This window comes from Agelaius phoeniceus, chromosome 11 (assembly GCF_051311805.1).
Source record: "Agelaius phoeniceus isolate bAgePho1 chromosome 11, bAgePho1.hap1, whole genome shotgun sequence".
In the NCBI taxonomy this organism is placed as follows: domain Eukaryota; kingdom Metazoa; phylum Chordata; class Aves; order Passeriformes; family Icteridae; genus Agelaius; species Agelaius phoeniceus.
In genome coordinates this window covers 1,256,434-1,324,979 of record NC_135275.1, presented here as the reverse complement: position 1 = coordinate 1,324,979, position 68,546 = coordinate 1,256,434, and the positions used below count along the sequence as shown (strand labels likewise).

The 68,546-nt window shown below is 49.1% G+C and overlaps 3 protein-coding genes and 2 long non-coding RNA genes across 11 annotated transcripts in view; 4 read left to right on the top strand and 1 right to left on the bottom strand.

The window, feature by feature from the left end:
- Window positions 1-9,112, top strand: part of LOC129124753 (uncharacterized) — an 11,243-nt gene extending 2,131 nt beyond the window's left edge. The window contains exons 5-23 of the mRNA XM_077184333.1: window positions 348-419; window positions 507-578; window positions 666-764; window positions 1,811-1,918; window positions 2,569-2,640; window positions 2,731-2,802; window positions 2,884-2,982; window positions 3,409-3,525; window positions 3,849-3,920; window positions 4,003-4,080; window positions 4,180-4,269; window positions 4,719-4,826; window positions 5,478-5,549; window positions 5,915-5,986; window positions 6,188-6,259; window positions 6,346-6,444; window positions 6,887-7,000; window positions 7,643-7,808; window positions 8,339-9,112. Coding sequence (XP_077040448.1) covers window positions 348-419; window positions 507-578; window positions 666-764; window positions 1,811-1,918; window positions 2,569-2,640; window positions 2,731-2,802; window positions 2,884-2,982; window positions 3,409-3,525; window positions 3,849-3,920; window positions 4,003-4,080; window positions 4,180-4,269; window positions 4,719-4,826; window positions 5,478-5,549; window positions 5,915-5,986; window positions 6,188-6,259; window positions 6,346-6,444; window positions 6,887-7,000; window positions 7,643-7,808; window positions 8,339-8,501 — 1,817 coding nt within the window. The 3' untranslated portion in view covers window positions 8,502-9,112. The remainder of the gene's footprint in view (window positions 1-347; window positions 420-506; window positions 579-665; window positions 765-1,810; window positions 1,919-2,568; window positions 2,641-2,730; window positions 2,803-2,883; window positions 2,983-3,408; window positions 3,526-3,848; window positions 3,921-4,002; window positions 4,081-4,179; window positions 4,270-4,718; window positions 4,827-5,477; window positions 5,550-5,914; window positions 5,987-6,187; window positions 6,260-6,345; window positions 6,445-6,886; window positions 7,001-7,642; window positions 7,809-8,338) is intronic.
- Window positions 9,113-11,454: 2,342 nt separating this feature from the next.
- On the bottom strand, window positions 11,455-32,965 carry PTPDC1 (protein tyrosine phosphatase domain containing 1). 5 transcript variants are annotated; one of them, XM_054639988.2, is made up of 10 exons: window positions 32,876-32,965; window positions 22,364-22,456; window positions 19,556-19,727; window positions 18,769-18,849; window positions 18,428-18,546; window positions 17,563-17,700; window positions 15,699-16,903; window positions 14,819-15,004; window positions 13,993-14,103; window positions 11,455-13,189 (listed from the first exon to the last, which is right to left on the bottom strand). In XM_054639988.2, the coding sequence occupies exons 2-10, from the start codon at window positions 22,446-22,448 to the stop codon at window positions 13,073-13,075; spliced, it is 2,214 nt and encodes a 737-aa protein (XP_054495963.1). In that variant the 5' UTR covers window positions 22,449-22,456; window positions 32,876-32,965; the 3' UTR covers window positions 11,455-13,072. The 5 variants fall into 5 exon arrangements, with proteins under 5 accessions (XP_054495963.1, XP_077040446.1, XP_077040447.1 ...); XM_077184331.1 differs by having other exon boundaries at window positions 32,881-32,920; XM_077184332.1 differs by lacking the exon at window positions 32,876-32,965 and adding an exon at window positions 30,834-30,856.
- LOC143694986 (uncharacterized) lies at window positions 21,080-29,195 on the top strand. 3 transcript variants are annotated; one of them, XR_013183821.1, is made up of 4 exons: window positions 21,080-21,209; window positions 21,572-21,758; window positions 21,913-24,154; window positions 24,258-29,195. It is a non-coding gene; the product is annotated as an uncharacterized LOC143694986 (long non-coding RNA). The 3 variants fall into 3 exon arrangements; XR_013183820.1 differs by having other exon boundaries at window positions 21,572-22,746; window positions 24,031-24,154; XR_013183819.1 differs by having other exon boundaries at window positions 21,572-24,154.
- A 279-nt stretch (window positions 32,966-33,244) lies between the features above and the next one.
- Window positions 33,245-37,704, top strand: LOC143694987 (uncharacterized). Its single transcript, XR_013183822.1, has 2 exons — window positions 33,245-33,808; window positions 37,386-37,704. It is a non-coding gene; the product is annotated as an uncharacterized LOC143694987 (long non-coding RNA).
- Window positions 37,705-49,591: 11,887 nt separating this feature from the next.
- Window positions 49,592-53,323, top strand: BARX1 (BARX homeobox 1). The gene is made up of 4 exons (XM_054640363.2): window positions 49,592-50,181; window positions 52,021-52,306; window positions 52,437-52,521; window positions 52,906-53,323. Exons 1-4 carry the CDS (start codon window positions 49,977-49,979, stop codon window positions 53,068-53,070), a joined length of 741 nt encoding a protein of 246 aa, XP_054496338.1. The 5' UTR covers window positions 49,592-49,976; the 3' UTR covers window positions 53,071-53,323.
- The last annotated feature ends 15,223 nt before the right edge of the window (window positions 53,324-68,546 follow it).

The following is a 68,546-nucleotide window of genomic DNA, read 5'->3' as shown; positions in this document are numbered from 1 at the left end:
AGGAGGGCAGGAGGGACAGAGGGAGGCAGGGATAGCTGTGGCACTGCCTGCTGCAGTTTTCCTCTGGGCTTTAGGAAGGATTTCCTCTCTGTGTGTGAGGGAGAGCCCCCAGGGCCCTGGGCTGCTCCAGCCGCCCCTTCCAGGGATGTTGCACAGGACCTGCAAAGAGGGTGGAGAGTGACCAGGAGCCTGCCCAGAGCTCCCCAGGCCCCTGTGCAGCTTTGGCCATGTCCATTCACATCTGCCTCCCCCTGGCCTTATCCGACCCCCTTGCAGTGCTCATTTCCCAGAGGCAGAAGGGATCCCAGCACGCCCTGAAAAATGTTCTCATCTGTGCTCCGTTCTAGATGAGGTTGCTGGGAAGGCTTCTCCATCAGTTTGGCTGCATAAAGCTTTGAAGCCCTTGGAGCCTCCTGCAGGTATGTTCTCACTGTCCCACCAAGAACTAATCATTGACAAGATGACAGAACCAGGTGACAGAAGCTTCGGTGGCTGTTGAGTTACAGGAGTGTCTGCAGGGAGGACTTTTGCTGCTCCTTTTCTGATTGCTGCACGCAAGCCCAGCTCCCATCGCAGGGGTGAGTAGTGTGTCCCCGCTGACCCCACAGGCTGAGCCCTGTTTTTGTGGCATCCATTCATGGGAAATGGAACAACTTTCTCTTAAGGTGCTCTGAGAGGGAAGAACAAACCTAGAGGCGAGAAGGAATCGCTTGAGTCAAACGACATCTGGAAACAAATAGTGGAGGAACTGCGCAAAGTGAATGGTGAGAGCATTTCCCTCAGCCTTCCCCTGGGGCTCAGCAGCCACGGGCTTTGGCTGCACATCTGGACACGCCGTGCCCGGCACAGCGGGAAGGGATCCATGGCAGCCTGGCTGCCCCGCTGCTGCTTCCACACCCTGCAGGGCTGTTTCCCAGCCTGGCCTGGCTGCAGCTTCTCCCCAGCCTCTGCAGAAGGCATTGGGCATCAGCTGACAGGCAGACCAAACTGCACCACTGTAGCAGGCTCCAAGCATGTTAGGGCCCCATGGAGGGTCGAGGCTTAAAGATAGGAATTGCCAAGTCATGATGAAATAGCAAAAGAAGCCCCTGCCTTCCACCTTCCGCAACCCAGCTTATCTCTCTGTAACCCCATAGGTCACTTTCCCCTAACCCCTACTATTGGACAAGTATGGATCCCCTTATACCCCATATAAAGGGCTGTTTTAGCCCATTCTGGAGAAGAGCTGTTTCTGGAACCCTTCACACACCCCTCAATAAAACCATCACTGTGGAACACCAGGACGTTTCTTATCCTCTCTTGCAGTGTCTGCTTCCCAGGTAGCCTGCAAGGCTCCTTAGCAAACAAAAGAGCTAAAATCATAAGAGAGCTGATAATCACTAAAGAGCTGATATCCATTGGGCTTGCTAAAGTAGCCAGTGGCTGAGAGCGGCCTGGGTACTCAGACACTCTGTCCTGTGAAGGACTGAGCTATCCAGCCCGGCCTGGGTACTCAGACACTCTGTCCTGTGAAGGACTGAGCTATCCAGCCCGTGCTGCCTGCTCCGGGGCAAATTAGCCCAGCAGGGAACCCGGGATACACCATGGCTTATGCATACCCTGAGATTCCCTGCAATTTCCCTGTCTCTGGGCAGATCAGGTGTAAGGGCTGTTTGGAGATGGGACCAGTCGGGGACGGTTCCAAAATCCAGGGTGTTTTCTGATCCTTATCCATGCCTTTCGCAACTATTGCCGCCTGAAGTGGTCACCTTCCCCATTCCCAGTGAGGAATGATCCCATCTGATCCCGCTGTCTCTTTTCCATTCCCCAGAAATGAAAGGAGAGCCTGTGCTGAAAGCTGCGTTTCCTGCAGGAAGCAGTGATTCTGTGCCAGCCTCTGCTGCAGGAAGGGAGGCGATGCCAGGCCCAGTCCAAGGAGGTAATTGCTGTGCCTCTGGGCCTGAGCCCTGCTGAGGCTTGAGCTGCCCTCTCTGCTGCTTGGCACTGCGGGAACAGCCCGGACAAGACGGGCACAGCCCAGAGGAATTATCCCGAGCAGGCTCAGGGCACTCGGCTACTGAGCTGTCCTGCTGGGCTCCCTCCGTGGGAGACACATCCTGAAACCTGGGAGCGGCTGCATGGGGTGCCCACGGTGGGGAAAGGGCAGAGGGAGAGAGCAAGGCTCCAGCGTGGCCTGAGAGGGCTTGGCCATGTGCCCTTGAGAACTGGGAGGTGTCCCAGCAGGAGGGCAGAAGGGACAGAGGGAGGCAGGGATAGCTGTGGCACTGCCTGCTGCAGTTTTCCTCTGGGCTTTAGGAAGGATTTCCTCTCTGTGTGTGAGGGAGAGCCCCCAGGGCCCTGGGCTGCTCCAGCCACCCCTTCCAGGGATGTTGCACTGGGCCTGCATAGATTGTGGAGAGTGACCAGGAGCCTGCCCAGAGCTCCCCAGGCCCCTGTGCAGCTTTGGCCATGTCCATTCACATCTGGCTCCCCCTGGCCTTATCCGACCCCCTTGCAGTGCTCATTTCCCAGAGGCAGAAGGGATCCCAGCACGCCCTGAAAAATGTTCTCATCTGTGCTCCGTTCTAGATGAGGTTGCTCGGAAGGCTTCTCCATTAGATTGGCTGAATAAAGTTTTGAAGCCCTTGGAGCCTCCTGCAGGTATGTTCTCACTGTCCCACCAAGGAGTAATCTTTGATATTGTCTGGCAGAAACAAGGTGACAGAAGCTTCTGTGACTGTTGAGTTATAGATGCTTCTGCAGGGAGGACTTTTCAAGCTCCTCTGCTGGTTCCAGCACACAAGCCCAGCTCCCATCGCAGGGGTGAGTAGTGTGTCCCTTCTGACCCCACAGGCTGAGCCCTGCTTTAATGGCATCCATTCCTGGGAACTACTTTCTCTTAAGGTGCTCGGAGAGGAAAGAACAAACCTAGAGGCGAGAAGGAATCGCTCGAGTCAAACGACATCTGGAAACAAATAGTGGAGGAACTGCACAAAGGGAATGGTGAGAGCATTTCCCTCAGCCTTGTCCTGGGGCTCAGCAGCCGGGGGCTTTGGCTGCACATCTGGACACGCCGTGCCCGGCACGGCGGGAAGGGATCCATGGCAGCCTGGCTGCCCCGCTGCTGCTTCCACGCCCTGCAGGGCTGTTTCCCAGCCTGGCCTGGCTGCAGCTTCTGCCCAGCCTCTGCAGGAAGGCATTAGGCATCCGCTGCCACGCAGCCCAAACTGCAATAGACCCTGAGATCCCCCATAATATCCTGGTCTCCAGATTAGGAAAGGGTGCTGGTTTGGAGCAAGGAGTGCTCTGACCCAGCCCCAATAACCTGGCCATTTTCCTGGTCTTTAAGATATATTCCCTCCTGTAGATGCTACCACCCAAATAGGGAACAGTTCCATCTGATGCAGCTGTGTCTCTTCCTTTCTCAAGAGATGGACATAGAGGTTCTGTGGAAGGCAGCATTTCCTGAAGGAAGCAGTCGCTCTTCGTTGCCAGCCCCTGCTGCAGGAAGGAAGGCCAAGCCAGACACAGGCACAGGCACAGGAGGTAATTGCAGTGCCAGGCTCAGCCCTTGGCAGGGCTCTGTGGCAGCAGCTCTTCCCCCAGGGCCTGCCCTTGCACGGCCCGGCAGCAGCCAAAGCTGGAGGCGCCTCCGGAGGCTTGGAGGCCTCTGGAGCTCGTTCACAGCCCCGGGGAAAGGGGACTCGTGCACCAACGTCCCTCCTGCTGCAGCTGCTCCGGAGCCGGCCCTGAGTTCCCAGAGGCCCAAGGCACAGGAGCAGCCCCGAGCGGGAGCCCTGCCGCGAGCCCAGGGCCAGAGCCAGCCCTGGCACACAAAGGAAACTGTTCTCATCTTGGTTTGTTTCCAGACTGGGATACTGGGAAGGCTTCTCCATTAACCTGGAGGTTTGAAATTTTGAAGCCCACTGAGGGTTCTGCAGGTACGTTCTCACCATCCCACCAAGACGTAATCATTGACAAGTTGGCAAGAACCAGGTGACAGAAGCTTCTGTGGCTGTTCAGTTACAGATGTGACTGCAGGGAAGACTTCCCTAGCACTTGGGCTGCATGCTGCGCACCAACCCAGCTCCCATCACAGGGGTGAGTAATGTGTCCCTGCTGGCCCCACAGGCTAAGCCCTGCTTTTGTGGCATTCATTGCAGGGAAATAAAACTACTTTCTGTCAAGATTCTCCAACAGGAAAGCCCAAACACACGACAGACAAGAAATTCCAGAAGCCATTTGAAGTCATGCGGCAAATGCTGAAGGAAATGCTGCGGGGAGGACAAGGTGGGTGCAATCCCTCAGCCTTGTCCTGGGGCTCAGCAGCCGCGGGCTTTGGCTGCACATCTGGACACGCCATGCCCGGCACAGCGGGAAGGGATCCATGGCAGCCTGGCTGCCCCGCTGCTGCTTCCACGCCCTGTGGGGCTGTTTCCCAGCCTGGCCTGGCTGCAGCTTCTCCCCAGCCTCTGCAGGAAGGCATTGGGCATCGGCTGAAAGGCAGCCCAAACTGGACCACGGGCAAGGCACACCCTGAGATCCCCTGCAATTTCCCTGTCTCTGAGAAGATCAAGAGGCACAGTTGTTTGCACAAGGGAGTGCTCTGGCCCAGTCCCAAGAGCCTGGACCTTTTCCTGATTCTTATCCATGTCCTTGACAAGGATTGCCTCCTGAGATGCGCCCTCCCCAATGGGAAACAGCCCCATCTCATCCAGTGTCACTTTTCCTTTCTCCAGAGGTGGATGGAGAGGCTGTGCTGAAGGCGGCGTTTCCCATAGGAAGCAGTGATTCTGTGCCAGCCTCTGCTGCAGGAAGGGAGGCGATGCCAGGCACAGTCACAGGAGGTAATTGCTGTGCCTCTGGGCCTGAGCCCTGTTGAGGCTTGAGCTGCCCTCTCTGCTGCTTGGCACTGCGGGCACAGCCCGGACAAGATGGGCACAGCCCAGAGGAATTATCCCGAGCAGGCTCAGGGCACTCGGCTACTGAGCTGTCCTGCTGGGCTCCCTCCGTGGGAGACACGTCCCCAAACCTGGGAGCGGCTGCACGGGGTGCCCATGGTGGGGAAAGGGCAGAAGATGAGAGCAAGGCTCCAGTGTGGCCTGAGAGGGCTTGGCCATGTGCCCTTGAGAACTGGGAGGTGTCCCAGCAGAAGGAGGGCAGGAGAGACAGAGGGAGGCAGGGATAGCTGTGGCACTGCCTGCTGCAGTTTTCCCCAGGGCTTTAGTGAGGATTTCCTCTGTGTGTGTGAGGGAGAGCCCCCAGGGCCCTGGGCTACTCCAGCCGCCCCTTCCAGGGATGTGTCACAGAGCCTGCAAAGAGGGTGGAGAGTGACCAGGAGCCTGCCCAGAGCTCCCCAGGCCCCTGTGCAGTTTGGCCTTGTCCATTCACACCTGGCTCCCACAGCCTTACCTGACCCCCTTGCAGTGCTCCTTTCCCAGAGGCAGAAGAGGATCCCAGAAACCATGGAAATGGTTCTGATCTGTGCTCCCTTCTAGATTGGAATCGTGACATGGATTATTTGGAAGCCCTGCTGGAAAATGGCTTGGAATTCCTGGAAGATGCTGGAGGCAAGTTCTCAGTGTGCCTTTCCTGAGAGAATAATCAGTGTCCATGTGGCAAGAGCTCACTCGCCTTCCATTTCCCTCAACATAATCTCATGGTTGAAGGAATCTGGAATTCTTGCCCTGCTCCCTTCTGGAGCCCTGAGTGATCCCACAGGATCGCTGTCAGTGGGAGGAAGGAGCATTTAGCTGTCCATCCTCCTCCCATGTGCAATGGCCGTGTGTCCTTCCGTGTGCTCTGTGCAGCCACGGAGAAGCGCAGAGAGGGCAGGGGCCGGGGCCAGGGCTGTGCCCTGGGGCTGAGCCTTGCCTGCAGCCTGAGGATCTCCTACAGTGCCACGGGAGCTGTTCTGTCCTGCCTTTCTTTGCAGCTGAACCCGTTGCTGAAGGAGATCTGGCTTCCCAAACTACATCCATGACTGAGCCCCTGGGAGATGGTGAGGGTAGGTCAAGGCCTTTCTGCTGGGAGAGCTGCCAGCTCAGAGCCCAAAGCTGGGCCAGGGGGGCATGGCTGCAGGTGCCAGGACAGAGCCATGCACGTGTGTGCCCTCGCCCTGCGCGATCCCCTCACCGCTCCTGCGGCTCAGTGGTGCCCGTGCAGCTGAGCAGAGATGGCAGAAGCTTCTGTGGCTGTTGAGTTACAGGGGTGGCTGCAGGGAGGAGTTCTCCATCAGCTCGGGTGGATTCTTGGCACCAACCCAGCTCCCATCGCAGCGGTGAGTAGTGTGTCCCTGCTGACCGCACAGGCTGAGCCCTGCTTTTGTGGCATCCATTCATGGGAAATGGAACTACTTTCTCTAAGGTCCTCCAAAAGGAAAAACCCATGGTACTGCAGCCAAAACATCTCTTGACTCAAACGAATTCCTGAGACAAACCCAGAAGGAAGCACAGCATGGACAAGGTGGGTGCATTTCCCTCAGCCTTGTCCTGGGGCTCAGCAGCCGGGGGCTTTGGCTGCACATCTGGACACGCCGTGCCCGGCACGGCGGGAAGGGATCCATGGCAGCCTGGCTGCCCCGCTGCTGCTTCCACGCCCTGCAGGGCTGTTTCCCAGCCTGGCCTGGCTGCAGCTTCTCCCCAGCCTCTGCAGGAAGGCATTGGGCATCGGCTGAAAGGCAGCCCAAAGTGCACCACGGGCCTGAGATCCCCTGCAATTTCCCAGTATCTGAGCAGATCAGGAGGCACAGCTATTTGGAGGAGGGAGTTTTCTGGCCCAGACCCAACAGCATGGGAATTTTCCCAATCTTTACGTGTGACTTTTACAAGCATTGCCTCCTGAAGATGCCACCTCCCCAATGGGGAATGTTTCCATGTGATCCAGCTGTGCCTCTTTCTTTTTCAAGTGATGGACCAAAAATCTGTGCAGAAGGAGCCACACCCTGGAGGAAGAAGTGGGTTGGTGTCAGGCTCTACTGCAGGAACAAATGTTATGCCAAGCACAGGTGAAGGCACAGAAGGTAATTGCTGTGGCAGATTCAGCAGGGCTCAGCCCTCAGCAGGGCTGTATGGCAGCAGCTCTTCCCCCAGGGCCTGCCCTTGCATGGCCCGGCAGCAGCCAAAGCTGGAGGCGCCTCTGGAGGCTTGGAGGCCTCTGGAGCTCGTTCACAGCCCCGGGGAAAGGGGACTCCTGCACCAATGTCCCTCCCGCTGCAGCTGCTCCGGAGCCGGCCCTGAGTGCCCAGAGGCCCAAGGCACAGGAGCAGCCCCGAGCGGGAGCCCTGCCACGAGCCCAGGGCCAGAGCCAGCCTTGGCTCCAGACTGGGCAGGGGCTGCACTGGGTCCTGACAGGGTCTGACTCTGTGCCCTGGGGCTGGGGGAGCTGTCAGGGGGCAGGGAGGGCCAGGGCTGGCAGTGGCTGCTCAGAGATGGGTTTGGCCCGTGTCCCTCCAAGCAGTGACTGCCCAAGCAGCCGTGCTGCCCCCGGGCTCCCCTCCTGGCCTGCTGGGCTTTGTTGGGTGGCAGAGCCTGTGCCAAGGGGCGGCAAGGTGCCTGCAGGCACCAGCTCTGGGGGAAAGGGAGAAGGTCCTGCCTGCATGCACCGTGCTGCCAGCTCAGCAGTGCAGCTCAGCACGGGCTCACGCTCCCCATTGCTCGCACAGGTGCAGCCGGCCCCACCACACGTGTTCCTGATTCCCAGAAGGGCCCTGGAAGGGGTTTCTGTAAGGGAACAGGCTGCTGGCTAGGGTTACTGGCAGGCCTGCTTGTTTTGGAGCTTATCTTCATGTTCTCCTGCTTTGGAATCTGGCATTCCTGGAAGAGAAATCGGTGAGTGTTTTGTTGCTCTCCCTCTCAAACAGCTTCTTTTGAAAGCCTCATGTAGACAGGAAACATTACCAGTGAGGCTGCAGTGGAGTTGTGGCCAGTCCATGATTGTCCAAAGAACTCTGCTGAGGGTTCTGCTGCTGCCCAGAGCTTTCATTGGCCTCTTAATTGCTGGGCCTTGTCCTGGGGGGCCCGCTGGGGCTGCAGCCAGTGCTGGCTCCCACTGAGGCTGCCTGGCCAAGAGCAGCCCCGGCAGCACAGGGCAGAGGCAAAGCAAGTTGGGAAGGAGAAAGAGCAGGGACGAGATTGCCCTTGGAAGGCAGAGGCGCTCTGGGGCCCGCTCCTGGCCAGGGAGCCTGCCCAGAGCCGTCCCCTGCCCGCCGGGGCCTTGAGGGACAGCTGTGCAGCTGGGCCAAGCTGTGCCAGCAGCTCCAGCCGTGCTGGGGAGCCTTGCCAGCTCTGGGCCCTGCTGTGCACGAGGCTCCCTGTGTGCCACTGGCAGCTGGGGCCTCAGCCACCTCCTCTTTCCACAGTTCCACCTCTGGGCAAGAGTTGAAAGACCGTGGCTGCGCCTCACACCCAGAAATCTTGATCGGCTCCTCCAGCAATAAGAAGGGCCTGGGCAGCCCTCTCAAGAGTTCTGAGAAGAGGACCCCAGAACAGCCATCTATGAGGAAACCTCCTAGGCCCCTGTAGATCCCACTGCCACCTCCTCTCCCCATGTGTATCCCCGAGCTGCCTTCATCCCTTTTTTGACCTTCCTCTGTCCCGTCCCAGCCCATTGCCAAGTTCTTCTAGAGACCCCAGGAGCAGCCCAGCACCCTCCAGCCCCTCCTGAGTCCAACATGTCCCTTCCTCTGCCCCCGAGCCCCCTGGCCCTGCCCTCTAAACAACACTGTAGGTTACACCTCCCTGTGAAAACGCCAATCACTTGATTTTAAAATTTTAAAAGTTTAATAATAATAAAATGGTTATATAAGTAGTAATACAATTAGAGTTAATAATAATTTGGACAATTTGAATTAGGACAATATGAGACAATAGAAACAAAGAGTTACGGACATCCAGGTACCTTTTTCTGGACAGCAGGAGCCCGAAAAAGGACACCTGTTATCAGAGGATTAACCCTTAAAAACAATAACCTGTTGCATGTTCACGTACCTCATACATGATGCATAAATTCCATTCAAATACAGGATACTGTCTGGTCATCATAAACTACTTCCTCTGAATCCTAACAGTGCTTTCAAGGCGGGAAGAAGTTAATTTCTTCTGATAAGAGGGCAATAAATTCTTTTTCTCTGACAGATTTGTGTGTCCTGTGGCTGCTATCTTGCTGCGAGTCCTTTCTTTAAAAAAAAAGTATCTTACATAGCGTAGTTTCTATTTTAACATGTTTTATAACCTAAAACTATATTTAACACACTACTTAAAAGAATTAATACAGGATTATTTTCTAACACAACACCTCTAATATTCATTTTAATATTTGTGAAAAGCCAATCATAAAATACTCATTTTTCACACCCCCCAATCCCCCCCAACCCCACCATGGTAGGTGATGGCCCCTTCTTCTATTGCAATAAAGAGATGGAGCTGTCACCCCAGTGTTTGGCTGGAAGCAGCAGCAAAGCCCACCCGGCAGCAGCACTGGCTGAGTTCTGTGCCCAGGAGCAGGCGTGGACGCCCACGGTGTGGGCAGGCAGGAGCCAGGCAGGGGCTGCTGTGAGCAGCAGTGGGGCCCCGAGGGCTGGGGGAGTCCATGCTGAGCGTCCCTGGGCTGAGGGCACATTTCCTTCCCTGGCATCATCTGAGCCTGGACCTCCTCCAGTGGCAAGCCCAGGAAAAGAGGGAAGCCATCAAGAGCATCTCCAGAGACACAGTCTGTTCAGCAATTCCAGCAGGCAAAACAAAGCTCCTCCCTAATTAACACACACTTGATAGAACCTAATTGATGGGCCATTACCAATCCAGGGTGCTGCACAAGGTCTGCTCCTCTGGACGAGGGCCAGAAGGGAAGGGAAGAGGGGCTGTGTGGCCTTGCGGCCCGATGGGGCTGATGAACAGCCCCAGAGGCACAACAGCCCAGCTGCAGCCACACTTGATTTCCTGGTCAAAACTCTCGGCATAGCTGCCCTGGGCTTTCCCGTAAGGCACCTGGGGGCTTTGGAGGCCCCCATAAGGTGCACGAGGGGCTGGGGTGCCTTGTGGGACACACAGGGATATTTTAGGCTCCCTCTGAGGCGTGGAGGGCGCTGGGGTCCACTTCAAGTCATGCAAGGGATTTGGAATTCTATGTGAGGCATGCAGGGGGTTTGGGATCTCTCCCAAGGTGTGCAGGGTGCTGGGGTCTCTGCTGAGGCACATGACGGGCTTTTGGGATCTCATTTCAGATGTGGAGAGGGCTGTGGGTTCTCATAAGCGTCCCGGTGCTTTGCGCCCCTCCTGCTGCACGCAGTGGGGCTGGAGTCTCTGCTGAGGCACGCAGGGGTCGGGGCCCTCCTGCGCTCCCTCCGGGGCCCGTCCGGCTCGGGGCTGCCGCGGCCCAGGGGCAGCCGCCGTGCCGGGACGGCGGTGGCGACGAGCCGAGGCGGAGCTGCCCCGCCGGGTCGCGCTGCACGGGCACGCCACGGGCGGCGCCGAGCGCCGGGCAGGCGGCGCCACAGCCCCGGCCCTGCCTCCTTCGGGGCCGGGGACACACAGCCCCGCAGGCAGAGCGGCGGGACCGGGCACCGCTCAGCGCCCGAGGGGACGGAACCGATGCCAGAGGAGCTTGGGGAGCCCCGGGCTGGGCCCTGGCGCTGCACGCCCGGCTCTCCTGTGGCCATCCCGGGCGGCAGGGGCTCGCTCTGGGCCGCGCTCTCCCCGCCCGACGGCGCTCTGGGCGAGCTTCCGGCTCCTGCCACTGCCCTGAGAACGCTGAGGGGCATTCGGGGTCGGGACTGGGCTTGCCAGAGAGAGAACTCATAGGAGACTTGGTTAGGCCTTTTACAAGATTAACTGAGAAACAACTTAAAATCCCTGGCTAAATCGTGTAGTTTAACGCGTGGGGATTCCTTGAAGACGCTTTGTAACTCTCTGTGGTGCCGGGCCAGGCCGGGTCCCAGCGAGCCCCAACGCCCGGCAGCTCTCATGTATGCAGGACGGCTGGGATCAGGGAGACGAGTCAACATCCCTCCAGCTGGCCGCTCTGCCTGCAGGGTGTCACGCAACAGCAATGTTCCAGCAAGAAAGAACAGGCATTTTTACATCCTCAGCACCATGTGCTCTTGTGGTTCTGGTCGTGGATCAGAGAGAAAAGCCAAATGTGACAGACTAAACTTGACTTTAGGAGAGGGATAGCTCAGCAGAGGGCCTGGGGACCTGTGGTGCCAGCCAGTGACCGGGCACTCGGACACAGCAGGAATACCCCAGACTGTCACACTTCAGCAGGGAGGGTATCAAAGCCCAGGGGTTCTTTGCTCAGGATCCCCCAGAGGCACCAGCTCAAGCTGCCACTGTTCCACCACGATAAAATGGTTTTAAGGATCCAGAGGTCTGACACTCTGCTATGGAGGACATTCCACATTTCCAGTCTTTTGGGCATTTAGGAGCTTTTGATTTTGCTTTGCACCCAAGAAAAACAAATCTCCAAATGTGCACAAATAACTCCTTTAGCATTTCCTCCTTTTATTTGCAGCTGATTTTTACATTGTTCTCTGCTACCTTGTCCTTCCAAAACTCCTGTGCCTATTCAAGCCCTACCTTGGTGCACACATTTTGTTTAGTTCTGTAGTGATTTATCTCCAGCAATCCTGCCGACCACGCCCATTTCAATGTTGCAAAAACCTAACTCTGGGCTGCAGTATGTGAATAACACTCTGGTGTGGGAGATGGCAGAGCACCAGAGCAGGCCCTGAAGAAGGGACATTTGGTGGATTAGAAGATGGTATTTGTTTGAGCCTGACTGCTAATGCTGACACAGAACTGCCTGTCATGTTGCCTTGCCTTTTTGCAAAGCTGGATTTGTGTTTGTGATTTGCATGTGATATTTTCAAGTGTTCCTATTTTAAGATGATTCTGCCAAAGTAGCTGTTTTAATTTCAATTTGATATAAAATCATCCAACAGTTGAGGCATATATAAATTACCTGTATTTCAACTGGTCTATTTTTAATTCTAAATATTAGTCATTTACAGAAGCGAATAAAAATATTTTGGAAAAGGATAAATTCTTGTTTAACTACTTAAATTTATCAACCTTGATGAACCTCTCATTCTGCAAACTGGCATTCCAATCCAGATCCTAAGGCTGGAATCCAAAACTGTTTTAGGATGATGGCCCAGCTGTTTCTATTTTATTAGATAAAAATGCCTTGGCAAAGTGTATTATAGCTAGTAAGGTTTTGATTAATGTTTTTTTAGTATGACTATATCACACTTCTTTATGTAAGTATTTGCTGGATGTAAGTATGGACAGAATCATATCCTTATGAAGATTTCATGATGAAGTGTTTTTTTACTTGAAGCAACAAAAGCTTAGCTAATAAAGTAACATTTTACTCTTATTCAAAGGACTTACATGCCTCAATCAATTTTCTGTTAAAAACAGTTCGAAGCTTTCTCAGCCAAAAATGTCTAAATTAGGGCTTGATGACTACTGCTCAACACAGTGCATTTCTCTCCTGCAACACCTTCTAGAAATACTTTGGTTACAATTGTTTAAGAGATCTGAAAGAAAATACTGTCTGCTGTCTATAACAGATCTCAAGATCTGTGAATCTCTCCATTATTACTGTTGGTCTTAGTTCAGAATTTCTGAACGGAAAAGCAGTTTCACAGGTGCAGTCAATATTTATTTTCTGCAAAATGAAATCAAATATCATTAATGTAAACATATGTAATACATAAATATTAATCCATTAAACCTTTGGGGATCATGGCACTGAACTTTATGGCAGTCGTGTCACTTGACAATAATGTTTCTTGCCAATAACAGAGGTTTCCACATCAATAAACACATCTGAGAATAGGAGAACCCTTCACAACATAAAAGAACAGTACCTGAAACAAAATGCTACAGAGAATGGTTACATGGAGCTGTTCTTTAAAACTATGTAGACTGAACAATTGCCACTAAAACTCCCTCTAAAAAAATAAAATTATTTGTTAATAACTTCTGTTACCTAAAGTTAGGTAGATCATGCCAGGTAGCACAAAATACAGTAGCTGGAATATGCAAAATAATTTGGTAGGCCCATCTAATGCTTCAGCAGAGCTGTGTAGAAATCAAGAAGGATTCTCTGTTCCTTCTTTAATCCTTTTCCTTTTTTCTTCCAGTGCTTGTTTAAACACAGTTTTCAAGGTATTGTAAACATAAGGCCCATTCTCAGAATCGAAGCTTGTCTAGTAAAAGAGAGAAGTTTCAGTTCAGTTGTTAAAGAGATGCCATACAGCAAAATGCAAAGTAAATGCACAACATTAAAAAAAAGCTTTGAGATTTATCAAAGAAAAGATTTGTTTTTGATGGAGTGCTTAATGCCAAGTGTTTTCAGTTATATGTTAACTAGACATTAAAATAAAACAGAAGAAAGAGAAATCTGGTGATTGTTTTAACAGGCAGATTTACAAGAGATGAGGAAACAGCACAGTGAACATTCTGTTCAAGCTCAGATTTCATTGACTGAATCTGAGAAGAAATCTGAGCTGAGCAATAGCTTCACCTGTCACTGTTACTCAATGAGCCCAAAGCAGAAATTAGTTACTCACATCCTGTGGTACAGGTCTGGAACAGAACTGACTTGCAGTGTAATTTCAGAAAGTGATTTAATCTGATGGAAAGAATTCACATGGTACAGAATCTACCAAAGTCTTTGGGAAGCTACTCTAGGTGATTAGTCAGTGTCACCCTGTAAAATTCTCTTTTCCCTAATTTGAAGATGTCCATGAACTGGCAGTGGTCCAGAAAGAGAAAAACGAGACTCCAGGATTAAGGCTGTAGTGACAGAATTTTAATTTTTTAGAGAATATTTCCAACCCTTTATGTATGTGATTATTATAAAATGTAAACTCTGAAATAAATAAGCTACACTGAAGCATGAAGGAATTACTGTAGCCTTTCTCATAGAGGCCTCCCTCTGTTGATTGATTCACCCTTCATTTAAACCAAGTAAATACAATATCTTGGATAGTTATTTGGGATTACTTGCCTTGGTGAAAGCTTTAATAGCACGAGCAAGTAAGGCCTCCTCCACATCAGCTGGCAGCACCTGCAGTTTCGCCACACAGTGTAAAATACAAAGGATGGTCTGACACTGCTCCTGGTGGGGAAAAGGAATAGCATCTCATCAGAAGAAATATTTCCATAAAAAGCAGTTTAGCACTCAGATTTTGTTAACTGCTGTTTAAACACCAGGTTGTGCCTTCCTGTGCTGAAACTTCATGTGCAGGAGTTGGTGGGGAATTCCCACCAGCCCAAAGAGCCGCTGCATAATTATTTCAGTCATGATAGGAAAACTCTTCTCCTGAGTGCTACAAACTACTCTGGTAATTCCTCCTTATTTCTGGGAATTTCAAGATTCCCTCCACGAACAGTAGCCTTCCTGTGAATTGGCATAGGAAGGGTGAGATTTGGTCTTTTCAGCCCAAAATGCTGTGCATGTTCAGGGCTTTTTTCCCCATCTTGTACCTCTCTCTGTTCCTCCCAGTCTCCGTCACCACTGGAAACTGGCAGAGACACTGAGCAGTGCTAGCAAGGAGGAAGAAAAGGAAGAACAATCTTTGTGGCTGTTCCTTCCCAACCCTTTCCCAGCTTAATTAAGGGGCTGGAGCATTTGTCACACAAGCAATCTGCTCTAGGTAACTCTGTTTTGAGCAAGACACTTGGACTAGAAGATATCTAGAGATACCTAGACAATTCACACAATTTGATGCAGAATTAATTCTCATTCTGATTTTGAAAGAGAATTAAGTGGCTTTTTTAAAGTGCAACCCTTGCCTAAAGCGAAGGAATGAATTGTCAGATCAAATATGTACCTTTCCCAGCAAGTGGAGCGCATCCTGGGATTCTGTACAATGTTTTGCCAGCATGTCAATATCATCTTTGGATATAATAGGTTCTTTCAGCTGCTCTATCCATGACCACATCAAGCTGCAGAGGATAAAAGGATCTCTCTCGGTGCAGATTTTATCCCAAGCTCCATCTTGAGAATTCAGTTCTTTCTTAAAACAAAGAAAAATACAAACAAACAAAACAAAACTGAAAATACATTATCTATATACCTTTGCCAAATTCTCATTGATTGTAGCAGTATTTGGCTCTTATGTTCAAACAAGAAAAGAGTTATCAAAAAAATTTGAATTTTTTTCGAGAGTATCAACATTAATCAACAATAATACAAGTGATTCTTTAAAATAGAAGGATGGCAGCAGCAGTGCAGCTGAAAACCTCCCAATACTCCACTGGAATACATAAACCAGCTTTGCATTACAACTTCAAAGCAAATGTTGCTAAGAGGATTTGGGTTTGACAATAAGCAGTTAAGTTTCTACTAAATTCTTCTTCTTTTACTCACAAATCCTCTGATTAGTTCTGAGAAAACACTGATGAAAACCAACTCAAACTTTTAAAACCTGTACTATTTCTGTGCCACCAGCAGCCACGTTTCAACCAGAAATAATGGCATCAATTTCCCCCAGTTAGGAAAGTGAACATAACCAGAACCTCCACCCTCCTGCTATAGACCAGAATGTGTAGGTGCATCTTGCCAGCCTGTGAAAGACCTGAACCCAGGCCTCATATAAATTGCTATCCCAATGTGCCATTTCAAAGATCCACGTGGCATTTTTGCCATTCCAGGAATTCACTGAGGTGAAATATGAAGAGCCTGTAGCATGGGTTTGAGTTAAAAATTACCTGCCACATTTCTACCTTCTGCTTCACTTCATCCTCTCCCAGAAATTCATTTATATCTGCAAGTGCTTTGGCTGCCAAAACTCTTCGGGCTTCCAAACTTAATTCTGACTGCAGAACAATGTGTGGAATTGTCTCTGACAACTCTCTGCTACTCTCGCTTTCATATCCCATGGAAAAGTTCACTTTGGAAGAGGAAGAAGAAGAGTCAGAGTCCTCAGAGAGATAGAATCTCCTGCCATATATATTGGGCTTGTGGTCCTTCCTGTGAGCAGTCTCACTGGCAAAGCTGTGCCTTTGCATCCCAGGTTCTTTGGGATTGTGCATGGACGCGAGGCCTGAGGAAAAGGTCCTGCTGCGTTGTACTTCTTTGGTAGAGCTCCTTCTGTGACAGGAGCCATCCCTTCGTCCATCCAAATCAAATTTCCCTTGACTCCAGAACGTGCACGTGTTACGCACTAATGCCTCTTTGTTTAACTCCACCTGTGGCTTTGCCTCACCTGTGGCAGAGCATTCCTCTTCACTGTTCTGCTTGGGTTTGTTGTTCACTAAGATCTGAGCAGGCACTGTCCAGGCAGTGTCATCCTGTTCCAAAAGAAACTCAGTTCTCCTTAGGTCTGACTCACTGTAGCTCAGACGCCTTCTCATATGAGTAAGAGGCTGAAGGCATTCGACATGCCTTCTTCTACAGAAGGCATCGCATTCGTGTCCCAGGGAGACGCGTGAGTCCTGGCTGTCGAGAGCAGAGGAGTGGGTGTAGGACGAGTCCAACGTGTCGCTGTCGTGCCTGGCCAGCTCCCGCTCGAGCTCCGTGGATGTCAGCTGGGACACGGTCGTCTCAATCTCAGCTGAGAGGTCTGGGATGTCCAGCAGCTCTGCCTCTACCACCTGTCTGTTCTCAGCCAGGTCCAGCAGCAGCTTGCACACCAGGTGGATGAGTTTTGGCACGTGCTTGAGGTGCCTGCTCTCGTAGCCATGGAGCAGGTGCCTCTGGCGGGTCAGGTACTGGGACAGGGTGACCGCGTGCGCCTTGGGCTCGCAGCACGCGAAGACGTTGCGGAGAGGGACCAGGAACTGGGAGAACTCCCTGACACACAGCAGCTGCCCCCGGGTCTGGATGGAGTTGGGCCTTTTGGCTCTGACAAACAGAATCGCTTGGTCAGCACTCATTCTGGTGGCAAAAACTAAGTAGCAAGCTATTAGAACACCTGGAAAATACAAAGACAAGATTAGTGAAGGAACTGTCACACTCAAACAAATACTCAGTGGAAATATGGGATAGAAATTAATATAGGTGAAGACAGAGTGTCCTCTATTATGTGATGCTGTTACTTAAACGTAATTTCCTGTGAAGAAGCATGAGACAGTGAAGCCCTGCTCACTGCACTGCAGTGGGAGCTCCCCACAGCCTCTCCAGGAGTTCCACTATTCACAAACATAGGAGTAATGGAGGCTACTAAGGGAAGGGCACAACCAGAAAGGACTTGAAAGGAGCAAATGAAATTTTAGGTGCTCCACCAAATCTACCCAATCCAACAGTGAGTGGCAGGTTTGTGAACATGTTATAAATACTGGACAAAGAAAGTGTACCAGGGGAATTTTTCCCCTCCAGAAGCAGCTCTCACATTTGAATGTAATGGAACAATTATACAGATTAAAAACTATCTTACAGGTCTTTTAATATACTAAAACTGATCTTCTCTAGCCATTGAGGACATTTGGACACAGTAGTTTAGCACTTTTAACCATTTTATAGAGGTCCATCTTGCAGTGACACGGAATCTAGCCCAGTTATTACTGGTTTATAACCAGAGATGGTTGGAGTTTCTAGAGGAACCCTGGTGCTGCTCCTGCATGGGGCACGTACCTGTCCTCCCGAGTCCTGCATGGCAGTGAACAGCCACCCTCCCCTCCTGCAGGGCAAAAGACATCACCTTTACCATGTCAAGGATAGTCGTGAGAGATGCCACGCCATAATCCTTCCATCCAAAATTATAAAAATAAACTGAAATAAAAAGAGAGACAGTGATTTTCTGCCACACCAAATGTGAAAGGTGTACTACTATTTGCAGAGGAGAGATTACTAATAAGAAATTATAGTACTAAAATTGCATAATGGAGCTTAAAATCTGACTACATCTTGTTTGCAAGAGATCATTTTCCCATTTCAGTGTATGCTTGCTATTGAAACTTGATAGATACAGGAAGCTAGCAAAGATTTGTCAAACTCAAGTTCAGCTAGAATGTAAAAGAGGTAACAAAACAGTGATTCATGCAAAATTGCTCAGCTATATATAGAAAGAGGGCAATTTTTTCTTTTCAGAAATAAAAGCACTTCTTCAGTCAGCAGCTGCTTTTTACAGAGAGGCACTTTCACTCTTCTCACCATAACATGAAAATACAAAAATACTGTCAGGAGCAGTGTCCTCTCATGAAATAACCCTTTATAGTCTAAGTAAGAAGACATGAGTGTACCAGAATTTGTGAATACAGAAGAAAAAGCGAACTGTTGTCCTTCCTTTAGAAACACCTGAACACTAAGCCTCCATCTCTCTCTGTATAATACACAATCTTCAATAATGTGTTATTTGCTCTTCATTGTATTTGCCAGGTTTCACGTTTTGTGCAATATTTCCTACATAGCTGTGTTTAATTCACAGGAATTCAAGTAAAAATATCCTTAAATGTCAAAGTCAATAATTAATGAGGAACAACAGCAGGAGGGAACTTACTGCCAGCCTCCATAAAGGCTTCAGGACGGTAGGTGAAGCCACTCTCCTGCTCCAGGGGGTTCCCACAGCTCGCGTGCTCCCCAGGACGCTGAAGGTTAATTATGGTTTTTATGCCACATCTTAAGGAAGGAATAGATGAGTCAAAGTATTACAGGCAGCCAAAATCTCATTGTCCCTTATTTTCTGAAACACACATTTATTCTTAGTGGATAATAAATCTTTACCTGTAGAGCGTTAAAATGAAAGGATCTTTATCAACAATCCAAATCTATGTTGAAAGAGAAAATGGATCAGGAATTACACCAGTAATATTTACAATAAATAATGACTAAATTTGTTACCTTTCAAACTGCTCAATAATGTTGTACTTTTCAATTAATTCTGTTGAGGGTCGAGCCATAGCCAGGATGTTATCTGTTATCCTGAGAAATTAGAAAAGTAAATAATAATGTTATCATTAATAATTTCCTGGGCATGAGTCTTCCAAAATAAGAATATCGTTATATTCAAGAAATAGAGAAATACCTTGGTGACAATTGGAAATTACTTTTAAAAATTCTACTATGCCACAGTGTTAATTATAAATCCTATTAAACTGATATAGATGGAACATTATCAAAAGACAATTACTGGAACTGCTTAAATGCCAGGACGTAAGTAAAAATTCCTTTGAATAGAAATCTGGACCCAGATCCCTGTTTATTCCTTTAAGGTTTGTAAAAGCTGCTTAAGCATTTGCCGTTAGAAAAAAGACAGTAAGAATGTCAAGATACATTTCATGTGACTTTTGCTGCACATGAATGTCCTTCTGAACACATGCCCACATTATTTCACCTGCAGGAAATGCTTTTACTTTTCAATTTTATTATTAACGTATTTAATTCATTTGCATCCTAATCCTTAGTAGCCCAGAACAGCTTTTTAATAATTCATGACACACAGGTATTTTTTCTTTTGGATCTGAACCAAACCCACTGTAAGTGAACAGGAGCCTTTCACTGTCTTTCCTGGGCTGTGTACAACAGCCACTGGGTCAGGTTCTAATTCCAGATCAGATTCTCGTTCCGTTTGGCACTTGGCAGCTGGTTTTTCAAAAGCCTGGCTGTTTTGCCGCCTTGAGCCGCTCACCAGGAGGAGTAGAGCCCCTTGATGGCCTGCTCGTGCTCGGCCCAGCGCGCGGGGTTCTCGTACTTGCAGGCGCGGCCGCCGCAGGCCATGGAGCACTGCATGTGCCCGGGGATGACGTGGCGCAGCCGCTCCCCCATCTTCGTGTACTTGGCCGTGGGGCGCCTCGAGCTCCCTGCGACACAGGCAGAGCCACGTTAGCCAGGAGCTCACTGAAAAATACCACTCAGCCTTATGACAGAGTCACCAACACCAGAAAATATGCAATATGTATTTCAGGCTCGTTGCTCAAGGAAGGATTCTGAGGGGGAAAAATCGCTTGCATTACTGCCAGGTATTTTTTCTGATGAAGTTAGAGGTTAGTGACATCCTTTGCAGCTGAAAAAAGTCACGGTCCTCTTCAACCTGAAATCAATATAGTTAACCATTTCTTCAGAGTATGCATGAATGTGTGCTTCTGTTTTACCTGTTATTTATAACTGAGCTGTTAGAGTAAAAAGCATGTATTAACACCTGAATAAGGAATCAGTGAACAAAACAGAATATACAAAATACAAGAAGAAAATTAAACCCCACTATTTTATCCACACACAAAAAGTACTGTTAACAGAACAAAACTATAGTAATACCGAGAAAATACCCAGAACTGCCAACAGTCTCAATGAAAAGTACTTTACTTTTTTTTTCAGGAAAAGTGGCGTCTAGCTCCTCGGGGCTGAGCGACGACAGAGCCACCATGACCCGGTGCGTGGACGAGGAGAGCAGCTCCACCACGGAGCTGCGGCGCCGCTGGCTGAGGCGGAGAAGGGGATCGGAGGAGGAATGCCTCCGCCCCTGGAAGAAATGGCTAAAGATGCTGACGGCCGAGCGCCGGCGGGGGGAAGGCTGCATGGCTGCGCGGCCCCAGCTCCGCCCGGCGCCGCTGCCCGGGGCGCTCTGAGCGCAGGGGAAGTTGCTCAGCGCTGAAGTTGCGGGAGCGGAGCGGAGCATCCCCGAGCGCGCTCGGCAGCTGGTCCCCGGGCTGAGCTGTCGCCATGGAAACGGAGGATGCAGGCGCTGCTGCCAGCCAGCCCCGGGCTGCTTCTTTCCACAGGGATTGCGTCTGCTCGGGACAAACTGTTCCACCGCTTGATGAAAGTAGTTGCTTGTCAAGTAGGTAATTTTCAAAACGCGCTGGGAACAACCAAAATGTTTGTAATAAACAATGGGAGTATTTAGTTCCTGCTCAATAACAGGCATTCAGAACTCGCTAAAACACAAAATACTCCATTCAACAGAACAATCAAAATGTAGCTGGAGGCTCTGCCTCCTGAGAGATCTGTAAGGAAGCACATTATACTCCCCCACCTCTTGGTTCTTCATTCCACAGCCACCTCTCCTCCTCCACTTCGCTGCTCCAAAATGCATCATTAGCTGTGTAATGACTGGGATTAGTGTGTTCCTGCTGAAATGCTTTAGTACATGATGAATTGTAGACTGTTTGCCTGGACCATTCACATCTTCTAACAAAACACAATTTGTTATCCAAAACAAAAGGCTGGGTTTTTTTCCAAGGCACAGCTTTTTTATGAAGCAAAGCTGTTAACCCTGCATCCTGACAGAAAGCAGATCACGAGGAGGAGAAGGTGTGTCAGCTGAGTGCTTCAGGCTTCTGAAGGTAGGTATGAGGTGGCAAATTGCCTCCCACTTTGCTTCCAGTGTGCTGAGCAGGAGAATGAGGTGGCCAGAAAGATTGCAGCACTTGAAAAAGCTCCTGTGCACAGAATGGACTATAGTGATGTAAAAAGCCTCTGTCATCCCAATGTCTGTGCATCAGACTGCACAGAAAGGGGAAGACTAGGGAAATCAAGAAAATTCACTTGAAATTTGTCAATAAACAAATAAATCCCACTGCATTTTCCTAAAACACATTTGTGTTACTTCTTGTACCACAAAACCAGTAACTTGTACAGAGGAATTTGCATAAGAGGAAGTTCCCTTTTGGGACAAATTCATCAGGCAAAAATCTGCTTCTTCCAGGCACTGACCAGGAACTGAAGGCCTGAACTTTGACTGCTGCTCCCCAGCTCTTACAGAGATGTGGCAATGTTTGCTGTGGGTACCAGGCCTGAAATATCAGCAGTGATGTCGTGTGAGGAAAGGAAAATGTTCAAAACCTTGACTCATCATTCATCAGTGGAACTGATATTAACAGGCGAGGAAACATGTAAATATACTTTTATTTTGGGGGTTGCATGGAAGAGAAAGGAGATGAAAAAGGCTATTTAAAGTGCTACCTGTATCCAAGGAATGTGAAAAATATTTTCTAATTCACTACATTCCTTTCTTGTTTTTAATTATTTTTCTCTTTCTCTTTCCAGAAACTTTTCAGTATATATCAAATGATAGTGGAGACAGAAGTGAAGAAAATAAAATGCTACACATCATTATTTTCCTACTTAATCTAGCAGATTTGCAAACAAACACTCACCCAAAATGGTAAAAAAGAATTGCATCTTGTACAAGTTTAAATAATTAGAAAGGTGAGTTTAGCTGAAGGCAGGTTTGTGTTTTCAGAGAGCTAGGCAGTTTCTCAACACAAAAATGGCATAGTTTCTTCCATTAAGAGATCTGACAAAATGAAAATTACAGAAAAGGTTGACATATTATCACCATGATATGCTGATTAAATAATGCAGTTTGGTTTTGTTAGAGACATTTTACATTTATAAACATGGATAATATTTCTGGGGTTTTTAAATTTTGTGGGTTTTTTTTCCAGAATTGTTCTAAGCATTTATTATGAATGGCACATCAGAGCCAAATTCTTACCTGAACTCATATTTGCCAGATACACACTGCTCTCTATCAGCGAGGAGTATGGTTGCTCATTTTGCAGCAAAACTCCTGCAGCCATTGCAGTACCTGTTGAAACAATGGAATAATCACTGAAAGCCTATGAGAGAAGCTCAAGATGGGCAGAATAAAGGCACATGCTCCTGGTTATGTTATGGAGTCGTTGAAGATTTGGGCAGTCAGGCATGGGCTGGTACTTGACAGATTGTCTACAATGCACGGCCCCTTGCTGCTCTCTTCCCTGTACTCTTGGGCTTTGGAATCACATCTGTCATGATTCTCCTCTAACAAGAAAACTGAACCCACTCCTCTCTCCAGGCAGAAACAGATTTTTTCTCTACTGTTATTTCTAATACAAGGTAAGTCCTGCTCTGAAGACCTTCTATCCGACAGAAAGATAAAGCAAGCTGTAGATATGAACACAGTCATCAGTCTGTGATGCTTAAAAAAACCCTTTGCATAGCTCTTGAATGGAAATTCTTACTGAGTATAAGATCACCCTTCTGTTTCTCTTATCTCTATAGGAAAATAGCTGCAAGCATGACAAAAAAGAGCAATTTTTATACCAAACTAAGCACATCTCTGCTGCATCATTAGCTACAGAAGTTTGCTAAATAGACAAACCTTGGGTTCCCAAGTCTGCAAAACCAGTATTAGGATTCAGCATAAACAGGGTTTTAATAGACAGATTTGCTAAAAAAATATATATAAAAATAGAAGAGTCCTGCGGGGATTAGGTGATACAACAGGTCTGTGTGGTGCTAACTGCTTGCTGTTCATTGTCCAGCTTTTATCTCTAATTCTGCATAATAATTTTTGCAGCAAATATTTAAATAAAATTTATTCATTCAGATATTACATTATCTACCACATACTTGAATAAATTATTTTTCCTACAATGCTAATGGACTTTATTCCACAAAGTCAGCCAGTGCAGCTCTTCATTTCAAGATGCTTAATGGTGGGAACAGATTACAGATTCACATTAAGAACCCTTTCACAGAGCTGCACCAGTCCTCTCAAAGGGATGAGAATTACATTTGTCAGTGAAAGACAAAAAGCCTTCTGAAACTTCAGAGATGCTCAGAAAGTCATCTCTAATGTAGGTATTTTAAGAAGAATATGAATCAAGAATATTAATCAAGAACACTCTTTAATAAAGATTAAAAGAGTATCTGGAGCATTTTCTACTCAGCTACTTGACCATCTGACTCTGTATTCTGAAAAGTCAGTCCTTTAATAAACTACCTTCATATAATTGCATTCTATTTGGAGAAGTTCCAGAACCTCTATTTTTTTTCCAATGGATTTTGAAATCAGTTAGTGATGGCTTCCATTATCAGACGAAACTTTGAACCTAAAGAAAGTACTTCATTTTATCCCCAGAATTTATTTTTTAGAGTTAATAATTCTGAATTAACAAAAATTATTGGTTTCTATTTCTCAGAAAGTTCTCTTCAAAATTCCTAACAGCTTGTCCAGATAAGATTTGAAAAAGATATCTCATCATACTGGCAGCAGAATCACCACCATGATGACTATTTAGTTCTCCTATTTCCCTATACTCAAATGATTAAAAAATAAAGAGATTAAATATCAGGGATATTTCTATCTAAAAATATTTCCTTTTTTTTTTTACCCAGGAATCAGGCTGATAAGAACTCTTAACTCTTAACTCTTAACCTCTTAATGAGATGGAGGTTAATGCATAAGAGAACATACCTAGAGTATGAAAAAATACTAGCAAGCTTCTTCTAAGCGGCAGAGGTGAGCTCTTTGTTTCTTTGTTGTCTAACCAATTTTATTTCATTTATATTCCATAATTCCTGTGCTGCCCAACTGACCTGAATATTTTGTCTGTGCCTTTCAGTTTGCAAAACTTGACTGACAGCTCAGCGTGATCAATGGGAGCAATTCCTTTATATTTACTTCTGAAAAAAAAAAGTTAGTAATATTGTGACAAATGACTTTGCTGAGCTACACTGCACTCCCTCAGACAGGTGTAAGGTGGTAATTTGGGACAGGTCAGTGCTGATGTTCCTACAGAGGGGCATTATGTTCCTGCACCAATAAAAAGGATGCTAGAAGTAAAGTGCTTAGGTTAAAGCAGCAGCAGCTCTCTCCTGTTTTGCCTCCGTACCAGATATTCTTGGTTTTTAAAGATGTTCTTCAGCATTTTGCTCGTCTCGTGAACGCTCGGTAGCTGCGGAAGGCACAGCCTGGAGCACTATTCCAGGTCGCGGTGCCATGGAGCTGCCTGAGGATCCGAGTCACGTACCTTGGGGCAATCACGGTATCGCCTTAATCAGCTCTGCCGTGCGTCCCTATTGCCATGACAGCAGAGGCCGCCCCTTAATCCCGGCTCCCTGCACGAGTGAGAGGAACGGCATCTCCTGCGGTGCAGTTCCACCTCTGTTCAGCACAGGCAGCGGTGCCATCCAGCGAGCGGGAACACCCCGGCTCCTGACACCAAACACCGGGAAATGTGCCTGTGCTGTCGGCTGGCAGAAGGCAAGAGCAGGACCACGCTGCCCAAGGAATCTCCTGGAATCCTTATGCCAAGCACTCTGGGTATTTCAAGAGGTCCCCTCCAGGTGTGGGTTTGGTATGTGCTTGCTTGATGTTTGTCTGCAGTTTTGAGTTCCTTTTCTTTCCCCCCACTTTTGAGCAGAACAATTTCTACCAGAAGGGATTTTTGTCTCCTGTTGCACTGGATTCACGTTGCATTTGGAAACACGACAGCTGTCGAGCCCCACTCGCTTCTGCACACTTGCAGGGCTGCATTTCCTGCAGGGGATGCAGTGTGGGCACCTTGTGGATGAGGTCGCTCCCAGCACCCACCTTATGAACAGTGAAGCCCCTTGCCCACGCCCTTTCCTCTGCATTACAGGCCCTGCTCTTTGTAAGGTCACAGGGGAGCAGCAGGCCAGCTGGGACATGGGGGGTCCCAGCTCCTTCCAAAGGCCACCTTCCACTGGCAGCATCCCTCACTGGCTCTCAGGAGCTGGCTGCAGGATGGACCCTGCAAACCAGCAGTGGGGTTTGCAAATGACCAACTCTGCCTTGTCACAAAACATTTCTTACTGGCGTTTCAGGATCTGAAAACCAGTGGCTTCCAGTGGCTGGGCTGAATTTTTGCTCCAGACTGGAATGAGAGGAGCAATGTCCATTACTGCAGCAGCCAGAAAACAATGATACAGTCAAAAAGTGAGGAGACAAGAAGATGCTGGTCTCACTCTATCTTGGCAGTGAGGATGGTTATTTAATAAATGCAATTGCTACTGTTTCCTTCAGAACATGTTTTCAAACAGAGAGAAGAGCTTGCATTCCCAGCTGGAAGGATTCCAGTTAGGGCAGTGTAGCTGCCAGCATGGACAGTAATCCCATTGTAAGGCTCCCCACAGTGCCCCTGTGCACCTATCCACCAATACTGAGGGCCCAAATCTTTAATTCCCGTGGCTTTGGCAAACAAGGATGTCACAGCAGACCACACACTTAAAAAGATTACCTTTATGTATTAACATTAAAAAGTTTAGTAAGTTTTCCATTTCAAATATCAATATATGGGAAATATTATTTTTAACCTCAAATATATTCATACAAGAGAGGCAATGCTAGTGCTTAGGCCTGTCACATGAGATTCTGAGATTATTGTTACTGTTTTATTGTCTTCTAAAGTGAATGTGTTCTCTCCCTGTTGCAGTCACTTGTAAGTAACTACCTAGCAGCTAAATTTTTACAGAAACATAGTGAGCTCGCTGCAGGTAGGGGTGAGGGTAGCTTAGTACCTAAGCACTAGGCTGACACCTTTAAAATTTCCTGTGGCCTAATTCTGCAAGCACTTGAGAAGCTTTGCTTTTGTGAGCAGTCCCACAGAAGTCAACTGAATGTCTAAATATAAGATCACACGGGATACAATTTCACTGCCAAAATGCAAAATCCTGTAAACAGCACTAATGGAGATGTTTCAGGCAGATGACTAAAGATAACTTCAATGATTAAGACTAAGTAAAAATAGGATAGTGTAGTGAGGACTGGGTATATTTAATGAAGTGGTTAAGAGCTACTAAATTATAACCTTGTCTCTTAATTCAGGCTTTGAATCTGATGCTTTAAGATTGGCAGATCATGAGAATTTCTAGCAAAAAATCTTCTAAATTGGCTGAGAGGTGGTTAGTCACTGGTTCAGGAAGCACTGGTAAATAAAAATGCATTTTAAATTACCACAGACTATCTAATTTTAACATTGCCAGGAATAACAAAGCATTTCTAAATGTTTGTAAAAAATTATGATAACTGAGGGTTTTGCTAAACTTGGATTATTATGATTAATGAAACAAGATGCAAAGGTTGTTGTTCTAATGCCTGTACCAGTGAAAAAGCTCACTGGGAACAGATATTTCATGAATGCTTAAGCTACAATTTAAACATGGTCTGGAAGGCAGTTTTAGCACTGAGCACACATCTTTCAGTAGGCACACACCTCAATTCCCAAGGTACTTTAAAAAGCTCAATTATTTGAAATTTAAATGTTTTCTACCCGTAAGAAAACACCAAAATACTGGAAAAGCAATAAACACACGGATAAAGGACAGAGAGAAGACTAGGTAAAAATGTAAACAAATTTTCATATAGTTTAGTTATACACTACTTACACAGCAGGATGATACTACAGCTGCTGTGAAACTCCAGGGGTTTCACACTGGAACCACAACCAGAACGGATTTGTTATTTCTACATGTCTTTTACCCTCTTTGGGAAAAAATATTCCCTACCTGTCTTAGTAAAAGATGAATGTCATTTAATCATCAAGTTTGATATTTACAAAGGACTCTAACCTCTTTCATGTACAAAAGAGACAAGAGAATATCATTCATTAAAAGATTATGTAGGTGCTGGTTTGATGATTCAGTCTTTGCTGTTCATAGATTTTTGACATAAATAGCAAGAAACTGCAAGCTAAACTGATGGACAAGGCTCTCAATTAACTTGAGCCATGTTATTTAAATCACCTCTTTCTGTGGCAGTGCTAACCTAAGAGTTAACAGAAGGTATTTTAAACTACCTTGAACAGGCTGGCAGGCAGTAATTACTAGAGAGACTCATCAAGGAGATGGCGTAAAGTGAATATATTAACTGTTCTACAAACAAAAGTGCTGGCTCTGAGACCCTTGATCATGAACATCATGTTTACCAAGAGACTCTCAGACTCATCACACTGACTACATGCAGAAGAATGAAAGTCAGTAATTGTCAGCATTCTGACAGCACTCAAGTGCAAGTTCAAAAATTATCTCTGCGAATTAGAGGATTTTTACATCTAATACAGTCAAAACCATAGTAAATTTACAGGACTTTTAATAGTTTTAGTTATTTCAGTGTAACACCTTACCTGTTACCCTGCAAAAAGAATGAGTGAGTGCTGATCCCTTCATAGCTGCAGCATCAGCCACAAGAAACACGGTGCAGGGCAGTCACGTTTTACAGAGAAGCTGAATGAATTCCCCTGGTGTTTCCTGTGGCTAATCGGATCGGGGATGGTAATCTGGGAGGAGCCAGCAACGATCTTTTCTTAACCTAAACGGTGCGGGGAGTGCCTCGGGGACTATGCAGATAATCGTCCCTAAACTGCTTTCTGCGTCTGCCCGGCCTTTAAAGGGATTGAGGCAAACAGGCCGCACAGCCTGATGTTCTAATAACTGACTCTCCCAGCTCTGCTCTTCCTGTTCACCTCATTTCCTATTAGCAACAACTAAACAGGTATTTATTTGTGTGTGTCTACATGCACAACACAAACAAACACAGAGCCACAGAGAGAATTTTGAGAAGTGAGATTAATTACAGTAAAACTGATACACTGAGATTTTGAAATGCCATGAAAAGAGAATTAGTTATAACTGTTCCATTGTTATCTGGGCCTATCGTTGTTATCTGCATAAAGCATTTCTTCTTACCCAGTAAAAGCACAGAATGTCACAGAAGTATTTTTAGCAAGTATAAATTAACTGCATTAAAAGTAAGATCTCAAAACCATAACAAAAATAAATTAATATAAATATAATCAACTGTAATCAACTAAAAATATAATCAACTAAACCCCAAAGATTTTGTTGATTTAACTAAATACTAGATAAACAATGTATATAAAATAGGATACAATATCTTATTCTATCTTAAAAATAGATCTTATCTCAAAATCTATTTCAAGCACTAAGTAGTAGCTGACGAAGAAAAGGGCTTTCATCTATTCCCATCACTTCCCTGCATGTCTTGTTAAAAATCCCTTCCATTAATGAAGCTAGGGATTAATTTAAAAAACCTCCCAATTATTTAGAAACAAATTATCCTTAAAATTAAAATCCAATATGATCTGATCTGTTCTGTGATCCTAAGTTTTTTGGGGGAAAAAAAAAGAAAAGAAATGGGACTTCAAAAGATTTGTACACAATTTGGGAGAATCCACCAAGGTACCTTGGCTACTTAAAAACCTGAACAGATTGTGGAGCCTAAAACCCTCTTTTGCACACCTTTCTTGTGTTGGTAGAAGTTTCAACCACAAAGGGGCCAAGCAGCCAGTGCTTCCCCAGCCTGCAGCTGCAACTGGGGGGTTCAGAATCTCCAAAAATGAACTCATGTGGGTTCCCAGAGTGCCAAGAGCTGGTGTGCAGTGCCACTGCTGCAGCAGCCCTGCCCAGGCCAGGGGCCAGGCACACTCAGGTGTTGGTGAGAGCAGAGCCCCAGCAGAACAGTGAAGACTTCCTGGGAATGACAAACCTTCAGCAGGAATCTGTATTGGAAATGTGGGGTAGAAAGACTCAGAGGTCAGCTTGAATGAAATATAAATTGTATAGTGAAATAAATCTGTTCTTTGCATTTCGGCTGTGGTTTGAGGGTTGCCCTTGATTACCAGTCTGGGTCAATTCACACAACAGGAACAGCCCCATGGCAGCACTCCTTGGTTTCACGTTGTTCACTCACTACAGAAGTGGCTCTAGAAATCTGAATCTGTGAATTATGAGTAAAGGGATACATGTATTTTCCAAGTGTCAGCACACTAAAATGTGTTAACAAATGGAGCATCTGGCAAAACATTTTGTAGGAGTAGCTGGAGGAAGTTGGCATCATTTTAGTTGACTAAAGAACAAAGAGCAGCTTCAGATAACTAATAAATATTAATTAAATTCTTAATATAAGCATACTCTTTGGGGGAAGTTCTGAATGTTCACATTTGAGAAGCTGACATACCTAAGTTTTATTTCCATGTGGGTAATATAACACTATTTACCTATTTGATTCCAGAGGGGGGTTAATCCTTGGAGGGTTTGGATTCCTGGTGCAACAGCCTCTGCTTTCCTGTATCCACTTGTAGGTGTCAGAGTTTTGCTAGCTACCCCTTTACCTGTTCCTACATTTGTATTTCTCACTATTAATGACTTTGTTCAGCTGAAGAACTAATTTTTTCTAGTGCTCGGCAGAGTTTGGCTAATTCCAGGCACCAGTGCCAAACGTGTTTGCTCAAACAGGACGTGCCACCATATTTGAGTCAAAACAAGGCTTTGTGCTAACTGAAGGTGACTTTTTGGGAGAATTAACCTAGAGGGTGAAATAATTTGCCATTTCCAAGGAAAGAATACACAGAGTAGGTGGGATGCTAATGACTAAACTAGCAATCTTCATGTCTCTAGACTTGGCATTTTCCTGTTTCAACAAAATGAAGAATCCCAAGCCCTCTGGAAAATTCTGCTGAACTATAACTGCCATTTAAAGCATTTTAAGTAGAACAGGATCACTGGGCTTCTGGCAGCTTCTCTTGCACTGCCTCATGCCTACTTCACAGCAGAGGTAGCAAATCCACCTGTCCTGTGACCTTAGGTACAGGTTTATCAGATTAGGCAGGTAGAAAAGTGTCTGAATTGCCTCATCAGAATATCTGACCACTGCCTACACTGCACTGCTTTCAGTGATACATAGAAAGAATCAAAATATCACATTATCTTAAAACTTAAAGCTGACTAAAACCTAAGATTAATTTTCATTAAATACAAACTGTGTGTTTGGATTCCTAGTTGGCTTTGGGCATTTCCAGCTTCTCTTTTTGCTCCTTGCTCTTCTCATAGTTTGGATCATAAAAATCAATTAATGTTGCTTTATTTTCAGCCTGTATTGAAACTCTGCAGGGGAGGCTTTAACTTTGTGTAACTTTCCAACATGTTATTGAAGACTTTCTATAAGTTCTAATTTTAGATATTTTACATATATATATATCAATATATATAGACACATATAATTTTTTTCTGTCCATTAAGCATAATGCTGTACCACCACAAATCAATCACAAAAGCAGACTCAAAGCCTTTGGCAGACCTCAGCTTTACCAGCAGTGTTACAGTTGTGGGAGAAATGTACACATTTAGCTGCTTAATGAGATCCCATAGCAGCAGCCCACCTGTGATCCCTGTCCTCTTTCATCATCTCTACTTCTGACAGTCTCTCTTTTCCTGTTGGTTCCACTGTTACCTAAAATTGCCAGTAAAGGACAAAATGTAGTGAAATGTTAGGTAAAGGCAGCAGCGTAATATGAAAATTTCAATTCAAAAGACAGTTCCAAAACTGGAAAGTTGTATCAGGTGTTCATTCAATGGACTTACAATGCAAAAGGTGACTACACACCTAGGAAAATAGTGTAGAACCACTTAAACTAGATCTAGCTAGAAAAAGGAAAGCTCTAATTTATGTGACAACTATCTTCTCCATGTCAGATTTTCCAGTTCCTAGACAATTCATTACACAAAATAAAATAGTCATTATGGTGTCCAAATGGTATAATTGGATTTCCAAAGAAGTGAAATATTTACTGAAACGTGTGGAAGAAACGCTTTTCGGGTCAGTTTATGTGTCGAGCCAAGCAAGTACACCAAAAGAGAGGACTACATTGCTGATTGTACCTGAGGTGATACCCTCACAGCAGCAGCCCTGCAGACTGTCTCCCTCTCTCACTTCATCTTGCCTTAGACATGCAGGTACTCCCTGTGTCTCACATAAACTACTGAAGGAAACAAGAGATGGAAAAATCACAGAAACCCAGAATGGTCTGGGCTGGAGGAACCTTAAAGCCCATCCAGTGCCACCCCTGCCATGGCAGGGACACCTTCCACTGTCCCAGGGTGCTCCAAGCCCTGTCCAACCTGGCCTTGGACACTGCCAGGGATCCAGGGGCAGCCACCACCTGAATCACAACCTGAAAATGCTTTCAAGCAATACACAAGTGCAAACACATTTATTTTGTACACATGACATTGGGATTAACTCCTCCATTGATGTGAAGCTGGGTGTTGCTCAGTGGTGTGAAGGACTCCCAAAAACAAGTCAATGAGAAAAGCAAAAGCAAGGGATCTATGCAAAGAGAAAACACTGAAGTCTAGATTATTAACAAATCAGGTAACCGTTAATCTTTTTGTTATTCCACAGAAGAGTGTAGTGACAGTCTGTAGCCAAAAGCAGTAATAGCTAAAGGTACTGTTGAGTGTGTGGAGTGACCTATGTATTGAGGTCCCTCAAGCAGGACTGACTGAGCTGCATTTTTCAGGGTGACTGAGAGATGATTAGAGGTAAGGTACAACCACTACTAAACATGCAGACACTGCTGAGAAGGGGAAAATCAGTTTCCATTGCACTACCCTGCTGTCCTTCACGGACCTCTCTCTCCCTGACATCTGTGGGTCTTTGTGAAAGTAAAACTACACAGATCATTTCTTATACTGGAAGCATTTTGAGGTTGTGATTCAGGGGGTGGCAGCCCCATGACTGGAAGTATTCAAGGCCAGGTTGAACGGGGCTTGGAGCACCCTGGGCCAGTGGACCCCAGACCAGCCTGGGCTGCTGTGCTTCGGTTCTGTGACTATTCAACAGCGGGTGGCAGAGGGGCTGTGTCACCGCACATCCCCCGGGGGACCACAGGCCGTTCTCAACCACAACCGGTGCCGGGGACAGCGGGAGGAGCCCAGAGAGCCGTGCGGGGCCGCGGCGGGGTCTCAGTCCTTAAAGGAAGCGCCAGGCCGAGCAGCGAGCGCGGGGCTGCCCCACAGCCCGGGGTGCCCGGCGGGGTTGGGCGCTGTGAGGGGCCCCGGGTGCTGTGAGGAAGGTGCGGGGCGCTGTGCGAGGCCCCGGGTGCTGTGAGGAAGGTGCGCGGCGCTGTGCGAGGCCCCGGGCGCTGTGAGGAAGGTGCGCGGCGCTGTGCGAGGCCCCGGGCGCTGTGAGGAAGGTGCGCGGCGCTGTGCGGGGCCCCGGGCGCTGTGAGGAAGGTGCGCGGCGCTGTGCGGGGCCCCGGGTGCTGTGAGGAAGGTGCGCGGCGCTGTGCGGGGCCCCGGGTGCAGTGAGGAAGGTGCGCGGAACTGTGAGGGGCCCCGGGTGCTGTGAGGAAGGAGCGCTGTGAGGGAGGTGCGCGGCGCTGCGAGAAAGGTGAGGGGCGCGGGCGGGGCACGGACCCACCTCACCTGCAGGGCCGCTCCCGCCGCTCCGCCGGCACCGCCCCGCACCGTGCGCATGCGCAGGCAGGGACCGGGGACAGGGGAGGCAAGAGCGGGAACGGCGGGATCGGGATCGGGAATAGCAGTGTCGGAAACAGCAGTGTAGGGATCGGGAACAGCAGTGTAGGGATCGGGAACAGCAGTGTCGGGAACAGCGAGGTCGTGATTGGGAAACAGCGGGATCGGGAATAGCGGGATCGAGGAGCAACGGGAGCCGGAAAGGCGGGGTCGGGGAGGACCGGGATCTGGAAAGGCGGGATGGGGGGAACGCGCATGCGGGATCGGGAAAGGCGGGAGCAAGATCGGGATAACAGAGCGGCAGGTGGGGGTGTGGGGCAGGTGTGAGTGAGTGAGTGAGTGAGTGAGTGAGTGAGTGAGTGAGTGAGTGAGTGAGTGAGTGAGTGAGTGAGTGAGTGAGTGAGTGAGTGAGTGAGTGAGTGAGTGAGTGAGTGAGTGAGTGAGTGAGTGAGTGAGTGAGTGAGTGAGTGAGTGAGTGAGTGAGTGAGTGGAATGAGTGGAATGAGTGAGCGAGTGGAATGAGTGAGCGAGTGGAATGAGTGAGTGGAGTGAGTGAGTTGAAATATTTTTCACGCTGTTTTACTGTCACGGTTTAATGTTTAAACGTGAGCCATTGGGTTTTAGTGGTAAAAGGTCGGGAGCTTAATTGAAAATGTCCAGATGACCGTGTTTTCCAGGTGAATGGTGCCCACAGGTGGAGGTATGGTGGCACTGACGCTCCGAAGGTTTCAGCCTCATCCCCCTGCCCTATCCACATCTCATGAAGGATTTTATCGAGGAGATGCCACACGGACATAGGTCAGGGCTTTGAGAGGCTTGGCTGAAGATTTTTGATAGGCATGAAAAGCATTTAGGTCTTGGACACAGAGCAGAATAGGTTTGTAATGGTTTATTTTAATACTGTAGTTGAATATACAGTTGCTGATTAAAGGAGGAGCGAGAGCCGTAAACCTCTGCACATGTCAGTGAGCTGGGCTGGAACATCTGTCCGAGGGTCAGCAGGGTGTTCTTGGAGTGAGTGCCTGCTACCACGCTTGGGAAGTCTAAATTTTGGTTCAAGGTACTCACAGACTTTAGGCACTGTTCTTTGTCTGTCTTGTTAGCCACATCAGTACATTAGCACCTAGAATAAGTGTCCTTGGTATATCAGTTATTTAAACACTAGCAGGGTTTATGTACTTTTAATTGACTTTTTTTCAGGTAAAAACAGGTTTGGGAACCTTGTAGAAATGCTGAAAAGAATTCTGTCACTCCTTTCTGCTAAGCTGAAGGAGTTGTCAGCAAGGAGACATAGGGTTTTTTTCTTAAAATGTGTCAGTCCCATCAGTGCTAAGTGTCTTAAATATGTCTTGATTTTTGGCAGCGTAACGTATTCCTGCAATAATATTGATTTATAAACTAAAAAAATAAAAAAGGTTGTGTGACTCTTCCTTCTGTCTTCCTCTAAAAGACTTGAATAGGGTTTCTCTGTGTCTGCTTATGAGAAAATGTTATTAAAATTCACAAGTTTCATTTTTTAAATGAACTGCAGGGCACACATTAAGTGTTTGGTCCCACAGAGTGAGATTTGTGCCTTTGCCATCAATTATCATTCTCATGTGTTTAGGGTTTGGCTGGCTTGGGCTTGGAAGGCTGAGCACGGCTGTGATCACGCCATGTGATCTGTTCCCAAAATTTGTGTTTATCATTACATAATTACATGAATAAACAATCTTTTGCATGCTTCACAAAGAATTTGTAAAATTCATAGAAGAAAGCACAAAGCTCTCTTTGTTTTATTGTGAAGATGCAACCACGAAGGCATGAAAATGAATGCTTGCTTTGCTCTTTCTTGTCTGAAATAAGGAAAAAGTTGAGGTTTTCACCACAGCATGTCCTTGGTTGGGCTCGTGGTGCAGCTGCACACTTGTGCTTGTGCAGTGCTGCAGAGGGGGCAAGGCTCCTTCTGTCACAAGCTGAGACAACCCCTCAGGACCATGGCACAGCAAAATCCGTGCTCCTGGAATGCTCAGAAATGCTGTCTTTTGAATTATATGGGTTTTTTACTCCAGAGACTGAATCAGAACCAGCAGAAAACTCAGTGAGGCTGACCATGAGGGGCAAACTCCCAGATAGAGACAGGAAAAGGAGCTTTCCTTGGTAGGAAAAACTCCAGGGGTGAAAAGGGGAAAGGGAGACTTCTTGCTTTCCCAGAAGTGTGACTTGGGGTCAGATGATGATCCTGGGAGCATGATGAGCCTCTCTAATGCTGCAGGGCTGAGCTGGAGCCTGACACTGAAAGAACAGCTCCAGGGAAACTGAGCTTGCCGCCCCAGGTCTGCCCAGACCTTTCCTGGCTGGCTGGAGCTGATTTCACATCAGCCCGTGCCACCGTGTGGCAAAGGACCACGGTGCACAGCTCCTCTCCCAGCTCCGAAACGCTTCCTGCCAGGTTCTGCCCTCTTTCTGTGGTCCTGGGATTGCTGGGGGCCGAGGGGCAGGGTGGGTTTCATCTGCGAGGTTCCTGAGCTTCCTCTCAGCAGCTCCTGGGTCTCTTGGAAATCCCACGGGTTCAGCGTGGTGCTGTTCTGCCCTGTGATGTTATTCCAGCACACTGTGCTTTGGAGCCAGCTTTTCTGAGCATTCCCCAATTCTACCCAAGCAGGTAACTGAAGAATAACTGTATGGGGATAATCCATGAAACCTTTAACCTTTTGCCTTCATTTTTTCATCCAATTGCTCAGGGTCCTTTCTTCCCTTGCACAAGCACCAGGTTTTGCAGCCTTCCAGTGCTTTAAGGGAGAGAGGGACTTTTTATCTGGACAGATAGTGACAAGACAGGGGATACAGACTTTAAACTGTCAGAGGCAGATTTAGGCCAGATATAAAGAAGAAATTCTTCCCTGTGAGGATGGGGAGGCCCTGGCACAGGGTGCCCAGAGCAGCTGTGGCTGCCTCTGGATCCCTGGAAGTGTCCAAGACCAGGCTGGACAGGGCTTGGACCCACCTAGGATAGTGGAAGATGTCCCTGCCCATGGCAGGGGTGGAAGTGGATGGGCTTTAAATGTCCCTTCCAACCCAAACCATTCTGTGATTCCATAATTCTGTGATTTGAACACTTTATTCCACTTTTTGTTTCTTGCCACCCCACTCACTCCCAGGGGATAGCAGTGTTCTTTTCTAGCATAAACACAGCCTTTACAGAGATGATTCAGGTTTTCTCTGGGAGCCTTTCATTTGCACTGTTTATGCAGGCACATCGTGCGTTGTACAATGTCTCTCTTGTTTGCCATGAGCATCAGCGTGGTGGGAAGGCAACAAAAGACTCCGAGGGATACTCAGCAGATGTAAGGAAACAATGCCAGCAGCAGGAGAAAATAGCTGGAGAGGCTGCTCCTGGGGCTGGACACGTCCTCAGTGGGATGTGACAATGCTGTGGTGAGGGTGGAGAGGATCCCAAGTGGAAGCAGGTTTGTGCGCAGGGTCACTGGAACCGGTGGATCTTCTACATACTGAGTAATGTGCTGGAACTCTCACCTTTCCTGGGAACAATGAACTATCCCTACTGCCACAAGTTTTCTGAGGGATTTAGCCTGGGCAGGGTGCTGGTGATAGCTCCTGCCCTCCCTGCCCACTGGCTGTGGTGTCAGAGCAGGACAGGTTCAGCAGGTGCAGTCCTGCTTTCTGTAGTGACCATTTCATATCCTTTCATTTGGCTTTGTGTGGATTTGGTTCCTCTTTCTCCTAAAAATATGCAAACATGTCTCTGCCAAGTTACCAGTCTTCTCCTGATTCTGTAGAAATTTCTTGTTCTGACTACTTTTTTTTTTTTCCTTGGCCTTTTATATGGGCCTTTGTATTGAGTTTCCTTTTACTCGCCTTTTTGGTCTGTCTTTGATTCACATTTGTTAACTTCAAGACCTTAAAGCTGTGCTTTGACCTTTACAGCTCTGACAGTTTGCTAAGACAAGTGAGAATTTGTTGAAGGAGAGTTAGTTATCACAAAAGGGTAGATGTTTCTGTAGTTTACCTCCCCCACACTTGTCATTAAAGCAATTTTTATAATTATGAGCTAATAATCACCCCATGTTTTACAACATCACAGGTAAAGTAATGGGAAAAGATCTGAGTGTTTTCAGCTTCAAGTGGCTGTAGTTCAAAATAACAATGAAGAAATTTGGAAGTCTGCAGCTTTGACTAGAGTGAATTCTTTCTTAAATGATGGAATTGAGGAATTTTGAGACCCTTCCCCTGCGCATGGTGTGTGTCCTCCTTGCAGAAGGATGTTAATACACCAACATGGCAGGAGAGGAAGGTGTAACCTACTGTGTTTATTTCAGAAACCTACTTTTATCATTCACCTGGGTGTAACTGTTTGGCTTTCTAAAATGAATACTTAAATATTTTGCATTTAAAAAGCCTACAATGGTTGAAGGTATATATTGCAAAAGTGGAGTGTTCCAATTTTAAAACAGATTTGTTTTGGCTGTGGGCTCGTCTACCATCCATGGAGATCTGTGCCAGTAAAAACAGATGTGGAAGCCGTCTGTCCAGAGGGTGAACTGAGGAGCCTGTTCAGTCATGTTGGAGCAACGTGGACACTTGGTTCCTTGGGGACATGAGCAACACAATGTGAAGGACTCACTTAGTCACAACCAACTGTTCTGGAAGTGACTTCAGAGAGTGATTTTGTTTTTAATAAAAAAATACAGTGCTTTAAAATTGTAATTACACTTGAGGAAACTGCATTTGATTCAGAGATATTATGGAAGCAATAAAGAGATTTAAAAGAAATCAGCAGTTTTCTGGCAATTATTTGCTCAGCTCAACTATTAATATTGGTTTGTTTGCCAGAACATGATCAAAAACATTTGGCAGGCAAGACTTGGTCTGGAAAGTGAGCCAGTAAAATTGAGCTGTCATCTAAGTACATACAGAAAAACTGTTCCCTTGGCATGAAAAACAGACTGTTTACAGAAATAATAAACATGCCCTCGAAAATTATGTTCCTTCTCTCTAAAATCACGGAAGGTCACAAGACTTTGACCTTACAGAAGGAGCATAACACTTTATGAGACTCCTGTCAAAGCACATGATAAAAAATAAATACACTGCAATAAAGAAGTGTCAGGCTGATGGCTCAAATGTGCCTTCCTGCCGTATCCTGTCTCCTTCCCGCAGGATGTGGGGTGGCTGCTGCCAGGCCACAACAGCCCAGCTGGAGGGGAGGGCAAATCCACCCATTCTCCTGACATATCACTCCATGTAATTAACTTGTGTTTCATCTCCTGAGTAAACCTTGCAAACAGCGAAACGTGTCAGAGTGAAATAGAAGTTATTGAAAAGTGTAATTTGCAAAAGCCCTTCTGGTGATTCAGCTGCTGGATAGAGCTCCAGTGCTGGGTGTCCATGAGGAATACAGGATTTGGCCACAGCTTGCTGGTTTCTCAGAGCCCTGAGGATGGAGGAGTGAGCTCTAGGGAAGGATGGTGGATGGCTACAGCTGGAGAAGGTGTCCACCCCCTGGCCAGCTCCCCCGAGGGCAGTGGTCTCACCTGTTTGCTCCTCAGGATTTCCAGGTTCACTCTTTATGTGGATTCCTCCTTCTGTCCCCAGAAAGCTGTTGGCTTTAAGGCTCCAGTGTGAACTCTGGCCCTGGGAGGGAGGAACACCACTCACTCTTGGACCCCAGGGAACTGGGGTTATTTACTGGAAGAAAAGGAGGCTCTGGGGGCCCTCATCACTTTCTGTTACTGCCTGAAAGGAGGTTGTGCTCAGCTGTGGCTGTCAGCCTCTTTTCCCAGGTAACAAGTGACAGGACAAGGCAAAGCACCCTCAGGTTGCACTAGGTGAGGTTTAGGTTGGGTATTATAAACAGTTTCTTCACTGAAAGGGAGGTCAGGCTTTGGAACAGGCTGTCCAGGGTGGAAGTGTTGGACAGAATGTGGCACTTGAGGATGGGGTTTAGTGGCAGCACTGGGTGAACCGTTGGTCTCAATGATATTTTTCCATCTTTAATGGTTCTGTGGTTTTTCCCTCCCCTAATTCCTTGCACAGCCATCACCTTTCTACTCCTCCTGCTGCCTCTGCTGGGGTTGGCTCTCACTCTGCAGTGCCACAGGGGCACAGCCAAGGGGCTTTGCAGCTCAGGTGCAGCAGGGGCTGTGCTCACCTGTGGAAGCAGCGTGGGCTGCAGAGCCAGGGAAGCACCAGCCCAGGACTGCCTGGAGTCCCACACTGCCCACAAAGACATTGGTGTCACTGAGCAAGATAGAAAAAGAAAGTCAAGAAGCTTCAGCTCTGTTTTTTGAGGGCAGTTCAGACTCGTAGTCAGCACTGCTGTGCTTCCTGGAGATTTTACAGACTGACATGATGTCATACAGCCATTCTCCCTTCTTCCAGCATCCCTGAGTTCAGAGGGAGCAGAAGAGTTTCCTCACTGCCTTCCTCAGTTGCCTCCTCCTAGCACAGCACGAATCTAGCTAGATAAGCTGTATTTTGGAAGTCCCCCAGTAGAGCTTATACACGAGCAGAACATAAAAGATACTTAAATTTATAAAGCCTGAGCTCTCTGCGTGCTGAGGTTGAGTGTGCAAGTATTTGGCTTTGGGTCTGTCTGCCCCAGCCCCACAAAACAGCTTAATCCAGAAAAAACAATCTAAAAAAAACTTCATTTGCTGGCAGTTTAGATTCTGTTTAGTTATAACTCACAACCTCAAAACATAGGAATTAAGTTTAATTGTTCATCAATTATACAGCACACAGCACATACTGTTGTAATCTGTGCTGCACATATCTATATGAAGTATTAACACCAATGTTTAAACAATGTTTAAACAAAATACAAAGTCACCACAGGCAGCCTTAAACCTCAGCTGTACCATTTTGCTAAACTATTTTGGCTATGGATGTGATTTTTCACCCCTCTACCCTCATATGGTATTAATTCAATTGTTTTAGATGTTATACATGCATAAGAACTAGAAGGGATTTCCTCAAACAACAAACACTGAAGATAAAAAGGTCGATGTTTATAAAAATGTCAAACTCCAAGGCTCTTCCATGAGTTGTTAGAGGATTGCTCTCATGAAGACTCCGAGCCAGTCACTCAGGAGTCCTCCAGTGAGGGAAGCTAATCCTGAGTTTCCACTCCTGCGTCTGTGCTCGTCCCTCAACAGAGCACTGGCAGCAGGAGTGCTGAAGGGAGAACAGGGAAATTTGGACGTGGTTCAAGATCCCAAAAGTTCTTGATCACTCTGGTTTTGGGTTTGTGCTCAGGAGCTCTCTGGAAGCAGCTCCTACACGGTGCTCTTGGTGTTCCTGCAGGGGTCTGTGGCTGCCAGGTGCTGAAAGGGACCTCCCTGTCACAGCTGAGCTGCTGCTCTTCTGCAGCAGAGGGGCAGACAAGAAACCTTTAAAAGATATTGTCTTAACCTTGTTAAAGGAGGGTTTTGTATGTCTCAGCTCTTTACTTGCAACTCTAAGCGTGTTCTGGAAGGCCATGCTCTGCCACGGGATGAGGTGGGAGAGCCTTTGGAGTCACTGGGCCGTGCCTGTTCCCTGGGGAGCCTGTTCAGTGCCCCAGCACCTTTTCCTGACACCCAAGCTTAGCCCTACCTGACACAGCTCCAGCCACTCCTCAGGTCCTGTCCCTGGTCACAGAGAGGAGAGCTGCTGGCTGTGAAGATGTCCTGGTGCTGCTGGTTGGGTACCAAACCTCCAGTCCCCTCCACAGCCTCCACGGAACTGGCTCCAGGAGCTCCAGCCTCCTTCTGTCCCAAGGAACTCAGCATGGGCTCAGCACAGCAGCTGCAGCAGCCCCAGGACTGGGGAGAGAGGCAAGGCCTGCTGGCAGTGCCCCCCCTCAATATTCCCTCTTCCTCTTGCCCTCTGCACTCACGTTCTTCTTATTCTGCAGATCCCTTCTGTGGATGCCCTCAGGGCAAGCCGGGGAGCTGCTCTCAGCTCGCATCTGACATGGAAACCCTGAACGCGTGCCCTCCCACCCCCTCTGCCCACGCTGCCACCAACCCCTGGCGGCTGGGACACGGCTCTGGGAGCGGGGACCCCCCGACACACCCTGAGCCGGGACACTGGGAACAGGGACCCCCCAGGCACCCTGACCCCCCTGCACCGGCAGCGGGGACCCTCAGAGCCCGATCCTGCGACACTCGGGGACACCTGGGAGCGCCTGGGGACACCTGCGCTCTGTCCCGCCGCCGCCAGGGGGCGCTGGCGCCGCGGGACACGGGACGGGGAATGGGGCAGGGGAACCCGGGATTGGAAATACGGAAATGGGGAATGGGGCATGAAGGACCCGGGAATGGCGACACGGGACAGGGGAATGGGGACACGAGACAGGGAGTGGGGAATGGGGACACGGGACAGGGGAATGGGGACACGGGACAGGGCATGGGGCATGGGGAATCCGGGAATGGGGACACGGGACAGGGAATGGGGGACCCAGGAATGGGGACAAGGGACAGGGAATAGGGACCCGGGAATGGGAAATGGGGGATACCAGATACGGGATATGAGGATAGAGGATATGGGATGGGGGACACAGGGTGAGGGAATAGTGGATACAGAATATGGGCCATGGAAATGAGGGCTGTGGGATACAGCCTCCAGGACACAGGGGAGAGAATGGGAGATACAGAGGATGGGAATGGGGATATGGGATAGGGGTGTGGGAATTGGGATATGGGAATGGGGACGTGGGAATGGGCGATAAAGAGTGCAGGATAGGGGGATGGGGGGGTGGGATACAGGACACAGGATAGGGTGTAGGGTGGGGATATGGGATGCAGGGGGTGGGATGGGGGTGGGATGAAGACTCAGGGTGGGGATATGGGATGCAGGGTGTGGGATGGGAGGTGGGATGGGGTTGTGGGATAGAGGTGCAGCACAGGGCTGTGGGATTGGGGATGTGGGATGGGGTGCAGGATGAGGGTGCAGAGTGGGGTGTGGGATGTGGGATGCAGGATCACCCCAGCCCAGGAAGAAGCTGGGGAAGAGGCTCCAAGCCCAGCAGGATGAGCAGGCCGTGGTAAATGGCTCCGTGGTAAATGGCTCCATCTGGAGCTCGGCAGATCGCTATCAGTGGGTCTTGGAATGTCGTGTTAGAGTCCAAAAATTTGCAAGTGTCATAATATACGTACAGAAAGGGAAATTGTTTAAACTTCTTAATCAGCCGTGGCCATATATGGGTTTGAAATGTAGTTCTGAGAACAGTAAATAGAAATTTGCCATATCAGATGTAGGAATTGCAGTGTAAGCAATGTGAAACTCAGGTCTCATCTCGCCTCAAGTGGATGGCAGATCTCCTTCTGGTGGCTTCAGTGTCAGCAAGGGTCTCTCTCTTACAATTTAAAATCCCTGCTGCAGGGTCAGGGGCCTTAAATGCTTGTGAGGGTCCCTGTCTGTGTGTGAAAGGAAAATAAAAGACCTACTGGACATGGCAGAATCACTGAAAGGAATGGTTTGGAAGAACCCTTCATCACTGAATTGTTTTGTATTGTTTGGCCTTCAGTGAGAGCTATTTGATGTTACGAGCTCTCTAACTTAGGGAGTTTACCCACGGTAGTGGTGCTTATGAGGGACTGGGAAGCTAGCTTTGATATGATTTTAATATGTATAAAACATCTTGTTATTTTTTTAAATAAATTGTTTCAATTAGCCATTATTGTGTTTAATGATTTAAACATCTCCCTGCTGATGTATAAACCCAAATCATCCAGATCTGATGTAGCACTCGAGAACTGGGAACCAGAAGTGACTGGAGGCAAACCATAAAACTGAAGAGTGTAAGGATTTTATTCTGTTTCTTCCCTTTTAAAAACCGAAGGCCCCAGCTCTGCACAGATGTAGTCATTAACTTAATTTTATGAACCATAAACAGTCCTGTTGCAGTCACCCACGTGCACAGGGAACAGCCTCAGCACACAGAGGGTGTTTACAGCACGAGGCTCACAGGGTGTGAGCAAAGCATCCCTGGTTTCTACACAGATGCTGGGCTGGATTGGATTTAAGCTCACACAGGAGTGATAAGGACAAATCATTGTTTTCTGCCTGAAACTCCTTTATCACCTAGAAATGAATGGTGCAGCCAGACATGCTGTTTGAGGTGAAGTATGGTTATTTACTGAACAACTGTACTGGTGTTTAACTTGCTCCCTCATGTGTGTCCCATCATTTTCAGAATGTGTCACTGGCAGTGTCACCTGCAGAGCTCTTGGCCATCGCTCCTGTGGTGGCCAGGTCAGGTTTGGTGTGGGTTGGGCCTTGATGGTGGGCACTGACCACAGCCCCAGGCCATGGCACCACTTGTCCACAGCAGGCCTGGGCGGAGAAGGACAGAGGTACAGCTGTCACCAAGGGTGGTGCCACTGCACTCATCTCTTACTGGACCCTGGTTTTAGGGGCAGCCACGCCCTCTTGGCTGGACTGGGGAAGGAGCTCTGAACCTACAGATCTGTTCATGGCCAGGAATCAGTTCAACAGAGAAGAGGCTGTCCCAAAAATACTGCCTGGCCTGAAACCTAATCACATGTGTGGCAGCTTGCTGGTTTGTATTTCCAAGCATTGCATCCCTTGTCCATGAACTAACTAAAAGTAAAAATAAATGAATAAGAGTTTGAAATCCTGTATGTAGAAAAAGCAAGAGAGAGAAGGGGGCTTTCACAGAGTGTGCCTTACTGTTTGTGCTGGTTTGGGGCCCTGCACAATAAAAGGATTTGGGCAAGTGTCACAGCTGGGTACGTGTGTGGCACTCAGGTGGGTGGTACCTGATGGCAGCGGTGGGGACAGAGGTGGCACATTTAGGCAGCTGCTCATTCTGCTGGCTGGTCTAATGGAGATAAATGAAATGGATTCAGACAATAGTCGTTTCAGGAATGGTTTCCTTATGCTTGGACAGAAACGGAGAACACCCAGTTTGTGAAGAGCTGCTGGGGTGTGTGCAGGAGGGAGGATGTTGGATGATGGACCTCGAGGGGCAGGGAAATAAAGGGGCTGCAACCCTCACTCAAACCAAACTGCATCCTCTGAACGTGACTCTCAAAGATAATTCCATAGTCTGACTTTCTGACAAAGCCAGGTGTTCGCAGAAAATAATTTTTAGGGGAATACGTGTTAAATGGCCGCTGATGAAGCTTTACCCAGCCATTAAACACAACTTATTACTCAGGGCTGAGCTATTCCCTCAGCCCGAACGCTCCTTCCCAATTAGCCCGTGATGTCACGTTTTCCACTCTCTTCGTTGCACTTTGTGGATTTCCTGAATATTAAGTGCCGTGAGGAGGGAGCGGGAGGGAGGTGGCTGTGCCTGACTGCCCTCCTCGGGCCCCGGTGGGAAGGGCAGGGGCTGCGAGGGCGATGCCCCCGCAGGGCACCGGGGTCCCGCAGTGCCCGGCAAGGCGGGCGGGGAAAGCCCCGAAACCCGGGCACAGCCTGAGCCCGGACACAGCCCTGAGCGGGTACAGCCTGAGCCCGGGTACAGCCCTGAGACCGGGTACAGCCTGAGCCCGGGTACAGCCTGAGCCCGGGTACAGCCCTGAGCCCGGGTACAGCCCTGAGCCTCGGTACAGCCCCGCAGCCCGGGTACAGCCCCGCAGTCCGGACACAGCCCCGCAGCCCGGGTACAGCCCTGAGCGGGTACAGCCCTGAGACCGGACACAGCCCTGAGCCCGGGTACAGCCTGAGCCCGGGTACAGCCTGAGCCCGGGCACAGCCCTGAGACCGGGTACAGCCCTGAGCCCGGACACAGCCCTGAGACCGGACACAGCCCTGAGCCCGGGTACAGCCCTGAGCCCGGGTACAGCCTGAGCCCGGGTACAGCCCTGAGCCCGGGTACAGCCTGAGCCCGGGTACAGCCCTGAGCCCGGACACAGCCCTGAGCCCGGGTACAGCCCCGCAGCCCGGGTACAGCCCTGAGCCCGGGTACAGCCTGAGCCCGGACACAGCCCTGAGCCCGGACACAGCCCTGAGCCCGGACACAGCCTGAGCCCGGGTACAGCCCCGCAGCCCGGGTACAGCCTGAGCCCGGGCACAGCCTGAGCCCGGACACAGCCCTGAGCCCGGGCACAGCCCTGAGCCCGGGTACAGCCTGAGCCCGGACACAGCCTGAGCCCGGGCACAGCCCTGAGCCCGGGTACAGCCTGAGCCCGGGTACAGCCTGAGCCCGGACACAGCCCTGAGCCCGGACACAGCCTGAGCCCGGGCACAGCCCCGCAGCCCGGGTACAGCCCTGAGCCCGGGTACAGCCTGAGCCCGGACACAGCCTGAGCCCGGGCACAGCCCTGAGCCCGGGTACAGCCCTGAGCCCGGACACAGCCCTGAGCCCGGGTACAGCCCTGAGACGGGACACAGCCTGAGCCCGGGTACAGCCTGAGCCCGGGTACAGCTCTGAGCCCGGGTACAGCCCTGAGCCCGGGCACAGCCCTGAGCCCGGACACAGCCCTGAGCCCGGGTACAGCCCTGAGCCCGGGTACAGCCTGAGCCCTGGTACAGCCTTGAGCCCGGGTACAGCCCTGAGCCCGGGTACAGCCCTGAGCCCGGGCACAGCCCTGAGCCCGGGTACAGCCTGAGCCCGGGTACAGCCCTGAGCCCGGGTACAGCCCTGAGCCCGGACACAGCCCTGAGCCCGGGTACAGCCTGAGCCCGGGCACAGCCCTGAGCCCGGGTACAGCCCCGCAGTCCGGACACAGCCCTGAGCCCGGACACAACCCCGCAGTCCGGGCACCGCTGCCCCGGGCGCTGGGGCGCGATGGGAGACACGGGGACACTTTATTCGAGTTTTAGAAAAGGTGATGTTGAGAAAACAAAGAATTGGTTGTGTGTAAAAGTCACTGAGAGCTTTGATACAAGTTTAAAAAAACCCTACCAAAAGCACCCCGGTGTTTAATTGATGTGAGCAGCGCTGCGGAGCAGCCCCGCGGCTCCCGGTGCCCGCAGCGGATCGGGTGTGACCGGCACCGGGCCCCGCTCCCGTGAGCCGGGACTTGGCTGCCAGAGCCCTGCTCAGCGCTGGGCTCCGTGCACTCCCCTGGGCAGCCCCTGATAGCCCAATATTTTCCCTTTTGGGATATTTCCCGAGGGATCCGGGAGGCGAGGAGTTTGAGTTTCGCTGTTTTCCCCGTCACGGTTGTAGGAGTCAGGAGAACTGCGGGAATTCAGCAAAACTCTTCTTCTCGTCAAATCGGGGATGAATCAGCGGAGCAAAAGTATTCCCACCCCAGAAAAGATTTTAGATCACTGGGTGAACTTGTTTCCTTTTTCGTAGCAAGATTTTCGCGGGTGAAAGTGTCATCCTTCTCTGAGTTACTCAGCCGAAATAGAGACATCAAAATATCTGAAGCGTGAAAGTAAGCGAGAGGAGCCTTTAAAAAACGCGTTCTGCTTTTATGCAAAACGAAGATCAGAAGAGTCTCGTAATGTGATAAATGCATCCATAGTTTCTGAAACCAGTTGGGAACATTTGTATAAAAATTATTTTTTAAAAAAGCTAACTAGAAATAGTCCGTTTCTAGCAGTCATTTAAAGTCTGTAACTGGTGCAAGAAAAACAATCAACAAAACAACCCAACCCTAAACAAAACAAATAAATAAACAGACCCCAAAATAACAACAAAACAAGAATTTTAAAAAGCCCTTCGGTAAATGAGGAGAAATTTTGTAAATAAAGGTGATTCCATTCTGGTTGCTGGAAGGAAAAAAATTTGGAGTCTGCAGCTTGTTCATGTGGTTGGTCCCTAAAACCCCACGTATGTTTCTGAACTCCCACTCTAAGATGCTGCTTTTTATAAAAGTGGTTGCATGAATCTACCACCCAATTCAATGTGAAATAAAAGTACGGGTTTACAAGCTCTGTAAGAGTACAGGAGATCAGACACTACTGCACTAAAAGTAGTAGTAGTAGTAGTAATAGCAATAATAATAATAATAATAATAATAATAATAATAATAATAATAATAATAATAATAATAATAATAATAATAACTTCTGTCCTTTTCACTACTGGATTTGTTTTTCAACGATTTTAAGTTCCTGACCGTGAGTACGACCAGATGGTGAAGTTCACCCTCTCTTTCTTCAGTGCAACATCGAAATGTTTCAATAGAAGCTTTTTCAGAGATGCTATTTTTTATTTTATTGTTTTGGTGACCTGGGGGGGCTGTAGGCCTGCTCGCGGGGAGGATGTGGGATCCGCCGACCGTCCGTGCCCGCCCGGCTGCGGCTGCTCTGAGCAGCCTCGGGGCAGATGGATCCCAAGGATTATAAAAACTTAAATTATCAAAGTTGATGCCGTATGATAGGAAATTATTGCGGGTTTGTACCACTCTGATCCTAACCTGCTCCGGGATGGGGATCGAAGTATTGTTATTTACAGTTATTATTGAGCTTTGATTATTTTAAAGAAACAAAAAGCTCAAGGGAGGCGTGGGTAATTTCTTTTACGTGCACTATTTGTTTATGAGCGCGCTGGTCTCGGGGGTGAGGTTGTTTAAACAATCCGATGCGGATTTGCCTGCTCGCTTGAATGTGTCCAAAATTCTTCTCACTTTACTCATTCTCCTCGTTTCATGGTAAGAGCTCCAATGGCCTCGGCCGTAGGAAATCAGCACCTTGGCATGGAGCACCTTGTGATCTCAGCAGAGCAGATGGACAAAGCACGGGAGGACGGATGGGCCCGTCCGGAAACGGGGAGGGTTTGGGGTTGGGATTTCTGATTTTTTGGGGGGCCCCGTTGGTCTCGGTCGGGGCTCCCCGGAGCGCAGGTGTGCACAGGGACACGGCTGCCCCGAGATTCCCGGGAGGAATTCGGGGAGGTGGGGAGGGATGGAGGCGCCAGTCCCGCGGCCCGCAGCATCTCGGTGGGCTCCGGTCCCGCTGCTCCCCCCGGGAGGGGAGCGCCGGTCCCGGGCACGGCCCCCGCTCTGTCGCGTGTCACGAACTCGTTGGCGGTGCACACACCAAGATGATGTCTAATAAATGACAACCCGCTAACAGCAGGGAGCACCCGGGCAGCTAACGGGGGTTCAGCCCGTTAGTGTTTCACAGAGCGAGTGGCGTAATTTTAAATTGAAGAAATGTGGAGAAACCAGAACAAATCCGCGCGGAACTGCTCCGTACGAGTCGCAGTTACCATATGGAACAGGTTATGTGGGCAGGCAGTGAAGTACAGAGCATAAATTAATTCGTTGTTGTCGCATGCAGGGGTGAGTAGCACAGAGAAACAGCAGCAGGACTCAAATAGCGCTGACAGGAGCAGCAGGGCGGCCTCGTGTTCTCCGCAGTTCCCTGAACGCCTCCGCCTGCCCCTACCTCAATATTTAATTCAAGTTACAGGGCCGGGGGTTCCTGCAGCCGCATCTGCCGCCGGATGCGGGGCCCCCGGGGCCGTTCGCTGGCTCTGGGGGAGCCGTGGCTGCGGGCCGGACCGGGAGCCACGAGAAGCTCCGGGAGCCCGCACGGCTCGGGAGAGCCCGGGCCTGGGGAAGGTGCTCGGACACTAGGGCCCGACGGCAGCCGAGCGCTGGGACTCGTCCCCCGTGTGCTGCGCTCACGGACGGCACTGGCAGGTGCCTTCCGTGGCCATCGCATCTTCTTAGGGCTTCCGAAACGGAGCCGGGCGAGATCCCGCGGCTGCTCCGCTCTCCCCTGCGCATCCCCCGCAGCAGTCGGGAAAACGGGCAGAACCCTCTTTTTTTTGGTCTAAAATCTTGAAAAAGGAGGCTGAGCTTCCCTTGCCGGAGGGATGAGCCCCGCTCCCGTCCCTCTGCGTGGGCCGGCCTGGCTGAGCCCGTGGGTGCCTCCCGCGAACACCGCCCAGGCACGGTCACGCGTGGGCAGCTCCGGCCGTGGGCAGAGGCCGAGCGCAGCCAAAGCCGCCCCACGCCGTGGGACCCGCGGGGCTTCGCCGAAACGATCTCCCCGTAATCCATTAGCGCCGACATTTTCGGGAGGGATTTGGGTGTTCGGGCTCCTGCAGACGAATCTGGCTCGAAGCAAGTCAGTAACGAGCAGGGGCGGCTCGTGGGTCTCCGCTGTCGTGCGTGACACAGGCTGAAGGGAATAGAATGAATCACGTCGTACCGAGCGAAATGTCCGTGTAAATGATCTAGAAGTCCAGGGAAATGCTCCGCTTCGTGCTGGGTTTTGTTCCCTGGCCAGCTCCTTTTAGATGTTTACACCGCTTTGAGCGAGGCCGGGGGGGAGCCCGGAGCTGGGGGCATCGGGGCTGGCTCCCCCCTGCCCTCGGCCTGCCTGGGCTCCGCCGGGCCCCGGCCACCGCCCCGGGGCTGCCCCGAGGGCTCCGAGCGCCCGCGCTGCGGGGCAGGGCCGTGCAGGCCGGGCCGAGAGGATGGCCCCGAGGGTCCGTGTGGGTCCCTGTCTGCCTCCATCGGCCGAAGCGCCCCAGAGCCGCAGTTAGCCCGTCAGGGGAAGGGATGGGGAGGGGGACGAAGGCTGAGACGGGAATGGGAAAGGGACGGAAGATTGGTGTGGGGACGGGAACGGGGATGGCGATGGATATGGATATGGATATGGATATAGATATGGCGACGGGGATGGGGCTGGAGCCGGGGACAGGGACAGGGATGGTCATAAGAATTAGGCCGGGACTGGGAGCGGAGCCGGGGCCGGGGCTTCGAGGGGGCCAGCGGTTGTTTGGGTGTCTGCTCTCCCGCAGCGAGCAGAACGGGTAATTTGCTTTATATGGCGGGGGATCAAATGCTGGGCTGTAACCCCCGCCGCAGGTATTCGCCCGCCCCGGCCCCTTCCTTCCTCCGCAGCCCCTCCCGCGCCCTCCCCCGCCGCGCTGACGGCCCCGCCGGGCCCGGCCGTATAATAGGCCGCCGCTGCTGTCCCGGGGCGGAGAGACAGACGCTGCCCGGTGCCGCGCCCCGTGTGCAGGCGGCGGGGACGGCTCCGGGCCGCCGCGCAGGGCCAGGGGAGGGGGCGGCGGGGCGATGGGCAGAGCCCCCGCTGCCCGGCTGCCGGCCGGGGGGCTGCGCTAGAGCGGCCCCGGCGGCCGGGGGTCCCCCCGCGCCCCGGGGGCGGCGAGGATGCAGCACCCGCTGGAATTGGGCGCCGCGCGCTACTTCCCGGCCGAAGCCTTCCCCGACCACCGCTCCCACCGCTACCGCAGCTTCATGATCGAGGAGATCCTCACCGACCCCCCGGACGCCAAGGGGGCCGCGCCGGCCGGGGAGCTGCTCAAGTTCGGGGTTCAGGCGCTGCTCTCCGCCCGGCCCTACCACAACCACCTCGGTACGTCCCGGGGGGCTCCCCGCGGCTGGGGGGTGGCTGGGGGCGGCAGGCGGGGAGGCATCGCCCGCCGGTGGTCTCCAGCGCCTTTGGGAGCCGGGTTCCTCGGAGAAAAGCTTAGGAATTCTGCCTACAAAAGTTGCTGAGGGCTCTGCCGGTCGTGCGCATCCCCGCCGGCTCCCGCCGTGCCTGGGCGCTCCAGCCGGGAGCAGCCGGGAGTTTGGGGCCTAAAAGCGAAGAAAGCGGCCCTGCGGCTCCGGCCGCGTCTGCACAGGATGGCGTTTGGATTGCAGGGAAGAAGGTTGTTGTCGATAGTTTTGTTTTGGGGTTTGCCCTTTTGTTTTTGGATGAGGTGAGAATTGCTGGAGCCGAGCAGCGGGGTCTGCGCTTGGCTGCGAGGGGCGGCAAGAGGCCCTGCGGTCACAGATTTAGTTGGAAACCCGACTTATGTGTAAACAAAAAAAACTATATAAAATACAGAGATATTATATATAGTATATAAATATATGCTATGTTTATATAATAATAATATAGCAGATGGAAGGCATAACATTATTGTCCATATTATAATACATGTTTGGGTTTTTCTTTTAAAAGGGGTGCCCGCATTCTCTGTCCAGTCAGATACGGAATCCAGGACAAATGCAGTTTATTAACATATTCAAATTGGATTGGGGGTTTTGTAATTGTTATTGGTTTTATTGTTTAGGGGAGTTTTTTGTGGTTCTTTTTCTTTTTTTGGGGGGGATGTTTCTTTTATTTTTTTTTTTTGACGGTAGTATTTAATGCATTTTGAAGGCTATTACCTAATATATTTTAAAGGCCGGTATTTAAACGGATGATGGCGAAAGCTTTCACTTCGCAAGCCATCTTCAACTGCAGAGCCTTAGCTCTTCATCCATTGACCTGAACTGAAAAGGAGTATCCCAATCTAATTTTCTGCGTTTAAGAGAAAAAGCGGAAAGCGTCAAGCCCCTGAGCAAGGGAACAGCATGCGTTAGAATATCTAGAAATTAGTATTATTTTCAGGATGAACTGTTCAGAACTGCTCGGATCAGATGAAAGGTTCTTTACACCCCTCAGGCTCAGTTCCGCTGGGATAGGTGGGAGCGGGATCGGGCCCTGTAGGAAGGGAGGCTATTTCAGGCAGGCCGAGGAGAAGACCCCGCAGAGACTCCCCTAAAGCCCTTTCCCCGGCGCCGAGCTCGCTCGTGTGTCGCTGTGGAGAGGCCGGGCCGAGAGGGACCGCAGCCCCCAGCCCACCCTCAGGTCCGGGAGCGGAGCGGAGGCGTCGGGAGGGACCCAGCTGGGCCGGGCCGAGCCGGGCGAGCGATTCGAGCCGAGCAGAGCCGGGCCGGACCGGGGAGAATTGAATCGAGCCGGCCGAGCGGCGGCCCCAGCCCGCTGGAGCAGCATTCTCGGGGATGGCTCGCTGTCCTCTTCCCGGGCGCCCCTTCATAGGCTGCTCTTCACGGAGTGGGATAGAAATTATCAGGTCGAAAATTTACTGAAAACTCCTAGGAAGGGAATCCTGGGACCGTGCCCGCCCCCGCGGTTGGCCGAGTTCAGCCGGGTCCGGCAGCTGTTGGGTGACACAGAGGGGATCGCTTTTGGGTTGGTTTGAGTTAATTTCACTTGTAACCCCCAAGTAACTCCGTGATTGGCATGTGCTGGTCGAAGGGTAAAACGTGTCTCTGTACGGTGGAGGCGGCGGGGCCGGGGGGCTCAGGGCCCGCGGCGGTGCCGAGGATGGAGGGAAAGGGCCCGGGTTTCCTTGCAGGGGCTGCTCCCCGGGCAGCCCCGCGGTCCCTGCCCGCCGCTGACCGCCGCTCTCTCCCGCAGCGGTGCTGAAGGCGGAGCCGGCCGCCGTGTTTAAGTTCCCGCTGGCTCCCCTGGGCTGCTCGGGGCTGGGCTCGGCGCTGCTGGCCGCCGGCTCGGGGCTGCAGGGCGGCTCCGCCTCGCCGCATCTCCCGCTGGAGCTGCACCTCCGCGGGAAGCTGGAGCCGGGCCCGCCGGAGCCGGGCAAGGCCAAGAAGGGCCGCCGCAGCCGCACCGTCTTCACCGAGCTGCAGCTCATGGGGCTGGAGAAGCGCTTCGAGAAGCAGAAATACCTCTCCACGCCCGACAGGTAGGCGACGGCCGACCTCGGACCCGGGGCGCGACGCCACGGGACGGGGCTCATTTTGCTTGAAAAAGTCGGGAAGCTGCCCTCCGAGACGGAAGCTGCCGGCCTGACCTCCTCTCTCTCTCGCCCGCAGAATAGACCTGGCCGAATCGCTGGGGCTCAGCCAGCTCCAGGTGAAAACCTGGTACCAGAACAGGCGCATGAAATGGAAGAAAATAGTAAGTGGCCCTTATTAACAGTCCTTCCCCTGGGCGCGCCGTGTCCGCGTTCGAGCCCTGCCCTGCGGGCTTCGTCCTTCTGCATCTCGGCCCTGGCACATTTAACGATAACGTTAAGGATAATTATAATAGTAACGATGACGATTACGGTAATAATAATATGCCCCTGGTCTTTAACACCGTGCTCCCGGTCCAGCATCTCCTGGGCTCCGGCCGGCCGTCCCTCCCCGTCCTGTCCGAGCCCTCCCGTTGCTCCGCTCGGCCCCCGGGGCAGCCGGCGGGCGGGCGAGAGAGAGAGATAGAGAGGGGCTGCTGCGCCGCGGGCCGACGGCAGCTCGGCTTTGCCGGGGTGTCTCCTTCCTCCGCCCCCTCCTCGCCTCGCAGGTGTTGCAGGGGGGCGGCCTGGAGTCCCCCACCAAGCCCAAGGGCCGCCCGAAGAAGAACTCGATCCCCAGCAGCGAGCAGCTCTCGGAGCAGGAGCGCGCCCGGGACGCCGAGAAGCCGCCCGAGAGCCTGGGCTCGCCGGCCGAGGTCAGCCAGGAGGAGTGAGGGGGGCCCGCCCCGCCGGCCGGAGAGGATGGAGGGCAGCTCGGACAGTGGCTGCGGCCGCCTTCGGCCTCGGGACGTTTGGACGCTTTAGCCGCACGCCGGCCTCCCCCGGCCCGCCGCCCCTCTCCGCGCCCGCGGAGCGCCGCGCTGCGCCACGGCCGCTGGGCTGGCCACGGCCCGAGGGGCCAGCAGGACACTGGATCCCACCATCCACATCTACTCGCTGTCTAAAACCCTGTGGTGCCCCTAGTTATTCGAAAACTGCATTTTATGATCAGTTTTATTAATGCGAAGATATTTACTTTATTTCAATAAAGTATTTTATGAACTATTGATCTGAGTAGCGTAATGCTTGGGGGTTGATTTTTTAAAAAAAAATTTGTTTTGTTTTCTTGGTTTTTTTTGTTTTTTTTTTTTTTTTTCCCCACGGAGGCAGATTAGGTATTCAAAACCAAGTTCCAGGCAGAGCTACAGAAAAAGTGCAAAGCGCAGTGGTAGCGGGAGGATTCTCCCGTCGTTTTTCGCGACGGTTCGGCTGCCCGTGGCCGGGAGAGGCCAGATCCTCGGTCTTCCCTTGGTCAAATTCGGATGCTTTCGGATTTTAAAGATACGTTAGTTGGTGACAGAAGGTTAATTAAGTTCTGCACTGCGCATCCTGAACCCTGAACGGTACTTTTTAAAAAAACTCTTCATTGCTGCTGCGATGTAGCAGCAAAAATCCTAGTACGAAATCGTAGCGCTTTGTTGTTCGGGTGGGGTATTTTAAATTTTGTTTTATTTTTTCGCTTGTTTTCTCTGAGTCTCTTCTCCACGTTTTCCGTTGGGATGTTAAATTACAGAGCATCCACCGAGACATGCAATTACTGCTATTCTGCTAAGAAAAAAAAGAAAAGAAAATAAGAGAAAAAAGCAGCAGCCCAGGGAAGAACGAGGGCCGGGGAGCGGCAGGATAGCCCCGGGCTGAGCCGCTGCTGCGGGGCCGCCTCCCAATTAACGGCGGTAATTAACGACGGTAATTAGCGCTCTCGGCTCGGGGCTGGTCTCTGCCTCCCTGCCCCGGCGGAGCGCTCAGGGCCGGCGGTGCGGGAGCCCTGTCCGGGCAGCGGCTCCGGGAGGCTCCTGCCCGTGCTCAGGGCGCGGAGAGCGCGGCCCGGTGGGAGCGGAGCACAGGGACAGCACGGCCGGGCTTTAACCCCAGATGGCCCCGCATCGCCGTCGGAGGAGCCCTCGAGGTGAATCTGCGCTGGACTCCTGCCGGTCATTCCCAGTTTTCCTCGTTTCTCTCTCCACGGCTCCGGCCCCTCTGCCCATCACGGCCCGGCTCGGGAGGTGCCCCGGATCCAGCCCGGGTTAAATCAGCCCCCGGGATGAGCGGTGGAGGACACGGCCAGTGCTGGGTAAACAGGAAACAACCTCGTATTCTTACACTGAAATGACTTAGATATTTAACCAAGCAATTGATTGAAAGTGTTTTTTTTTTTTTTTTTAACCTGAGGATGAGGACGGATGCTGGGAAGAGGGAAAGCGGCGGCGGGGCTGGCAGAGCCGGGGTTTGCGGGACCCTTCGGCGCGGTCAGGACACGCTGGGCGTGTGGCTTTGTCACTTCCCTGTCACCTCTGGCTGCTGTTTCTGGTGCTTTCAGTGCGCACGGGAGCAGCACCCGGTTTTAATTAAAAGAGAAATTGCCTGGCGCATTAAGCTAAATTAACAGGACGACAGGCTGTGTTCGTCACCGGTGTCACACACAGGGCTGGAACAGCCTGGCTTCGCTCGGTGCTAGCGCCGTCGCTAGAGAATGTTAATATTTTCTTTTCACAGCTGAGCAAGCGATTGTATTTTCTCAGATCATAGAGTGATGTTTTTTTTTCAGCGCACGAATCATTAAATAGAGTAAGTTGAGGTTTTTTTTGATTTGTGTTTTTCCCTCGTAGACAGCCGAGAGAGGGTTGGGGATGCTTTGGTGAAGCTGCGTTTCTGCCGAGCCGGGGCCGGGCGGGGTCCGGCCACTCTGTCCGCGCACGGCGGTCCCGGGGCAGGACACCGAGGTAAAACTTTCTTCTGGTTGTGCTGCGGCAGGAAAATCTCCGAGGGGGCTCGGGCGGACCTTCTCTCGCCCCGGCAGATGCCCGAGAGCCCCGCACGCACCGCCTGGAGCTGGGCCCGTGCGGGGCCTCCCCGCGGGGCAGCTGCGGGTCCCGCCCGGGCACGGAGCGCTCGGGTGCGCTGCCGGTGACATCCCCGCGGCATCCCCGGCTGAGCGGCTCCCGCCGAGCCCCTGCCCAGCAGCGCTTCGGTCGCGGCTTTGATGACACATTTCTGCTTCGGGAGGAGCCGGTTACAGCCCCGAGAGGTGCGAGCCGGCTGAGGAGCCCTCTCGCCTCCTCGGCGACGCTAACGAAACACAGAGTCCTCTCAGGCACGGAAGAAGCCTGTTAGCATTATCGGACAATATACCTGACTAATGGGATTTCTTTATTGGTTGGTTTGTGTTTTCTTGTAATATGTATATATACGTACAGTCACACACACATATTCCGATTGTTTTTAACGATTTTATGTATTACTTTCTGTCAAAATTTAATTTCCCGCAGGTTCTCCAGGTCGGCTGCTTGCTGGGCAGGCCGGAGTGGCAGCAGCTGGGAGCCAGCAGAGAGGGGCGCCCAGAGGGATGGGGGCCCTGCCCACAGCAGGGGTGGAATGACAGCATCTCTGATGCCCCTTCCAGCCCAAGCCATCCCGAGATTCTCTGATTCTGTTTGAAAAGCGAGGATAAATTCCACCGGCCGTCAGTGACAGCCCTTCCAAACGTGCTCGATAATACCCCAGTGCACTTAAAAGCGGGGCTGGGGCTCCCCCTGACCAGCACCGATAAACCTCGCTGGCCCATGAGCGACCACAAGGAAATGACAGCAGGCCTCACCTGCACACAGGTTTCGTGCTGATGGATAATTTTGGACAGTGCCGCATAACCATTTAACTTTCTAATTACCTTTCCCAGCTGTGACGAGCCCGTGTGGTGCTGCTGGGCTGCGATGGGCGATTCCCGCAGAGCTGCTCAGCCCGCAGGAGCCCCGGGGAAGGTCTGGATGATTTCGTTCCGTGCTGCAGCTTCTCCTCAGAGCCCTGCTCTGCCTGTGGGAATGATCTCACTCGGCAGCACCCCAGAGCTGCTGGAAAAGCTATGAGGATGATTTGCCACTGCTGTGTAATTCTGGAGCCAGTAAATGATATTTGTAGCTAATACACCTGATGGTTGTTCTCTGTCTGTGTGTAAATAAGCTGTATTACCATGCACATTCATTCTGGGAGAAATGCGTCCACACTGGGAAACTCCACATTTTAATTACACCTGTATAGGTAGAATAGCATGTGTTTTCTCTGCAAACAAAGTAGAAGGGTGTGGATTGAAGGCTGGAAAAGTGGGTCTTTCCATGTTTGACTGCTACTCGGGTCACAGGTAATCAGCAAACATTTTGATGGTTTTCTTAACAAAAATCCTTTTAAGGCGAGTTTCCATTTCAAACATCCTAAATTCCCTTTTTATGAAGCATCTCAAAGAAACCTGAGAAAAGTTCTGCTTTTTCATCAATGTCAATTTAAATATAGCTGCACGGAGCCAGGGGTTTGAAGATGAATGCCACGGGTGTTTATTCAGAGGCAGCTCTTGCTCTGCCAGGACGGGGCTGGGGGGCCGCAGGGGCGATGGCCTTGCCCTGACTCCCTGCCCCACACCTGCCGGCAGGGGAGGTCTGCTCTGCCCTTCTGGAAGAAAAAATTCATCCTAGAGCAATGCTTTGTGGGCTCTTCTCACAAAAAACCCCAAAAGCACAGAGTTGATGCTGCCTTTTCCCCTCCGGGGGTGGGAAGTGCAGAGGGGATGGAAAGGGGATGTGGAGGGGGGAGTTCAGTAGGATGGGGAGGTTTGATGGGGAATGGAGGGGGATGTGGGGAGATTCAAGAGGAAATGTGGGGGGTGTGGGATGATGGAGGAGTAGGGATGCAGGTGCTGTGGAAGGATACAGGGGTATGGGGAGGGGGTGCAGCATGCAGGGGTGTGGGGGGGATGTGGGGCTGGGGGTGAGGAGGCTGGAGGGGGATGCAGGGAGGATGGAAGGGTGGGAAGGGAGATATGGGGGCTGGAGGGGTTGTAGGGAACATGGAGCAAGATGTGGGAGGATGCAAGAATGTGTGTGAGACTGTGGGGGGGTGGGGGAATATCAAGGGATATTGTGGGGTTATAAGGGAAAGAGTGCAGAGAGATTTTGTGGGGCATGGAGAGGAGGGAGGGGTGCTGGAACCTGCACCCCCCCTGTACTGCTAAAAGACATCACCCAGCACCATATCAGAGTGCTGAGCTGGGGCTGGGGTGGGCCAGGCCTTCTTGGACTTGGGGTGAAAAAATTAACATCTGTCTGGGGCTTTTCCTCACCACTTTGGTCCAAAAGGAACCGAATGCAGAGGTTGAGATGACCTACTGAGTTCAATCAAATTCTCTAAAGTTCATTAACTAACATGGGATGTCCTGTTATTAGATGTTTGTCTTAAGCCTCATATTGGGTTGAGGTCATTGCACACTCATTACATTTGGTTGTTTCAGCTGAATTGTAGAGTAGATAAAATCCAAATGCTAAACTCCCAATTCCCTGAAATTTGGCCCAGCAATGTGTAAATAAAGCTCAGGGCAAGTTTGCATTATCCATGCTAACACAGCTCTCCATGCTGTTATGTCTGCTTGGCTGAGCTTTGCCATGAAATCTGCAGGAAAAGTGCCAGAAGGAAAGCTTGGGGACAGGGATGGTTCCCTTTAATGAGGCTGGTGGTGACCACTGGGTCAGCAGGCAGCAGTTTTCATGGCAGACTTTAAAATACATCCCTTACCCCCAGCTCTGCGTGGATGGAAAAGTCCTGGTTGTGTATGGACTCATCTGTTTACAAACAGAGCCCATTAAAGCATGATTATGTACAACATGGACTCTTCCTCTGCAGGGTCCCCAGTCCATTGTTTATTCTGCACCTATATTAACCAACCACAAAATGAGCTTGTGGTGTTCTCAGAAAGTGTTTCTTTTTAGGATGGGAACGTGGGAACTTTCCGAAATTGGAATGGGACACGAGGCCAATGAGTAAGGGACAGACTTGTGCCTGAAGTTTGAGTATTAGTGGAATGAGAAGATTCCACTTTCTTGAAATGGTTTTCCCCTCAGAGGTGCAGTTCAGAGAGCACTGGGCAGAGCACACTCGCTCTCTGAAGATGCTGAAGTCAGTGGGTTTTATTTAAAGGAAGAATACCCCTGGAGGAGGAAACCCTTGGGTTACCTTGAAGAGCTCATGGCAGAGCTCAAGTTCAGATGTGCTTGCAGCACCACAGCCCAGCTCTTTCCCACTCCACAGTTCCTCAGGCATGAGCTGCAGTGAAAATGACACAAACCCCATGAATTTATGGCAATTGTTCCTGAGCTGATGTCCCATGAGTGCCCAGCTGGGAGCTGCCTGAGCACCTTCCCCAGCCTCAGCACATCCTGCCAGGAGGCAGCAAACTAAGGGTAAACAGAGCCCAGGGCAGGACAGGCAGATGTGCAAGAGAAAACTGCATGTCCTGGGAGCTCTGACATCTCTCTGGAGACACAGGACTGCAATAACTGGGAGAGGAGAGCCTCAAAAACTACACTGGGCTATTTTACATCAATTACAGCACTTTAATGTGGATTAGATTAATTTATTATGAACTATCTTCTCCAGCTCTGAAGCTTTTACTTTGTGAAGAATGACTGTTTTGTCAGGGAAGAGTTCTGGGTAAAAATCTACATATGGCAGGAGATGTCAGCAAAGGACAAGTCTGACTTTGGCTGGCAAGGAAGGTGCTTCCAAAATGCACCTTTTTCACCACAGTGAGCTCTCTGAGGGAGAAGCTGGCTCTTCATTTTGAGCTAACAGGCTTTTTCCTTCTCTGCTGCTTGACAAGGTTTTAGAGAGATCCCACACTGTTATTGCTGCTAGAAACATTTTCTAAGGTGTTTACTAAAGATTAAAGACAAGGAATATAAATCCCAAATATTTTCAAATTATATTATCTCTTAATTGTATAATTTGCTGAAATATGGAAGTGAATAACATCTTGTCTGAGTCAAAATAACCTTTAATAGATGTTTAAAGAAACTAATCATCTCTGTGTCTTGTCCTCTTCTCCTTTTTGGGAAAGTGAGAGCTGGGTTGCTGAATATTCCCATTTATTAAACAGAAATTCTCACAGAGCCTGTTCAGACTGTGCAAAATGCTGGATGTCTGTGCCAGTCCTTGCAGATACTCAGAGCCTCCTCTCATTCCAGCTCTTTGAGGCTTAGTGCTGCCATAGGTAAGGTTTAAAGGGTCCCACAGGGTTTTTTTTGAATTCTGTGGTGTGCTGTGAACTTTCCACGTTAATTAGTGTGTAAATATTTCGTATTCAGATTTCATACTGTTAATTTTAGAAGTCACAGAGTGCTGCTTGTTTCCTGGCGTGTCTCACCAGGCAAGTGTTGGTGTACAGACCATGGTGTAAAACAGAACAGAGCACGTTTAGCCCAGCGCTTATTTGAAATGAAAATTCCTTATTCACCAGGATTTGTACCAGTAAAGTACAAGTGTTCAAATATTTGCAGAAAGTGCCTGTGAAGCAGCTGCAAATATGGCTGAATTTGCCTCTGAATTTCAATGAATATTTGCAGATTTCAGCTAAGCTGTGGTGCATGTAATGCTGCAAGGGCACAGGCCTGTAGGTGTGAGTGCTTTACAATTACCTGTGTGCAAATTGCAGCTAAGCCAGCTGGATTTAACTCTTATTGATTTAAAGGGGAAAATACAGCCCAGCTTGAAAAAAAATCCTAAACCAAACCCCTTCAAGAAAACGCAGAGAACATCAGAAGCTTTAGATAAATACACACATTAGTGCTCTGCAGCTCTCACTGCAGCTTTTCCTGGCTCCTGGGTGGAAAGGAAGCAGCAGAGTGTATTTAACCCTTTCATTCCCAGGTGGCAGGAGCAGCATGCACAGGCAGCAGGAGGAGCCTGCTGTGCAGGGCTCACAGCTCAGGGGTGACTCCTGCAAGTCCAGATCTCCTCCTGAGGCCCCAAAGAGCTCCTTCTCTGGGTGGAAGGTAAGGCATTCACAATCATTTTCAGAAAACATCATTTTAGCAGAATTTTGTGTTTTCAGCATGCAAATGGGTTCAGTGTGATCAGGACTCAGGAAGGAGTACTTGGCTCCAAAGGGATGTAGTTTGCTGAGGTTTGGAAAGCTTGGCAAGGATGCTGGGCAACGTGCTCCAGAGGCTGGCATGGCATCTGGCAGCTGCCTTGAAACACAGAATTTCCAAATAGTTTTGCTCCTCTTGCTGCACCAGGAAATATCTGGATGGCAAAACTTCCACAGATTTCTGTTATCATCTCTTGCCTGTCTCCCTGATGCTGTTGCCATTCTTGTTTCTTTTAGGAAGGGATTTATAAGAGCAACTGGCATCCTGACAGACCTTTCTGTGACCATATTGAGATGTGATCTGTTGGATATTGGAAAAAATTAGCAGAAAAAGGTATTCCTTTGTGTCTAAATTTTTTGATTCTCTACAGTCCCTCACAGTGTCTTCTCCTAGATGAGACAAACCCCAGAGAAGGTGTTATCCCTGCCCGAATCTGGAAGAGTTATGTTTGGATTGGATAAGAAAACACTGCCTTTATAAGCAGGGAGCCCAGAACTGGCAGCCCCCAAAACTGGGTCAAAGACTGTGGTATACATTTGAGTTTTCTGCCCTATTAACATTAAAAACCCCACCATGCTTTCTTAGGCTTGGATAGATGCACTCTACAAAAATCCTCTTCTTTGACCTTACGTTTACAGATCTCACAATTTCCAGGTGTGTTTTTTCCTGATGATATTTTTACTGTTGGTATTCATAGTCAGTGTGTCCTTAGTGTCCACAAATTCTCCCCAATACACATTCTGTTCCTGTGTTCAATGCTTGTGAAAGCTCCAAGGCCAAGCACAATTTTCAGGGTCAGAGATTTTTATAAATAGAGCTGCTGTACCTGGGTGATGCAACTTCTCCTGCCAGGAATGAATGGTACTTTAATCCTGAACACTTCCACGACCTGGTTTCCTAAAGAGACAAGAGGGCTGGAGAAAATGGTTGCTCTAGAGAATACAGGTGTCATCCTCTTCTTTTCTGATTAATAAGGGTTTTCCCTGCACTGCCCAAGTTCTTGAGCTGAGCCTGGCAGAAATTTGTTAATTATATTTGGATCCCTCTTGTTTCTGTCTCAGTGCAACCCTTACGATTTGACCTGTGACAAATGAACCACTTGACAGTTAGAGGATGAATAATGAGATAACTCCAGAGATTTTACAGTCTGGGTCACACTCCCCTTTCTTCACTTCAATCCTCTGCTTTCCATCACTTGTGGCTCGAGGATTTCCCGAGGCACAGGTGGACACGTGTATTAGACTCTAGCAGGCAATTCTTGTGTTTGCTTGGCATTTTCAGCCAGATTACCTGGGAACAAGTTCTGTTCTCTGTGCAACAAGAGCTACTCCCCATTGTTTGCTTTGCTAATTGCCACCTGCTAATTTCACTTGTCCCAAGTGTTGCCACAAGGATAACAGCCTCTTCTCCTTTCCCCGTGCAAATCTTGGCTTTGTGGAGCTCTGCCATCATTCCCTCAATGTTTTCCCACTGGGCTGTGCTGAGCTCTCCACTTTTTGGTCCAAACCGTGATGGGTTTAATTTCTGGCTGAAGAGCATCAGTGATTTGCCTGTCCATGGCAGGGGGTTGGAAGGAGATGATTTTTATGTCCCTCCCAGCCCAAGCCATCCAGGGATTCTGTGATTCTCTGCAGTACTTTTGGAACCAGACCCTGGCACGTTCCTTTCTGCCTGGTGTTCTTCCATATCAGGAGCTTTCTCAGAGTCCTGAATGCACACCCATGGTACCTAAATTCCCTGTATCAGTGTTTTTGGAGAGAATCCCAGTCCTTGAGCCAGCTCCTGTTGTCAGTTTGCCCTCCAATGGTTTGCTTAGAGCACTGTCAGTCTTTCTGATCACCCGAGGAATTTCACTTTGATTCCCATGGAAGAGGCCTGAATGTTTTATTCCATGAGGTTCTGGAACTGGAAGTGGAGCTGTGCTGCACAGAGAGAAAGGTGGAAGCCTCCATGGAGACTGTGGTTGCAACCCTGCTCATTTATAGGGCTGGTTTTGATTTCTTTTAATTGAACATGTTAAGAGTTGGCATTCAGAGATGTCAGGGCTCATTACTGAAAAGTGTTGGTGGACTGTTTAAAATTTGGACTGAAGACAGAAGAACGAGAACTTTTTCTTATATGGCTAAGGTTTCATCCTATCCCCGAAGATTTCCAGTGAATTCAGAGATGTTCTCTAAAGTCAAATGGCACAAACCCCCCATGAAAACCAATAAAAAAGGAGAAAATACGGAAAAAAGTTTCTTGCATAGGTAAATGAAAAAAATATTCCTTTCAACAATGAAAAATGTTGGAAGTTTGTTGCGATTTAATTTGAATTTCAAATACTTTAAAAAAAATTGATTTTTTTGTTGTTGTTGTTTTAAACCTAGGTCATATGATGCACTAAAAAACTGCTGAGGAAGATGGCAAATTTTAGCCCATTGGAGTTTTTTCATGCAGAGTGCTTAGTTCAGCACTGTTCTGAGAAAAATAAACTTGGGGGGGTCTGGCAGTACCCTGTGCTCCCCATGAATCCATTCTGACTGCACTCAGGTGATACATTCAGGTTGATTGTTCTCAGAAGATATAACTGAGGATCTGAATTTAAGGAAAAGACTTCTCTTTTTTCATTAGAAGAATGCTGGCCAGCAAGACTGGGACTGCTGGACAGCAGAGCAGTGGCAGGAGCTGGGCTGCTGCACCAAGGATGTGTTTGAAAAACTGAAATTTTTCACAGCAATACAGTTCCCCTCCAGATACCTCATGTGTCTGGGAGAAGGCTCCAGGACCACAGTGTTCCATGGAAGTTTTGGTGGTCTGGAGCACTGACAACCTTCATTCATTTGCAAGTGTCTGGCCTTGTCTAGAGAAACAATCCTGTGGTGTCTAAATTGGTAAGCTCGACTCAAATAATGGACATGAGTGCTGCTGGGAGGTTAAAGGGAGCAGAAGGAATCAGTAAAGGTGGCACTGCTCTATCTATTTTTATTTAATAGACTGCATAAGTTTCAAATCTGCTGCAAACTTAAATCAGTGTGAAATTTTGCAGTGCAGGGACACCCCTAAGTGGACCTGGATATTAGTGTATAGTAAAGAAAGAAAGGGGGGGGGGGGTGGGGAAAGAAGAAAAAGGTTCCCCAAGTGTTTAGAGTGGGATTCTGGTTTGTGTTGGATCCTTGTCCTGGAAGTTTAGAGCACTCTGGTAACCTGAAGGATCAAAAGTGTCCTCAAGCCCTTAAATAGATGACTCGGAAATACTTGAAATGTGTTTCATTTTATGGTAAGTTTAATGTTTCTAATCTCGGTGCAATTTACAATTACAATAAATATCACAAAAAATTAATGTGGCCACTTCAAATACAAAGAAACGACAAAGTGTAATCTGAGAAATTTTTATCAACATGCAATTTCCTTAACAAAAACATCAATGTATCATTTCAGAATGCCAAGAAATATTTATCTTTTGGGACAGCAAAATCATTTGCAGAACGTTTTAACTGCTAAATAAATATTTTACTGGCAACTTCTGAGGCATCATAAATGCAGTCAATATAAACAAAGCAATGTGGAAAGCAGCTCCAGCCTCAGTTCAGAATGTGCTGGGCTGGTTCATGGCAGCACAGGACTCTGGGATGCATTTGGCTGAGCCTCTGTGCTTGGAAAGATCTGATTTCTTCCTGCTCTTATAAGCAAGTTTGCTTAGTTTATTTGGAAGTTCTGGCAGCAGGAGATACAGTGAGCTCTTAGGAGTGGTGACGCAAGCAGTTAGCATTTAACTGAAACTGGCTTTTAATAGTTAAATTTGATTTTTTAATTGAATCCAGTGCCTATGAAAGCTACAGGATTTGCAGCCTTGGAGGGACAATTTGTCTGCGTGGCTGCAGAACAAGAACAAAAAGGCTCTGGGGGCTCCAGCTTCCTCAAGGGTCTGGGCCAGGAGCTTCACCTCTTGGTTCTGCCCTCCCTGTCCCCTCCCTGTCCCCCCTGGGTGCCCAGCTGCAATGGCACTCCGGAGGGGGCTCCAGGAGGCTGCATTTGGAAAGGTCACTGGAGGCAGAGCAGAGACTTGTTCTGTAGCACAGTCGAAGAAAAAGTTATTTCTTACCCTATTATTCCCAAGGACAACATTAAATCTCAGACTGAGCTTTCCTTTTTGTGTGGTCATTACTCAGCACTTGCCCCCTTTCAAAGGGTGTTTCTACCTAGGTCAGCTGATAATTGTCGTTTCCAGCAGAGCTGCTCATTTCCATTTCTGTGCCATTGCTGCTGTCTAATATGGAGCAGTACCCTACTTTATGGAATAGCTGTTGAGAAGTGTTGTCTGTCTGTAACTCTTTGCATTCCAGTCGTGGTTCGATGATCCCCCTGGTGACCTGTGTGTGCTGATTCACACATTTGGTGTGGCTGGGAGAGACCATTCCCAGTCATGCCATGGCTGAGGAAAAACTGGGGACTCTGGAGGCCGTGATGGTGATTCCCTGCATTTTGGGGTGGCCTGGAACTGATGATGCAGCAGCAATTACTCCATAGATGGTAGAATGTGGGAATTCTCCTGGGAAGCAGCACAGAATCTGCTCACAGGCCAGCAGGGAGAGCTCCTGGCAGATCTGGAGCAGCGGGAGCAGGGCTTGGTGCTTCCCTGGCATTGCTGCTGCTGCTCCTTAGCAGGAGCGGGATTTGTGCCCCTCCGCTGCTCTCCCGGTGGCTCCAGGAGCAGAGGTGACAGCATTACACGGTGGCACTGCTGTCACCCCAGGAGACACCGCCCCATTTGTTATCCAGGTGTTAATTGTCCCAATTAAGGAACTGACCTTGGGCGCTGATGTGCCGGCAGGGCCAATATTGAATGGCTGGTTTTGTTTCAGGGCTCCACAAGTGGGATTTCCCACTCCATCTGTAATTGTTGTGTGTGAGTTCCCGCAGTGGGATCCTGTTGTGCTGCCAGTACCTGCCGAGGGGCTGAGTGTAAAGAGAAATCACATCCCAGCACATTCACTTTATGGAGTGAGCAGTTTCCCCAGCGTGACTGAACCATCATCAGAATGCTGTATCATCCAGGGGAAGATGAACACACACCTATTTCACAATGCATCTTTCAGATGGGACTGGGAAATACATCCTTGTGTGCTCATACTTGAGTAAAAAAACCAAGGCAGGAGAGTTTATTTAGTCCCAAATCCATTTAAATGGTGTATATTCCTAGGGTTTCTTGGTAGTAACTGCAATTTAATCCTTGCTTAAAAGGATTTTTTTTTTATTAATTGAACACACAGGAAGAAGCCAACAATACTGTTCCTCACAAAAGAAACAGCTATTTTTAGGCATTTGCTTAAATTTTAGGTTGCTTTGTTCCTGTTAAATCTCAGCCTTTACTTTGGCAGAAATCCCATTTTAAAGCACACTCTCACGTTCGGGGAAGTCATCAGGGCTCAGGGGTTTGCACGTGCTCCAGGGCTTGGCGGATGAAGTTTTAGGAATGGTTTTTACAGAACTGGGGCCATCAGTAAAGCTGATTGAGCCTTTTGCCTTTACAGGATTTAGGATGACATTTAGAGCTAGATTGGCTTTATTAAATAACAGCTGGGTAAGACGTGTGACTTAGGCTAAATGAAAAGTGCCACAAAAGGAGATTCTGGTAATTGTACTGAACTGGGTGCTTTTCTTATTGTTCCAGACAATTTAAGGGTTAATCTTCATTGTAAGTACTGGGAAAGAGATTTAAATTTTCTTTAAGGAATGGTCTTTGCATGTCTTAGGAGCTCGAGTTTCAGCTGTTCTTTTCATTTTGCACTATTTTCATTCAGTAGGACCCCAAATGAGGTACAGAAAATGGGATTTACATGTGCACACAGGTTGGTGGATGTGCTGTTATCCCCACCTGGACATCTGACTGCAGCTTGGGACAACCACACTCAGACCTCCACATATTTTTCCCTTAAAACAAACTATCTGCAGAGTTGGAGAGAATAATGAATATTTGCACCATTTAAAAATGATGATCTGTTTCCTACCTAAGTCTGGGAATTTCAATAGGATTTTGGGTGCATAAAAACTTGGATCTTCTGATATTGGCAGGTAAATTGTTTTGGCTATTGTCTTCCAAGCCTTCTATAATGCAAAGGTTGTTCCCTGCTCGCTGAGGTCACTTTAGAAATTATAATATGGAAGGTGTGATTAATCAAATATACAAATCTTTCTTGTAGTTGTATAGGACGATAGGGAAAAAATAATCCCTTACATTTGTTTTTAAAATATGTCCATTGTTATTCTGGTTATTTTATTTTATATATATTTTATTTATATATATTTTATATATATATATATTTATTTATATATATTTTATTTTATATATATTTTATTTATATATATTTTATTTTATATATTTTATTTTATTCTTGACTTTCAACTCCCTGATACTTTCGAATAAAGCCACAGTTTATCTGCTCCAAGAGAGAGAATTCTTTTGTCTTCAAGTTTATGAATTCTTCTCTTCTGAAACCTGCCTAATAAAGGCAGGAATACAGAATTGTGGGAATGTTGAGAGGTTTTCTCTGGTTAAGAGGTGTGAAATGTTCTGGGATCCAGAGGTAGGAAGCACTTCCGATGTTTAAAGTGGGTTTTAAAGCTGTGCTTGGTATTGATGCTGGAGGCGGTGTCAAAAGAGAGCTTCCCTGGGTGCTTCTGAATTCTTGTAGTAAACAGCCCAGAAGTTACTCTTAAATACATCGTGGAAATCTGACATAGTTCCCTCCTTAGTAGTTTGCAGAATAGAGTAGGATTGGTTCATGGTAAATTTGGCTGCACAAATTATCTGGTTTTATTAGAGAAATTATGTTACCTGCACCTGCATCCTGTTACTAAAGAGTGCTGAGATGGGGGGAACCAGCTCATAGGTCAGTTTGTTCAAGTATTACTTTAAATTGTCTTTTCTCTCTTGACCAGTGGTTAATGTATAACATTTTCTGGCTGATAGATCCCAACCCTTTCACTTTAAACATTGTATTTATCAGGTCTTTATTAAATATATGAAACAAGACCACACTGGCCAAAATCTGTCACAGCACATTTTGTTGTCACAGTGCATTTTGCTGTGTGCTGAGGAATGAAAGTCCAAGCCACAAAGTCGGCTCATTTTAGCCTCAATGGCTTTTTAAAAAGCTTGTAGCTTAAAATAATACATTATTAAGGTATTCAGACTTGTCAAAATTAATAATTAATATCACTCTCTGTTCCCCACACATGCACAGAGCCTTTAATTCCCTTCCCTTGTTTGTGTTCCAGCCAAGCAACTCCAAGCTGTGGCCCTCTGCCGGGGCAGGAGGGGGCCTGGGGGGCAGCTCCTCACTGCTGCCTCCTGGACCAGGTAAATGATCCATGGATCTGTTAAAAATAATATTACAATTGCAAATTGTGAGAGGGAGTGATATATAAAACTCCAATACTGTCAGTCTTTACTGTACTTGGTATTTGTGATTGTCCCCCTTTGCTCTGCGCTGGGGCAGCCTCGAGTGCTGGGAGCAGTTTTGGACACCACGATGCAAGAAGCCACTAGAGAGCATCCAAAGGGGAACACAAGATGGGGAAGGGTCTGGAGGGGCCCTACAAAGAGTGGCTGAGGGCACTTGGTTTGCTCAGCTGGAGAAGGGAAGATTGAGGTCAGAGCTCCAGGGGCTGCAGCTCCTCCCGAGGGGCAGCTCCAACCTCTGCTCTCTGGGACAGGGACAGCACCCAGGGAACAGCTGGAGCTGGGCCAGGGCAGGGTTAGGGTGGACATCAGGGAAAGGTTCTTCCCCCAGAGGGTGCTGGGGCACTGAACAGACTCCCCTGGGTTTGGTCGTGTCCCCAAGGCTGCCAGAGCTCCAGGAGCATTTGGACAACACTCTCAGGGATAGCTGGGGTGGGATTGTTGGGGTGTCTGTGCAGGGCTGGGAGTTGGCCTTGAGGATCCTTGGGGGTCACTTCCAACCCAGTATATTCCACTGTTCTATGATGCTATGGTGTGTTTTTACCATGAACTGAATTATACTAAAATGAGTTTCCTGGAAAACCAGGGTGCTGGGAGCTGCTGTCTCAGTGCTGGGCATTTTTGACCATTTACCCTTACTCCATGCAAATCCTCCTTGTTAGTTTACCTGGGGATTAAGGGATTTACATTATGGGTACACTTAAACTTGCTTTCCAATGCCTAACTTGCCATGGGAACTTTGCATTCAACTACAGCTCCTGGAAAGTTCCTGCACTTCTATATCTGTAGAACCACACCA

Excerpts from the sequence above, each read along its gene's own strand:
- PTPDC1 (XM_054639989.2), bottom strand. The coding sequence starts at position 20,791 with ATGCCTGTTATTGAGCAGGAACTAAATACTCCCATTGTTTATTACAAA. Across the intron at positions 18,547-18,768 it reads ATTATTGAGCAGTTTGAAAG|ATGTGGCATAAAAACCATAA; the intron begins GTAACAAATTTA and ends TCCTTCCTTAAG. Across the intron at positions 14,104-14,818 it reads CGCTCCACTTGCTGGGAAAG|GAGCAGTGTCAGACCATCCT; the intron begins GTACATATTTGA and ends TTTCCCCACCAG.
- BARX1 (XM_054640363.2), top strand. The coding sequence starts at position 49,977 with ATGCAGCACCCGCTGGAATTGGGCGCCGCGCGCTACTTCCCGGCCGAA. Across the intron at positions 50,182-52,020 it reads GCCCTACCACAACCACCTCG|CGGTGCTGAAGGCGGAGCCG; the intron begins GTACGTCCCGGG and ends TCTCTCCCGCAG. Across the intron at positions 52,522-52,905 it reads GCATGAAATGGAAGAAAATA|GTGTTGCAGGGGGGCGGCCT; the intron begins GTAAGTGGCCCT and ends CTCGCCTCGCAG.